Source organism: Punica granatum, chromosome 2 (genome assembly GCF_007655135.1).
Source record: "Punica granatum isolate Tunisia-2019 chromosome 2, ASM765513v2, whole genome shotgun sequence".
Lineage (NCBI taxonomy): Eukaryota > Viridiplantae > Streptophyta > Magnoliopsida > Myrtales > Lythraceae > Punica > Punica granatum.
The window spans coordinates 31,247,903-31,319,991 of NC_045128.1; the positions used below are offsets into that span (position 1 = coordinate 31,247,903).

The 72,089-nt window shown below is 38.8% G+C and overlaps 3 long non-coding RNA genes and 1 other non-coding gene across 5 annotated transcripts; 1 reads left to right on the forward strand and 3 right to left on the reverse strand.

Annotated features, from left to right (window-relative positions):
• Window positions 1–6,898: 6,898 nt before the first annotated feature.
• LOC116194635 lies at window positions 6,899–8,412 on the reverse strand. The gene is made up of 2 exons (XR_004154472.1): window positions 8,090–8,412; window positions 6,899–7,043 (listed from the first exon to the last, which is right to left on the reverse strand). It is a non-coding gene; the product is annotated as an uncharacterized LOC116194635 (long non-coding RNA).
• A 10,385-nt stretch (window positions 8,413–18,797) lies between these two features.
• Window positions 18,798–22,426, reverse strand: LOC116197880. Of its 2 annotated transcripts, none has more exons than XR_004155113.1 (4): window positions 22,210–22,426; window positions 20,789–20,936; window positions 19,381–19,548; window positions 18,798–19,066 (listed from the first exon to the last, which is right to left on the reverse strand). It is a non-coding gene; the product is annotated as an uncharacterized LOC116197880 (long non-coding RNA). The 2 variants fall into 2 exon arrangements; XR_004155112.1 differs by having other exon boundaries at window positions 20,789–20,931; window positions 22,210–22,424.
• Window positions 22,427–47,350: 24,924 nt separating this feature from the next.
• Window positions 47,351–50,370, forward strand: LOC116197477. Its single transcript, XR_004155051.1, has 3 exons — window positions 47,351–48,021; window positions 48,100–48,177; window positions 49,907–50,370. It is a non-coding gene; the product is annotated as an uncharacterized LOC116197477 (long non-coding RNA).
• Window positions 50,371–66,090: 15,720 nt separating this feature from the next.
• Window positions 66,091–66,197, reverse strand: LOC116198303. The gene has a single exon (XR_004155241.1). It is a non-coding gene; the product is annotated as a small nucleolar RNA R71 (small nucleolar RNA).
• Between the last annotated feature and the right edge of the window lie 5,892 nt (window positions 66,198–72,089).

The window sequence follows — 72,089 nt, forward strand, 5'->3', positions numbered from 1 at the left end:
ATTTCATTTTCTTGACTTCTTTACTCTTTCGATTTTCAATAAAAGAGTATGGATGTTCTGTTGCCGAGCTACCAAGCAAATCGTACATTTTAAAAAGTTAAGGTTGTCATATCCATCAAAATGCAAGCACACCTTTACGTGGACAAGACTCATGTCTGACCTTAAGTTGTTTTGATGCGTTGAAAATGGACCGACAATTATTAGTTCATCTTTCCATTAAAACAGTTTCAGGTACACCAAAATTTACCCCAAGTGTTTTTAATCTGCGCGCGTTCATCCGAGATTAAATCTCATTGTGGTTGAGAGAGACATGGATTTGGCACCAGGGATTCCCAGGTCAAATGTGCACGATCAACTGTTGGCTCGTCAATTGAGGTAGATTGGTTAAGGTATGTCTGGATTATAACTATACTCGGCCTAAGCTGCAATATTCTAAAATGTTAGGTTGACTTAAAATGCTGATCATTGTAAAATTCAAAACCGACCAGATCTAACGGAGTACAATACACTTTACAAATCACTTAAATGAAATTGGAAGAAAGGTATAATATAGTAGTAATCACCCCCGATCTGGAATTCATAGATTTTGAATTCAATTCTTATAGGCAAGACGCTCGTGCATGCCTTTTATTTCTCCTAACCCCATGTCCTAGTAGATAGATATATAGCATAGGATAATTGCAAGCATCTCTTGTTTCTAAAAGGGAAAAAAAAGTGGATTCAATACAATTTCCAACTATATATGTTAGAGCAAATGATGACCAAAATAGTAAGGGGGCCTTTGTGTGTCCTCCTCTCTTTCTTTGCCGCTTTTTGTCCATATTGCTGTGAAATTAAAAATTTTTTCCGATTATAAGGGAGGTCTATAAATCTAATATAATAAAATAAAAATCCTAATAATTAATAAAGAGTATGAGTAGTCTGATTATAAGGGAGGTCCATAAATCTAATATAATAAAATAAAAATCCTAATAATTAATAAAGAGTATGAGTAGTCTTACTTAGTATCAAATTTAGAACCTTTTAATCAATTTTTTAATTAAAAAGGGAAATTAATAGAAATGTATCGAAACAATGATATAAATTCATAAATAATAGGGTCAATGGTCCAAAAAAGTATGAACTTTGTCCCATTTTTAATATTGGTACGAACTTTATTTTTTATCAAGAAAAGGCACGAACTTTAATACTCTGTTTGGTTTTGCAGTTAAAATTACAAAAATTTTAACTTTAACTTTAACTCAACACACTACACAACAAAAATATACATTTATCAAGTAAAAAATTTTAATTTTTTTACTTTAACTTAACACACTACACAATCATTTGTCTTTTTTCATAATTAAAATCAAAATTACTTTAACTCTGAAACCAAACGCACCATAATTTTCTTGTCACGGTAGGCATTTGTGTCATTTTTAATCTATTTTGCTGATGTGGTGGAAAATAGTGACTACGTCGCGAACGTCGTTGCGCCATGTTAACCAAAATAATAAAGAATTTACTAAATATTTTTTTAAAAAGAGAGAGAAAAGCTTTGATCCGAGAAAGGGTGAGGGCCCTCTGCCTGCCACCGCCGAACACTGCCTCCCCATTGGGGTCGCTGGTGACTCCAATAGGGAATTGGAGGTCGGAATCGAGGCTCCACCCGCTGGAATCAGGAGAATCGCCAATTTGAGAATTCTTCCGATTCTGGCAGGCGCGTGGAACCTCGACTTCGGCAACCCCCATCCCCGACCCGATTGGGGTCGCGGATGCCTTCTGGGATCACTAGCGACCCTTATCGGGTATGTGGTGACTAGAGGTGGGCGGTGGCTAGCCAGAGACCTTCACCCTTTCTTAGATCAAAGCATTTTTTTTAATTTATTGTAAATTTATTATTATTTTTATTGTAACAATGTTCGCCACGCATGCACCGTTTTCGCCATGTCAGCAAAATGGACGGAAAATGACATATGTGCCTAATGTCACAAGAAAATTAAAATTCATGTCTTTTTATGTTAAAAAATAAAATTCACATTAAAATTTAAAAAGAAGAAGATACAGTTGCTGTTTTCTTGGATTATTAATTCTAAATAATAAAGGTGAATGCTACTTGTACTTTTTCTTTAGTTAATAAATGCTAGTTGTACTTCCTCTTACGGATTCTGCAGAAAACTCCGACGAAACAGGAGACGTTGACACGTATCATCGGCAGGCTAAATGCTTGGTTGTCCCTCATGATTCATTGACTGAAGCATCTTTGCTTGGTCCAAAAAGGATAAAATAAAATAACAGATTTTCTTTTTCTTATTTTGCTCTAATCAAATGAGCGACACAGGTTGCTCTCTTCATTTGACTGGACGACATAGATTGCATCTAAGATTGTTGGATCGCAAAAGACACACGAAATATGGGAATATGTCCCATTTGAGCAATGAGTCAACAGCGGTCCGCGGAGGAATGCCCCTGCCAGTGAGAAAAAGAAGCAACGAGCGACCGGGCGAGAAGGATCTTTCAAGGCTATATGATGCGACATTCGGGAATCTTCCTTTGATCTCACACGAAAATGGAATGAATTGTAATAAAATACTTATTTCTTCATTGCACCTTATTTTTTCATTAGTATCTCAGACATATATTGGAAATGTCATTCCCTTATAATTATTTTTTTCATTTATTTTGATGGAATGGATATTCCCTCAATTAAAAAAGGGAACGGTCATTCCCTTATTTCATGGTATATATTATGAACCATCATATATATTCATTTGATTCATATATCTAAAAATATATATAACATGATATCTTGGTAAATAAATCTAATATTATAATTATATTCTTTCATTTTGTGATTATCATTAAAGAAAATAATATTTTTTTGACTCAATACTATTATGTTTCTCTATATAAAATTCATTCCATTCCATTTCATTCCAAAATACTAAAGGGGATCTTATTCCTTTGTCCACTAAATGTCTCTAAGGCTTGGAATTGAAGCTTATTTAATGCAAATCGAATCGATGTAATTATATATTTATTTGAACAATTACTGTACCAGAAATTAAAGCTCTTCGAATGGGAATATTATTTCCCTCCGTCAATATATACTCTTTTTTTTTGCTCAAGCAATATATGCTTTTTAGCTTACCCAAAAAATATATACTTTTTAATTTCATGTGATCAAGAAAATATTATAATCATGGCACCACAAAAAAAAGAATATATATATATATATTAAGAAAAAGAAAGAGAAAAAGGTTGAGGAGATTTCCTCATTTCTGGAAAGTAAATAAAAAATGGAGATTTCCCATTTCGTTTGACTCCTATAATTACAAAGAGAGGAAATTCCAACTCCCAGTCTCCCCTGTTTCAGAAAGCAAGACGAACTCTGTTTCCACAAATATACATATACGTATACACAAATATATCCCAGAAAAGAAAGAGAAAAGGGTTAGTAGAAAAGGACATTTCCTGATTTCCGAATAATAATAAAAAAGGGAGATTTCCCATTTAGTTGGACTCCTATAGTAATTAGAAAGAGAGGAAAGCTTCAGAAGCAAGACGAACCATGCAGTTGTACAAAATTCATATGTTCAGGTCTCTCCACCGGGAAAATAAGAGCTTACGCTAATGTCGTCTCTATTTATCAGGATCAGCGCCTCATGTGACTAAGGCCAAAATGAGAATGACCCCTACGAGGAGAAACTATGGCACAAGATGTATGTACATATATAGGGGCCAAGCCAGAATTTTTATTCAGGGGGCAAAATATAAATTTTACATAGAAAAATTCATACTTTTGAGGTAAAATTGAAAAAAATAAAAGTTCAAGGGGGGCAATTGCCCCCCTGCTAACACACTAGCTTCGCCCCTGTACATATACCCATATAATAATTACAAAGGAGGTTTGTTTCGGTATAGAAATTGAAAGGTATAATGTAGTGGTGCATGGTTTCGCTTGGTAATCCAGATGTTCAAGTTTTGATATTAATTAAGAGCACCCATGCGCTTTTATTAGCTAATAGAATTTCTGTTTCAATGTATTAGGCTATAGACCTCGTTTTATGTAACCAAAAAATTCTCATAACTAATAAAAGGACACGGGTAATCTTATATCGAATTTAAAATAACTAATAAAAGAATACGGGCAATCTTATATCGAATTTAAAATCTCTTCATTATCATGGAACGTGTGCCTTCTCCCTATAAAAAAAATTATTTACAAAAGAATTGTAGACTAACCCTGTATAAAGTGTCGGATCTTTCTCCCCTTTTTTCATTCCATTTCCAACTGTCTTCCTCCCCTCCATGCTTTTCTTGCCCTGTCTCTCTCACTTTTGCTCTGTTTCTGAAACTCTTCTTCACAGTTCAGACTAGAAGAGGAGAGGAGAGAAGATCAATAATCAAGAGCAATGGGGAAGAGAGAGAATGAGATTGAAACACCAAATAAGAAGCCACTGAAGGTGAGGATTCCGCCGAAGAGAGGAGACATCAAGGTCAGGATCTCTAAGCTCCTGGTTGAGAAGCTCCTCTCTCTCTGTCAGTGTGTGTCTTCCCCTCCAACAGCGGATGACGGAGGAGCTGGGTAATTCGTAGAAGAATGGGAAAAAAGAAACCTAAACTTGAAAGCCAATTGCTTGTAGTAGTAGTTTGCTTCTCCGTTTATTGCATGCATGCCCATATTATCTTTCATTTGTTAGTGACGTGATGAGCCATTTTCGTCATTGTTGATGCCCGATATCGATACCCGGGGTCAATATCGTTCAGATGTTTACAATCATCATCATCATCATCATCATCTTCTTCTTCTTAGTCATATGTATGGTCATTTAGTGGATTTCGCTCATAAGTTGATTAAATTTTCTGTTTTTCCCCCTTGTCTTGGATTAATCAGACTTCATTTGGGTTGTTTCCTTTGGTTCATGGATAGCTTCATTCGATTACATTGATTCCTTGGCAGCGCATGTGTCAATCTTTCTCCAAGTGGAATATAGAAGAGCCCATCGATGAAAAAAGAGAAACATATAATTTAAGAAATAAGCAAATAATCGATAGACTTCATATAATTTCCCATGATTCCGTTTATCATAGAGCAGGTAGGTAGGATCCAATAACAGCAGATCAGAAATTATTTCTCTAGATTGAAACATATGACAAGAACGAATACCAAGATCATCTCTTATATATCGTAAGTAAGACTTTTATGGAAATAAAAGTAGAAATAGTCTTATGATAAAGAGAGACGCTTTTTTAAACAAATCGAGGCAAAATTGTGTATTCGCATACTGGTCCGTTGACTCAGAGCAATTATGTATATTACGCGGTGACGATGAATTTGGAAGAAAACAAAAGGAATCCCAAACTCCATTTTTCTTATTTGCAGCAAACAAATCAAACCCTAATTTTTGGGGGATCTGATAATTGTTGAATAGATAGGCAAACGATTAGATAAATATAATTACACTTGTCAAAGGAGTATAATGTAATTATACACGTTTTCCTTGGAAATCAAGAGGTGCCACTTTATTTACCTTCATCATTCTTGTACTGGCTTATAATCTCTCTTGTCACCAAAAAAATATCATTATTATGACATTCAACACGAGTTGATGGAAGCATCCCAGTCAATACCATGTAAAGTTTCCAAATTGGACCAGACCATCCTTAGAACCCATACGCGCTTGCTTTCCATAGTGTTGGCCAGAGGTTCATTATTTTTTTTCACTCGGATTCTTATTCATGATCAATTGAAAGTGCCGATTCAACTTCATATAAGGTATCATAAACCAAAGTGGAATAGATATTCAATTACTCATTGAAGCTTGATGAATATTTATAGTTGAATTTCCAGAGCCATGTTCTCTCTACTTTTTTGCTTTTTCATTTACAATAGAGCCCATCGATTCTATTACCAAAAGAAAAAAGAAAAAAGAAAATCTAAATAAAAGACTACAAATAAAAGCTGAAACTCTAGAGTTTTTGAGTGACGGTGTTTTGCTCTTAGAAAGGATGGGAAAGCAACTCAAAATGATGTTTTATTTCTGGGGCTCGTCAACCGTCTCTGATTGCTCTGTTGAAAAAAGAGAACCGCTAAATAACCGTTTTGTCAGATATCCCCCTCTATTTAAATGAAATTTCTCCAACAAAATTATATATCCGATCTGGTTTCTACAATGACATTCTTTACCTAAATTATCATCCGACATCGAGATTACATATATAATAAGAAAAGGGAGAATGACACTGTTGGTCATAATTGTTTTGCCTTTTTTGACTTTGAGTCCTAAAAGTTTTAAAAGGGGTAATCAAGTCCTATTAGTTTAGAAAAAAGTGTCAGCATTTATCCTAAATCTAACTGACCGTTACTGTCAGTTTACGTGGACTTAACGCCATCAAAGTGGCCGTTACTGTGATGACGTGGCACGTTCTTATTGGTCCAACTCAACTATAAACTTTTTAAAATTGAATATTAATCCCTCATTCTTTTCATTTTCTAAAAATGCCCCAGGTCGGCACTGTTCATCGTCTTCTTCGGGAACCAAGTGGAGCATTGTTCATCATCTTCTTCATCGGTGAAGCAGGCCATTTCCGTTGATATCAGCTCAAAATAAAGAGATCTATACACGTATAGTAGTAGTGAACCTCATACACTGGCGGAGCAGAGTCCTCAATGTATTTTGGTATTCGTGGTCACGGCCAATAGGGGTGATCGGTTCCGGGTACCCTGTTATTTTCATGATACCCGGACCCTACCCTGTAAAGGACCGGTTCCAAGATTTTGGAACCGGACCCTACCCTGTTGAATCCTGGAACCGGACCCTACCCGGAACCTGTGGTATACCACAGGTTCCGGGTACCCTGTTGGAACCTGTAAATTTTTTTATCTCGCTAAATAAAATCGAAAATATTCCATCCATAATCAGTAATCACGGCAAATATAATACGATATAAATTTAGATTAATTCACAATAATAAAAAATATTATGTCTCATCAATCAATCTACAAAACTAAATATCTATAAGTCCTTACAATATGTCCAATTGCTACTCCAATTATCCATCTGCAATACCAGTATATAACCAGTTAATCACAGCACATTAGTTAGAAACTTGAAGGTACTATAGCAAACTGTTGCACCTCTACAAACCATGTGATAAGCCACAACAATACATCAGCTAGGGTATTTTTGTGCTGTGAATTTCCTCTTATGCTTTCTCGTGAATATACGGTTGTTTTACAATTTTGTGCTATAATTGTTGAACTTTGCAGGAGGCTTGAGTATGGCTGGGGAACTGGGTGTCGTGTACTTTCAGGGAAGTCACCATATATATGCTGTCTTAGTTGGTATATTCGCTGCAATAATGGGTGGAATCAGCTACTGCTGTATACGTGCAGCATCCAGGGAATCCAGTCAACCAATGTAAGTTTCATGAATTAATTATTGATGTTCAATGCAGTATGCTCTGCTTCTGGATTTATGATAATATATGTTCCTGAAATTTCCATTACATATTGATTATTGAAGCATATTAATGTGAAATATATTCATAAATATTTTACCTATGTATTTGCAGGAGCTCGTTGTTTTCATTTAGCTTGCTGGCTGCCTACGTGCTGTTAAATAGCTAGGGTATTGTGGAATCAGCTACTGCTGTATACATGCAGCATCCAGGGAATCCAATCAACCAATGTAAGTTTCATGAATTAATTATTGATGTTCAATGCAGTATGCTCTGCTTCTGGATTTATGATAATATATGTTCCTGAAATTTCCATTACATATTGATTATTGAAGCATATTGATGTGAAATATATTCATAAATATTTTACCTATGTATTTGCAAGAGCTCGTTGTTTTCATTCAGCTTGCTGGCTGCCTACGTGCTGTTAAATAGCTAGGGTATTTAAATGATATGCATCTCCGACAACAGCTTCAATTACCTACGTGCCGCATAAAAAATATCAACAGCAGAGACAGAACTTTCATTTGAACATTTCGTGTTCTTGAGCGAAACTCCAAGGCAAGTAGTGAAGAAAACTGAAAACCCCAACCACCGAGAATGATGAAATTTGACGGAATAACATGAAATTGGTCGGAGAAATTACCTTTCACTCCGATATAGAAGTGGGAAATCGCAAATTGAGCCTCTTAAGAAGAGTACCCACAGGAAAAGGCTCGGATTAGGGATGTCCTTTCGGCCACCGATCGAAGTGACCACCGAATGGTGGAGGGGAGGGGAAGCTGGCTTCACGCAACGCTGACGACTGGGAACTAGGATGGGAGGTCGCGGAGGGGTCGGAGGGAGCGTCGGAGGAAGAAGAAGACGAAGAGGGGAGGGAGAGGGAGTCAGTGACTCAGTGGGGTTGTGTTTAATTGAAAAAGAACTTCTGAAGAAGACGAAGAAGAAGACCCAATTTTGCCCCGGTTGTCAATCCCGCTCCAGAACCGATTCCTGATATCGGTTCTTGATACCGGTTCCAAATACCGATTTCGGTTCTCGGTTCCGGTTCCGGTTCTGGGTACCCTATACGATGGAACCGGAACCGGAACCGGATGTTACCGGTTCTTTATTTTGATACCCGGACCCTACCCTATTTTCAATACGTGCTACCCGTACCCTACCCTAACGGATAGGTTCCGACCGGTTCCGGGTATACCCGGTACCCGTGCACACCCCTAACGGCCAAGTGTGTATGTATTCTATATATCTTGGCTGAACAGTGAAGCTGATAATGTGGTCTAGGAAGATCAATTGGCCTCCTTGGCCGGTTCGTAATATGTCAATGATATGCAGGACCTGCTCTGCATCTGTGCCTATATTCTTTTCTTTGATACATTCATTTCGATTCTGATATGTATTCTTTTCATCTCGAGCGTCCGCCACAGCTAGTAGTTAATTTTCTCATTCAAGCCAAACACAGACACAACTTGCGTCTAAATAACAGTGTCTAAGGGGGAGCAGCGTTCATTCCATAATGTGCAAATCTTTATGCTGTCGAGACTCGTCTCGGTTCCATTGAATAAGGAGCTTTACGGACCGATCAAATCTTTATGTTGATGGTTTTTTTGGAGTAGTAGGAAAGGAACGATCTTTTGTGGGTTTTGAGGGGGGAAGAGCTTGGACGGAGAAGATTTCGAGAGCTCTGCTCCGGGATCGGGATTCAAGCGCTCGTGCTTCTGGTGGCACTGACCATCCTCGGGCGGTAAGTGACTTTATGCCAATTTAATTAAATAGTAGGCCCCGAAGCCAAATGCTTGAACTTGTCCAGGAAAGTTCTTCGACCGCTAACAGCAGTTGATTGCTATAGGACGTGGGGAGTTATTAGCTTGTCGATAGCATTCGCATGGCAGCTCTACACGCTCTAGGTGCTCGTCAAGCTTCACGAGTCCACCATCAACGGAAATGGCCTTCTTCACCGATGAAGAAGATGATGAACAGTGCTCCACCTGGTTCCCCAAGAAGACGATGAACAGTGCCGACCTGGGGCATTTTTCGAAATTGAAAAAAATGAGGGATTAATATTCAATTTTAAAAAGTTTATAGTTGAGTCGAACTAATAGGAACGTGCCACGTCATCACAGTAACGGTCACTTTGACGGCGTGAAGTCCACGTAGGCTAACGATAACGATCAGTTAGATTTAGGACCAATGCTGATATTTTTTCCAAACTTATAGGACTTGATTACCCCTTTTAAAACTTTTAGGACTCAAAGTTAAAAAAGGCTAAACAATTAGAACCAACAGTGTCATTTTTCCAATAAGAAAATATTGGGACGAAGGGCAACTCTATGTGCATGGACAGTATGTACACATATATATTATATACATCCATGTAGATTTATACATAAGCATGTTATGGTTTGCCGCCATCCCAGTGGGACTCACTTAATGTGATTTTCCCAAATCATTGATCCGTTAGTGCTAGCAGACCGTAAAAGCAGCCAGCACAAAGCTGACAATATAAGACCAAGTGAAGCGGGGGCTTTTGGCCTCGTTAGAGATGCCACGTGGCGTATGGAGCCACGGGCTGAGAGACCACCCCCACTGCACGCATCGCGGAGCCGGCGATGCGTCTCTTTGTAGAAAAACATCTCCCTCCACAAAGAGATCCAATCAGCGACTGTCAACTATCAATTTAAATCTTAACTGTAAAGGCAAACAGTTTTTACAGGTAAGACTTAAATTTCTCCACAGTCGTATGGAATCCATCACAGGCTCATCCTTCAACTAGCATGCACTAGTGTGTTCAATCATACTCACGGTTTGTCTTGTGCTATAAAACATGTTCAGAAACTCTCGCTCCAACTGCCCCTAACTGTCAATTGACCGTGGCTGCAAATCGGTGTACCAGTCAAATGCATTTCCTTTCAACAGTCGCACAAACTGTTTGACTAGCAGATTCCCCTCGATCCCAGCATTGTTACAGGTTTCCGCAATATGGGTGACATGTTGCCTAGGATTCCCTTTCCCGTCAAATTGCTGGAATTTTAGTGGCTGATAATTTGTAGGCATCCTTAAGAGTTCAACTCTCTGGGTGCAAACCACCAAGGTGGTAGTCCAGCTGGTAACGAACTTCGTCTTCTAAAAGGGAGGTCAATGAGTCAATTAAGATAGTCTTCGGGACTTGATCTCGAAACTTTGCGATTAGGCTTCGATTTAATGTCTTCATGTAAATGGAACTCCAGGCTTCACGCTTGTTCAGATACCTTCTTTTAAACATGAACACCTTTTAAAAATCGTCGGTGCGTGTATGCTTCATCCGATTGATCTTCTCGTTCTTGGCGTTCTTCCTTTGAACCCTAAGAGTTCATGCGATCCTGAGGCCTTTTGATCTTCTGACACTCCGTTTAATTTGCAGAGTGCTTGTTCTTCTCCTCAGAACTCTTTGAAGTTTCAACTATCCAAAAGTCACCTTTGTGAAGAATGAGGACTCCTATTTATAGGTGTGGAGGAGGGAGTCATGAATCTTTGTACTTACACTTGATTGGTTGGTTCAAGACAATAATACGATTTTCTCTATTTAAAATAGATTATTATCCATTTAAAAGATATTTTGTAACCTCTTGATCCTGTCTGTTTAATTAACACCAAATATTCATATGGTGAAATACCGAATTTGCCCTTAAATAACACATGTTTAGTGGAATATTAGTTATCCATTACATTCTACAGTTGTACTGGCCATGATACCAAATTAACAGTTGTTTAATGTGCATTTTTCAAAAGATTGTGTTAGAAATAATATAAAGGTAAACTTCGTGCTATTTCGAAAAATAACCCTCATAATAACTTTATTTAAAATTTAAATCGAGGCACACTCGATAAGTTTTCGGGTGTCGCGTGATACCATTAATCAAGTACTAGGAAAAAACCGTTAAAACTAACTGAAAAATAAAGTATGTGAATTTATTATGATTATGAACCTTATTCCAGAGGAGATGGGTGACTCGAGACCTCTTCCTATAGGAGCTGTCTAACATCTGCGGTCTAGCTATAATCTAGTCTTACTCGCTCTTATCGCCTTTTTCTTCATTGCCCTTGCCAGGATGTGAACCCCTATCAGGAGACCTTTTAGAGATCAAGTTCTTAATGAACCCTGTTCAGATTATCTTACCATGCCAAGGGAAGTGTGTCTGTGAAGACTCGAGAAAAGGATCAGCTAATCTATTTTTTATACCAATAACTAAGAACTGTTTCCCCTGACTTATTGCTTCAAAAATTAAATTGGAAGCTTTTGATTAGAAAAGGAGCATCCTCATATAGATTCTCACCCCCGGCATCATCTTGGCCGAGGGCGAGTTCAGTCACTGATGGGAGAGAGCAAGTAGTATGCCAAAGGATAAGGGTTTCGACTAAATATGCATGATTTATTCGGCCGTACCAGGTATTGTTGACTCATTTAGAAAAAAAAAAAAAAGACGAAGTTAGTCGAGATTCTTTTTCCATTCATTGTCAGTTGGCACGATGGAAAACCATTATATATAGTGAGTGATGAGTTCGGATTTTCTTCTTTTACATCGGACATTCAGGCTCTGTTTGGATTCTGGAACAAAAAATTTTAACTTTAACTTTAATTTTAACTCAACACACTGCACAACAAAAATACACATTTTTCAAGTTAAAAATTTTAACTTTAACTTTAACTCAACACACTACACAACAAAAACACGCGTTTTCCAAGTCAAATTTATAATCACATCTCATTTGTTCTTTTTCACAATCAAAATTAAAATTAAAATCAAAATTATTTTAATTCTGAATCCAAATGTACTCTCAAACACTCGAGAGTTGGGAACTTATAATTGTAGAACAACACACCGACTATGACGAATATGAAAAGTATTTATAATATGCCCTCCGTGCGGTCAAGAGCCGACGAAAAGTACTCTTATAATATGAGGAATATTTTGAAACGTTTGAGAGACCAGCAAAGCGACTCTTTTTTTTTTTCCCTTGTTCTTTTCTCCTCCCCACCGGCACCTGACCCACACACACACTCCCTCCCTCACCATTTAAGGCCCCTCAAGCCTCCTCTGTCTCTCTCACTCCCCCATCTCTCTCTTGCGTTTTTCCTGGCAGTGCTCTGTACGTATCTCAAAACACTCTTTCTTCTTCATCTTCTTCTTCAAAGTTCACACTAGAGGAGATCAATCAAGAGCAATGTTGAAGGGGGGTGACTATGAGATGACTAAAACAGCAGATGAGAAGCCCCTCAAGCCAAAGGCGAGGCCTCTGCCCAAGAGAGGAGCCGTCAAAGTCAGGATATTTAAGCTCCTGGGGGAGAAGCTCGTTTCTCTCTGTCAGTGTGTGTGTTCCGGTTCCCCTCCAATGGTGGATCTCGAGAGGCCGAGGCCGGAGCTTCATCCTCCAAGAACACCTCAGTAGTTTCCCCTTTTTCCTAAGCAAATGATTATATATGACCGGATCACTCCCCTCCCTTTCATTTCATTGCATTCGTCTCATTTTGTTATTGTTGTTGAACTCGTGGGCTCTTCATCATCATCGTAGTCATCCTAGGTTTCCTCTTCTTAGCGTACTACGGGATTGTGTTCATACGGACACAATCCTATAATTTCGCGTCTTCAGTGTTGGGAGAGAAGCAAAGCAGAGCAGTCCTTTGACTGAAACAGAGGAAGAGAGGGAAGGAGGGCAGAGAGGGAAGGGGGTTCATCTGCTTATCAAATATTGGTTATCATCAGCATATTAACAGTTGTTGTTTATAGTTGTTAATATATATATATATTTTCTTTTCTTTTTTTTCTGGTGAAGTTGTTTTTCTTATTATTAATATTGTGGTGTGCGCTCATTAGTTATCGTTTTCATTTTCCCCCTCATAATTACTATGTGAATTGATTGATATCAAGTTTGTTACCATCATTTTTTTTCTTTTTCCAGCATATACCTTAGTATACAGAAACTCATTGGACCCAACAATAGTATAGTTCAAGTCCGTTTTAAAGCCGAGACCCTGCTTAAAGGAAATAAATATCAAACCACTTAAATTAATCCACATTAGTTATTACCATCGTCAGTACTTGTAGTTGTTAATTTCAAATATCATTGTGGTTATCAAATAGATAGAACAATAACTTTTGGGGTGCACTGGTGGCAAGAACATGTTAGGAGCAAAATTGGTGGCAAATTGAAAAGTTGAGGGTAACAGTGATAGTGCATTCAAAATTCAACCAGGCCCAACTAAATCAATTTTCACATGCCATGTGTCACTATAAAACGCCATGTCGCCGAAAACTGTTAAAATTTACCGGGAAAAAAGTGATGTTGTACTAGCCATGATACCAAATCAACAGTTGTGGTTATCATCAGTACTAAAATATATATATATATATATATATATATGTCATAGCACAACATTTTGTTTTTGTGTCAATATTATCACAACCTTTTAAAATTATACTATATAGCACAACGTTTAGGTTGTAGTGTCAATTATAACCCGATAAATTTTTCGTAAACATTAAACGGAAGGCTGATGTGTGACATACGTTGATAAATAGTGAACCCAGACTCTTGCTATATGTGGAATAACCCATATTCCAACCCGAACGGTGCTCTTTTACCCACCCGACTCTCACACTATCAATAACCAAATCTCATTCCCGCCTTTTGACATACAAAATTGCTATTTTGAAAACAACCACACCATCTATAGAATGAAAAAATTCACATATTGACTTATTGCAGTTCATATACTGAACAATGGATGAAAATTTTTTAGAAAGAAAAGGGAAAATCATACATGTCAAATGAAATGCAAATCTTAATCCGTTTTCTTCTATGGGAACAAAAGAATGAGAAGTGTAAAGAGAGAGATTGGCAAGCTCATGAGTGAAAAGGGCGGAGAAAGGGTAGAGCGCTGAACTGAAGAGAAATTTGAGGCTGAAGTGAGGCGAGAATGGGATTCCGACATTGATAGTGAGGGAATCGTGTGAATAAAAGAGCACCGGGCATGTCCGAATATGAGTTTTTTTTCATATGGCAAGAGTCTGGAACCACTATTCATTGTGCCACATTAGCCTCCCATTTAATTTTTACGAAAAATTTGACGTCATGACATAATTGACACTACATCCTAAATGATATGCTATATCATGTTATTTTAAAAAGGTTGTGATAAAATGGCACAAAAGTAAAAGGTTCTACTACGATTGACACTACACGCTAAACAATGTGTTATAGTGATAAAATTGACATAAAAGCAGAATGTTGTATTATAATATATATTTTTCCCAAATAAATTATATAATAATTTTGTTCAAAAATTCAATCAGCCCCCTCTCAATCAATTTTCACGTGCCACGTGTCACTATAAAATGCCACGTCGCCAAAAATTGTTAAAACTTGTGAGGAAAAAAGTGATGTCGTGCTAGACGTGATACCAAATCCACAATTGGTTAATGTGCATTTGTCAAATGGTCGAGTTAGAAATGATAAGAATGGCAAATTTCGTGCTTATTTCGAAAAATTACTCTTATAATAACTTAATTAAAAATTTACATCGGGACCCACTCGATAAGCATGATACTGTTAATTAAATGCCGCGTCGGCTAAAACCGTTAAAACTAATGGAAAAATAAAGTACATGATCAAGATTCCGAACCTCATTCCAGAGGGAATGTGTGACCCGAAACTTCTTCCTCCGATAAGAGCTGTCTAATATCTTTTCCTCTTGCTAAAATCTATTCCTACTCGCTCTTATCAGAATGTGCTTACTTTTCTTTATGCAAAAGAAGACCATATATATGTCGAATATCTACGATGTGCATTAATTAATTCTAATTTGCTTCCCTGTCTCATTTTACCTTCATACAGTTTTAGCTCCGATTATTTATCTGTCGATTCTCCAGTTAGCTAACAAGTATCACAAGTCACATTTTCATTGGGAGTTGATCGAAAGTTACGATTGAGGAGGCAGAGGAAGCAATAAACCCTCAAGCTCCATCGATGCAGGTTGGCTCCGTAGAGTCGTGGCTAGAGAGCTCCGATTGTTGCCAAAGGTTCGGGAAACTTTGAGACAAATAATCACCAAGGAATAAACGAGTGAAACAACACCGAGCTGCGAGAGCACATGAGGCTCTTGGTTTAGACTTTAAATGTACCGGTTGAAGAACTTGGAAATTTTGAAACACGGATTTATACCTCTAATTTTCTAAAAGTATTCATATGGTCTTTTTTGGGTAATAAGATGTGTTTATATGATTTATTTGGTAGTACAATTGCACAGTTAGCTTTAATATGAAAAGGTATACATAATTATTTATACTGCTTCTATTATACAAAATATAGCTAAAATATATATAATACATGTTTTCTGATATAAATATCTTATACTATCTTTTTTAGGTTAAAAAAACCCCCCTCTTTACCAATATGAAAATAACGTACACTAGTAGTGCCGAATCCTATAACATTCACTCAAATATATATGAAATTTTATTTCTAATGGTTTTCTTAGTAGTTCTTTTACTTACATCTTTAATCATTTCATGTTCTATTATTTCTCTACACATATTGCTACTATTAATATATAACATAAATTTTTTAGTGTTTTTTAAGTGATACGCTAATATAAGAACAGATTCAACAGTATCTGAATTTAATTGGGCAACTTTATCAATCTTTCTTTTACTTTACCGTGATTCATCTGTATATGAATTTTAAGTACTATAATTATTTTAAAAGGTAAGTTTATTATTTTTAACTTTTTTTGTCAAATTTTTCAGGTTCAGTTAAGAGCAATTTTCATATTTCATACATGTTATGTTGAATCGGTGTAATCAAAATAATTTTTGGGATTTATAGTTATAACTTATAATACTTGATTGTTTGTTTAGATGCATGTGTTGATATATACTTAATCTAGATTGGTGTAATTTCTTTCTTTTCTTAAAAAGAAAAAGAAAAGTATGTTGAACTTAGCTAGGATGTGATATGACATAGAAAAGTTCATCATCTATGCCTGCATAATTTTTATTAAATTGACTAGATTTCACTCATCTATATATATATATATATATGAAAACAAATCACAAATCGAATTCTCACGTCGCCACATCGTCAAAAAAAAAAAAGATCCCTCTCACTTTGCGACATCATCTATTTACATTAAGAAAATTATTATATTCTTATAAAGGAAGGAAATCACTTAGATTAAGGAAATTTTTATATTCTTATTAAGGAAATTTAATTAATTAATTATGTAGTAAATATATAAATTTTATATATAAGGCACAACCAAATACATATAAGGGAATAAAATATGACATAAGACACATGAAAATATATACAATTAAACAAAACATGTAATAAAATATATAAATTATACATATACATCTCTCAATATTTAGATTATAATAGAATATAGCTCAATAACGTCATTACAATAATTTGCATTGCTATAAATATATATATAATATAAAAAATATAGTTGCCACAACAAAACTTATATAGATGGCATATGTATATAGTTGCTGCCTCAATTAAATATATATAGATTATAATTGTTAGTATATATAGATTAAACATATTAAATAACCTCTATGTATATATGCAGTCCTCTGCTAAGCCGAGTATCGATTAAAGGAGAATAATATTCTATATATAATTCCAAATCTCTTTTTTACTTTCTTCTTCAAATTGTTCTTTTTGTGGTTGAATTTTGATTCATAAAAAAAAAATTTTAATGCAAATTTTAAACTAATTGCTATGATATTTTGATTGTTTTAATAATCTTTTCCAAAATTTTCTTTTTCTTGATTGACCTTTGATTTGCTGAATGAACTTTATTCGAGATTGGTTGTTTCAACATTAATCGTTTTGATAGGATCTCTATTCGAGTTACATTATAGATGTTGCTTCTGTAATGGTAAGACTATTCTAATTTATATACCTTAAATATTTATTTTTTATTTTCATTTCATAATTTAATAGAAATCTTTTCTCCATTAGCTTTCAATATTTTTATTTTTTTTTTCTTATTCTTTGGTTGAATTTCAATTTGTAGAATGAATTTTTTAAACCAATTTCCTTTTCAAACTAATTTTTTTGATATTGATTATTTTAATAAAATATTTGTTCCAGTTTTAATTAACAATACAAATAAGTTTTGATATTTCAGATTTATATGTTAAATTCCTTAGTAATCATCACTTACAATAAAGTATGAGCTAAATTTTCACAAGGACACATCATCAAAAATAAGAAATGAAACTCCATCGCTTCGCCACGTCATCACTTATGTATTAAAGAAATTTTTTATCATTAATTATGCCGTATAATATATATTATTTGCATATAACCCAACATAATATATACAAAAAAATAAAATATGCAATGGACTATATATATTAGCTGCTATTCAGGAAACTTTTTATATTGTAGCAATCAAATTGCCGCTCATATATCAAAAACTTTCATATATTGTAGCGCAGTGGTGCACGCCCTCGTCTGTTGACCTAGATACCTAGTGAAACTACCCGTGCCCCTTCATTAGTTATTTAGGATTTCTCTTTCATTATATTAGGCATTGGACCTCCTTTATAATCGAAAAAAAAATTTCCGGTCATATATATTGTAGCAAAATATGGAGATGAAAAATCTATACTTATAATATTAACCACAATCAAATTGCCTTTATATAATATTGTGTGTGTATAAAATTGTCGTTTAGTTTAGTTTATATATATATATATATATACACGCTTTGGAAAGGCAATTTTATCAGAAAGTCGAACAAGTAACCTGAAGAAAAATGATATTTGAAGGTGCAAGCATTTTATCAATGAAGAGAAATTCAAAATTGAATTATTATATTAGGATGGAAAGGCAATTTTATCAGAAAGTCGGAACTAGTAACCTGAAGAAAAATGATATTTGAAGGTGCAAGCATTTTATCACTGGGGAAATTCAGAACTGAATTATTATATATGTCAAAGGTAACAGAACGTCAAAAAATAATAATAACAACAAATATTGGTATATATATCTACATAGACATTAATTCGTCCATATGCATTTGTGAATGAGAAGTTCCATAACAAGGCATTTATTTCGCACAGGAGGATTAGCCTTCTTCAATCACGTTGTGAACAAGGATCCTTCGTGGCGAGTTATTTGAATCTGACCCCGTTTTTTACCATGGTATGAAATATGTAATTCCTTCCAATTTCCCCATGCAGTTGTTTAAGGTATCTCGATCTCCCCGTTTAAGGAGAATTGGGTAAGCTCATTGCAACTACATAGACCTCATTGGTAATGTTTGCGTCAATACCTGTTGTGTTGCTTGAATGAGATCATTAATAAAGCACCAAATATTTTTTTTTTTCTGTAGCATCAAATATTTTCAACTGGACTTGCCGCAAACCATCATCCACCACTATTTTTAGCATGTAACTAGCAGTAGTTGGATAAGGAAAATTATTACATACATCACAAGATATATATGTATGAGAGTTGAGATGATTCAAATTTGATGCAGATAAGGATCTATCACCTTGCATGAGCCTCAAGAGTGGCCCCATATTTGTTGCAATACATGGCAAAATCACTCATTTGAACCCTTTTACTGCATGAAGAAGCTTCTACAATTAAAATATCGTTGACTAAAGTCAATGTGAATGTGCTATGTACGATGAACATGATTCCTAAACTTAATGCTGTCAACTAACGGGCAATAAGTAAAAGAAACAGTAGAAGCTTCCCTAAGCAATCTGACGTCTTGGCTTAGTTAGGCAATAACATAAGCAAGGCATATTCTCAGGGGAAAATTTTTAATGAAAGGGGGAGTTCAAGAGCAAATACATAAAGTGATCATATAAGTCAGATAAACAGTGAGGCAATTATCTTCAAGAGTGAGCTAAAATGGTTGTTTGAGCATACCTTCAGCAACGTGAGATGGTTATTGTGGGGTGGCACCCAGCAAAGATACTTGTGCAAGCTTTTGGCTTTCAATCGCAGCCTTGGCACGCGCTTTTCTCTATTGTGGGGTTAAACTTGCATATCGACGTCTATAACAACAGCGCCTGGAGTAAGAGCGATCCGGGGTAACTGGCAAGAAAAAGAAAGAATGGTGGTGATACTAACTTGTTAATGTGTTCAAAATAGAAAGGACAAAAAAATGAAATTAAATCTAAATTTTGTCGCTTAATTGTATATGATCAAATATAATTTATGGTGAGAAAAATTATTTTAAAAATTGGTCGCCTACTTAAACAAGAAGAAAGTTTATGGTCTTTTCTTTTTAAGGAACCTCTAACTGGCCGATGCATAATACATTTCATACAATTTCAAAGGATGCTGAAAAAACCCATAGCAGTAACCATTTAGGCAAATGCACGGTTAAAGAATAGGCATGAGCTGCTTACAAGAGGGAGGTAAACATCTATAGATATTCAGTAAAAACATGACTTCCAGGAAAAATAATAAAGGCTAAAACCGCTGGTAGAGAAAACCTTTTGAACAAAATCTTTTGCTCGAAATGAGCGAAAACAATCGTGGAAGTGCAGCTTCATTGGCTATTTCTATACTACACATGGTTTTTGAGTGATTTGTAATGAGGTTGAAATGGAGTCAGCAGGGCAATGTTTACTTGTGGGTATTGGTCTTACATCATACTAAATTACGCCCCTAAACCCACAAAAAAAGGAGACTTAATAAGGAGAGAGCATCAAAGAAGATTAAGAGTGCGTTTGGATTTAGAGTTGAGTTAAGTTGAGTTTTGATTTTAATTAGTTTGTAATGATTGTATTGTTGAATTATGAGAAAAATTGTGAAAAAGTAATAAATAATTGAGAGAAAGTAATGATTAAGTGATGATTGTATTGTTGAATTGTGAAACAGTAATGAATAGTTGAGAGAATTTAATATAAAAAATTAAATTGAATGGTTAAAAAAATTTTAAAAATAAAAAAAAGTAATGATTGTGATGTTGAATTGAAGATAAGTGGAGTTGAGTTGAGTTGAATATTGTTTGGAAAACAAATACACCCTAAACGTTTAAAATACTATTGTCTAAGCAAAAAAAAAAAAAACCACCATGTACAGTAAACATATCCCCTAAGTTCAACTGTTGTCCACCAACGGGTAATGTGTAAAAAAGCAGTAGAACCAGTTGGCAAGTATATTCCCTAAACGTACCATGCACGGTCAAGCATAAGAAAGGCAGCATCTCAACAAAACAAACAAAATCAAAGGTGTAAGGGCCGATCCAATAGTGACAATATATAAGGCAGAAAAATGGTGAAGCAATTATCTTCAAATTCAACTTAATATGTGTGCCTGCACATACCTTCAGTAGTCCGAGATGGCTGTTGTGGGGATGTAGCCGGCACAAATGCTCGTGCATGTTTTCGGCTTTCAATTGCAGCTTGCGCACGTGCCTTTTTCTCTTGTGCCGTTAAAGTTCCATATCGATGTCTATCGTAACAGCGCCTAGGCTTAGACCAATTTTGAGCAAGTGGAAGGAAAAGAAAGAATGACGGTTATGCTAACAGGTTCATATGTCAAGAATGGAAGAAAAATAAATGTGGGCGTTTCATTGCATATGAGCGAGTACAATTTCTGATAAAGAAGAATAATTTTAAAATTGTTCCCTATTTTAACCAGAAGAAAGTTTATGGGATATGCTTTTGAGAGGCCATGTAACTGGATGAGGCAAAATGCGTTTTATACAAATTTGAAAGGATGGTCAGAAAGTAGCCTCATAGAAATAACCATTCATGCAAGTGCATAGCAAAAGAATAGGCATTAGCTACTAACAAGGGGAGGTAAACATCTTTAGGTATTAAATTATAAAAAGGATAGAAAGAAAACTTAGAACTGCTTAAGCTAGTGGCAAAGAAGACCTTTTAACCAAGTATTTGTTCCAAATGATCGAATGCAATCTAGAATTTGGGTGAGTTATTACACTCAAGCCAAACAACGGAGCATTGAGAATCGAAAAAATAAGAATTGTTTTGCGTTGCAACTCAAAACATCCCTCTGCTCTCACACCAGAGTAAAGAACCAAAAATTGGCCAATGAAAACACAAAAGCAGCATCACATGAGATAACTATGTATACAGTATTTAATTCTAAATGCCCCAAATTTATCATGCTATTGTAAATTCATTGGTTGGATCTATAATGCAGACATGTCTGAATAAAAGCATACAAAACAGACAGTCTACAAAGCATAATAACTTCGCTTCAGCTTTCAAGAAATGCACGTAAAGTTTCTCGACTTTCACCAATAAGCAGCAGAAAAAGGAACATCGACTTGGCCGCGTTATTAGACCCAACATGATCGAGACAGTAGTGTAAAAATCGGCAGTATGAATTTGTCTGTGTTAATATTCGAGGCATCTGCTTCGTAGCACAACATATCAAAACCAGAAGAAACTAATTCAGCCAGCTGAAGGCCTAAAATTGGTAGCAAAAAGGCGATTAAATGGATGGGGATCCTGTGCGATATTCGGGCTAGCTGCATTCCGGGCATAGAGAGGCAAAGTCTAGCTGCGGGGTTTGGAATTTCTTGTCTACATATTGACCTCTACCACGAATTACTACAGAGGAACAGAACCGAATTAATCAACAAACTGAAGCGTGGTTCTAGCATTCTCTCGAACACGCAGCGGGCATGTCACAAAGACGATGGCGTACCGAGTACCAACATTACAAGCGGTGCAAAGCGATCAATATAGCGTGAAACATAATGTTGCGAGGACAAACCTGCCACCATCGTTTCCGGATGGCGACGCAGAGACCGTAACAACGGGATACAATCGTTTGCGGACGGATATTAGCAGGCGAGGATCTGGTGGATAAACCGGAGCAATTGGGCGGATAAGGATCGGAGCAGCACCAGAATTGCAAGCCAGAGAGAACCAACAGTAGAGGTAAAGCGGATTGGGAAGCGACCAAGGCTCGGCCGAGGACAAAAATTAAATATGGTTGTTGCTTTAATAATTAAATACTTTTCTTTAATTCTTATTTCATAATTTAAAGGAAATTTTTTCTCATTGAACTTCAACTTCAATAGTTTTATTTAATCTTATTCTTTGGTTGAATTTTGATTTGTAGATTGGATTTTTTATCAAATTTCAAACTAATTACGTCGATATTGATTTTATATAAAATTTTATTCCAATTTTACTATATTTGTTGCTTTAGTAATTGAAAGTCTTTCAATATTTCCTTTTTATTGTTATTTTATATTTTAATTGAGATCTTTCTTTCATCAACTTTGAGTTCAATATACTAATTTTTTCGATAAAGTTTGATTTGATTCGTCATAAAAATGATAACATTAATATTGATTTTTACTATCAATAATCAACTTCATTTATGGGTATGTATTTTGAGATTCTCCGCCTTTATTTAATACATGATCAAATATACGACAATTCTATCCAATGAGATTTTTTTAAACTTTTCACTTATTTTACTATTATAGGATAATTCTCTAGATTGTATAATATAATATTGAAGAAAGATATTTAGTATATTTATGCTATAAATATTTTGGTATATGTATATGTAAAAGTAATAAGGGAATATACTTAATATCTAAAATTTTAAATAAACATTCTTACTTTATATAAGAATTAAAACTTAATATTTAAAAATTTTCTTGTCATAATAGTTTTTTATGCACCTTTTACATATTACAATGAAACCAACAAAACAATACCGAACTAATTTCTATAGCTTTAGATTTTTTTTTCTGATTTCTAATTTTCCATAAAACTAAATAATATATATATATATATATATATTATATTAAGATCAGTTTTTACATTATTTACCATTACGAATAAGTTTTGATATTTGTAAATTTTTACCTTTAAATTCCTTAGTAATTGTTCGGGCAATGCGCTGGTCTTCGTCTAGTTTATATTAAAGATGGATGTCTTAATTTATGAATTTTTGCTACTTCTTAGTGTTTATATACTAAATTGGCTAGAGTTAACTATGTTCTGTGCATATAAATGTGCCTGTGAAGCTTCCGAGGCGGCACTGCTTTATCGGACTGATTCCCGATTTTTTTCATTTGCACAAGTTAAACCTCCCAATACGAACTTGATAATATCTTTTAAGTTTAAGGCCTGGCAAATGGAGTTAATTAAATGGAGATAAATGCGTGCATGATGCATTGGATCTCTACTCCGATATTGATCATGGTGGAAGTTTGAAATGTCACACCGTTTTGTGTATATACAATGTGATTTTCGACTATTTAATACTCAATAAACACTCACTGAAATTCATGGACGGGGCTTGACTACATACTGTCATGGAGATCAAAAGGGGGGGGGACACCTCCGATGCCTCATCTGGGGTCGAGGTGGTTGGGTCTGAGACCTTCCATCCACTCGGATATGTTATGGGTCGGGTAGAGGGTTAGGTATTATGCCCCTCCTCAGTTCTGACAATCGTACTACGAACGCATGGGGCACTTGGACTTTGTGACTTTTATGAGAACTGCATTTTGGTGAGTTGATTTTTTTTTTTGGGTAAATCACCACTTAAACATATTTGATTAGAAATTAAACGAAGGTTCTTCGGGCTTTCGCCCCATTTACCCACCGAAAAAAAAAATTAAAAGGAGGTTCGCTGACCAATTAAATCAGCTGCAAGACGAGGGAAGTTTATCCCTAAAGCGTCTTGATGCAAAAGTCCGAGTCAGAAAGAAAGGTGGTAAAAGAAGAACTTATAGATGCTATCCTCTTGTTGATGCCCTCCCCTTCAAGCGAGGATGTCTGCACAGCCGTTAGCATTCCGGAAGATACGGTGTGAAATGATAGTTTCAAGCACAGCCGTTGGCCTCTCGGAAGATACGATGTGAAATGATAGTTTCAAATCGCTCCGACGAAGTCGTGCAATCCATGAGGCAACAATTTGCGAAAGCATAAATGCAACAATGTAAAGTTTTGTGATGTTGCAGTCCACCCAAATTTGCGCGATAACACTGCCACAAATACTAGTGGAACCCTAATTCATAGAGAATCCGATTCACGTTTTGAAATTTGGAAATTTTGAAACACATATTTATAACCTCTAATTAAGATATATTTATATAATTTAATTGGTAGAGAAATTGCACAGTTAGCCTAATTTGATAAGGTATGCATAATTAGCATAATTAATTGTTATGCTTCTGTTATACAAAATATATATTGTATATGTTAAATATATGTCTTTTTTTCTTTTTCTTTTTGGCGTTGGGGGGGAGGGAACCTCTTTATCAATACGAAAATGACGTGCCATAGTAGCGCCCAATTCTATTATTTTAGACGTTGACTCAAATTTATACGAAATTTATTTTGAATGGATTTTCTAAATCCTTCTTTACTTACATTTTAAATCATTATATTTTACAAAGCTTATTCATGCGAATTTCATTCATCCGAGTCTGCCGAAATGGGAGTGGGCAGGAAAATCAATAAATGCGGTAAAAAAACCATAAATATTTAATTTTTTTGGGCGAATATAAATATTTAATATTTTATGTTTAAAGTGATAACCTAATTAAGGACAGATTTAACAGCATCTATATTTAATTGGGCAACATTATCGATCTTTCTTTTACTTTACCGTGATTCATCTATATGTATGAATTTTCAGTTTTGAAGCAATATGATTTTTTAAGGTTTTTTTTATTATTATTTTCAACTTTTTATGTCAAGATTTTCAGGTTTTATTAGGAGTAGTATTCATATTTCATACATGTGATGTTGTGTTGTATGGGTAATCAAATGAACTTTTACACCTTATAATTATAATATTCTTTTTGGGGGTAAAATAATACTTGTTTTTTCAGATATATATTAGAAATTTCAACATAAACTTAATTTATGATGGTGCAAATTCTTTTATTTTTCCCCAAAAAGTGGGCGCTGAATTTAGGTTGTGGCTTTATCACACATAATTAATGATTTTTTTTCCTTTTAATTTCAAAGTATTTATGACCAAAATAAACTAGAAAGAACCATGGGTTTGTGTGTTTGTATGTGTATAATGGGACTAAAACTAATTAACCGGTCGCCTGTGAAGCTTCCGAGACGCCATTGGTTTGTGGGGACTGATTCCCCTTTTTCCATTTCGACAATATTTCTTAAAATTGTCAAGTTAAACCTCTAAATGCTTACTAAACAGTAATAACTCTCACTAGTATCGATCAAGGCTCGACAGTCTCATATGGGTTCGAGGCATACCGGTCCGACTTATATCCGGGTCTAGTGGGTAGAATTCGGAAAATGAGAAATGTGTAAAATTTATATTCTATCTACGGGTAGGTGATCTTATAGATAATATAATGGTGGTCTCAATATACTCGGAAATTTCTTATCAATTTTTTCTATAAAACTTAAAAAAAAAAAAATCGATTGACAGAAGAAGCAGTGGACTGGAGCTTCAAGGAAGAGAAAAGTCTCTGCTGACATGGAATTCTTCACCAAGAAAAAAACAGGAAGGCCGGTCTACCCTTCTCCCCGTGTAAACATGGAAAGTGACAGTGACAGTTGAAGCCCCACCACCCGCCAGCAGATGATCCAACGGTGCACACCAGCGAATGGCAGATCCAGCGGTGTCGAGACCATCCAACAGGGAGGGGACGGCTCCTGTAGAGGGACGGTCTGGGTCTCTATGTGTACGTGTGGGCGCGCGCTCTGTCTCTCTCTTTATCTCGCTCTCTCCCTCCCCATCCCTCACAAGCTCTGTTTTTTTTTTCAAACTCTTATCGTTCTTCTTCATCTTCTTCACAGTCGACGACGCAAGAGGAGAGGAGATGGGAGACGGGAATGGGACTAAGTTATCGGTTGAGAAGCCGGTGAAGGCCAGGCTTCCGCCGAAGAGAGGAGCAGTCAAGGTCAGGATCCTTAAGCTGCTGGTGGAGAAGCTCGTCTCACTCTGTTTCCCTCCGATGGCGGATCTCAGAGAGGCCGGCTCTTCGACTTCCAAGCCCACCTCCGCTGTTTCCCCGTTCCCGAACAAATGATTATGAATTGACGATCAGTATCTGTATCAGACCCCACCCTCCACAGTCCACCCCATTCTTGTTTCATTTGTTTGTGAACGGCGAATCATAATCTTCTTCTCCTCAGTGGTCGTCGTAGTAGTTAGTAGTCGTGGTCGTCGTCATTTTGTCATGTGCGGTCTTCTTCTTTGTTTCAGTGTTGGGAGAGAAGTAGAGCAAACTGATCGATCGTTGATTCAGAGGAAGGGTGGGGGGACTGAATTTGTTTGTTTACATTAATTATTACCATTGGTATAGCTGTGTATAAATATATATAGTCGTTAATGATGTTAATTAATATTTTTCAAGCGTGATAATTAATATTTTTTTCCCATATAAATAAAGCATGTGAATTGATTAATCTACCGAAAAAAAAGAAGCATGCGGATTGTTTAATTTTTTTTCCTTTACTTTATCTCGTCTTTTGGACTAAGAATTAGAATCTCGGTCCTTTTCTTCCACTTAATTTGAATAGCTTTATCGAATTGCATCGATCCCTTCGTGCACAAGAGTGTGAAGCAGTATTATCTATTGATGTGGCAACCTTCTCTACAGCATTATAAGTTGATGTTTCAAAAGTGGAAGATAGAAGAGCCAACATCAAGAAAGAAAATACAAATAGAAAAATGTGTATTTTAAAGTGGAGGTAGTTAGTTTGTCTGACTTGAAACTTACCACTTGCTTCTGTCGAAATATGCAAATCATAATCGATATATTTTTACAAGTGTCCAACTTTCCGTTTTGCATACAGACTCAAATTCAATAACATAACAATATCAGAATTTGATTTTGCAGCGTTTAGAACGAAACATTTGACGGGGAAAAAAAAAATTTAAGTCCGTCTCTTGTGGGGTGAATCTACGCTTTTAATAAGTTCCTTGATAAAGAGAGGAACCCTTTAAAACAAATCGAGGCAAGATTGCATGTTTCCATCTTTTTCTCCCTTTCCTTTTTTATATGGTGTGTACTTAGTACTCAAAAGTCCAATTAATCCTGAATAATCAAGTTTGGTCAGATCAACTCACTATAATGTAAAATTCTTTCAAAGTAAATTTTTTTCATTTATAATATTCAAATAAAAAAAAATGAAATCATTTGAATCAATCAATATTGATATCATGCCTTTTAGGTTTTTCTTTTTTTTTGGGTAAAAAGGTCACTTGCTATGATTTCATTTCTTTTGACATTTCCATTCCCACTCTCCACTTCCAATGACTTTCTTTGCTTTCCCTTTGTGCTCCCCACGTGGGGAAGTTTTTGGCATATATCAGGTCCCTTGACCGGGAGAAATTATCAGGCGATGAATTATGAAGAAAACTAACAATATATTCTTCCAAACTAGACCACTTTATTATGGGAAGATTTTATTCCTCTTATAAATATGTATATATATCTTTACATACTTTACTAGGATTGCCTTAGATTTAGCCGTAGATTACTCTTTCCTTTATTTCATCAACCTTGAGTGTATACATACCGTATCTTCTGAATAACAAAGTAAGCTTTTCTGACCAAACGTCCTCTTGGTCAATATTATTTTCCCTTTCAATTCAGTCTCTTGACATGGTATCAGAGCGCCGGTCTTGAGGACGATTAATCTCATATGCCGACTTGTTTGTCGAGCTTCATCTTGCCAGCAACTCTGTGCTGAGCGTCCTCTCCCAATTGCTCAATCTCCTAAGCTGTTGAGATGTCTAAGAACACTGACATCAATAATTCCTCTGGAAGCTTGCCACCGGCCTATGTTCTTGCTCCTTCAGATGGCCCAGGAACACAACTAATTTCCTGCAAATTGAATGGCAAGAATTACAATACATGGTCCCAAGCTATGCAAACAGCACTTCAAGCCAAAAACAAACTGGGATTTATCGAAGGTAAAATCATACAGCCAGCAGAGGGAGAGCTTTACCGTGATCAATGGGTGACCTGCAACTCAATGCTTGTCTCATGGATTTTCAACCATCTGGACGAAGAATTGCAGAATTCAGTAGCAGGAGCAAAGAATGCGAAAATACTCTGGGATGATCTCAGGGAACGCTTTTCTCAAGGTAACGAGTCAAGAATTCATCAACTTAAAACTGATATCTGCCTTCTCAAACAGGAGAAAAGATCGGTTTCTGAATACTATTCAAAATTGAAAAGTCTATGGGATGAACTGGATTTATATCTTGATCTACCGCCCTGCACCTGCAATTCTGGAGCCCAACTTGCAGCTCATAAAGAGAAAGAGAAAGTGCATCAATTTCTTATCGGGCTCAATCCCGAATTCTCAACCATCCGGTCCCAAATTCTGAGCATGGACCCTCTGCCGAACGCGAATAGGGCGCACTCCATGGCGGCTCATGATGAAACGCAGAGACAAATCGCTCAGGGCAGGGAATCAATGCAGAAGTAATTGGTTTCGCAGCAAAAATTGCTAATGATGCAGGGGGAGTTTCTTACCCTAATTTCGGCTCGAAGAACAGGGGCGATTCCAAGCCGCGTGGTCGTCCTTTTTGCGACTACTGCGGACAAAACGGGCATCATCGGGCCACCTGCTATCGACTTCATGGCCACCCGAGCTCCGAGCAGGCGAATCAAGGAAACTCGAGAGGAAATTTCTCGATGCAGTCTCGGCCGGGAGGAAGCAGGGCACCGTCATCCTCATCCTCGGTTCATTCGCAGCAACGGGGAGGAGTTTTCGGGCAATTTCATTCTGGAGGCCCATACCAGTCAGGCCCGTCACAATCGCGATCGGCCCTGTCAGCACCCAATTTCGGTCCATCGGCTCCAGGGGGGGCAAAATTGTCATTTTTCTATTTATCACTTTTTTTTTAAAAAAAATAAAAAAAATAAAAAATTATTAATTAATTAATAATAATAATAATAAAATTTAAAAAATATAAATATAAATAAAAAAATAAATAAAAGGAAAGGAAAGAAAAGAAAAAAATCTCGGGCAGGGCTGGGCAGCGTTGACCGGCTGCCCGTGACCCGCCGGCCCTATTTAAAAAAAAAAAAAATTTCGGGCAGGCCGGGCAGGGGCCGGGCAGCGCTCGCCGGCTGCCCGCGATCCCCGACCTGCCCAGAACAGGAAATCGCGGATTTCCGCGATTTCCTCCCCAAATTGGCCGAAATCTCAAACAAAAATCGCAATTAAAGGGGGGGAAATCGAATTCGGGATGGACACAACAGAACCCAGAGGAAAAAAAGGAAAAATTGGCTCTCGTTTGAGAGAATTTGGAGATCGGTGCGATTCGGGACCGACGCCGGAAAATCGCGAAAACTCCCTCGATTCCGGCCGTTTCGACCTCGGTGAAGTCCAAACCAGACACCGCGTGGCCCAAGCGGCGCCCAGAGCTATCTCCCGCACCCTCTCGTGCCGTCGTCGCGGTGTCCAGAGGCGCGAATCGCCGCCCCCAGCCTCGCGCCGCCGCTGCCCCCCGATCCCGGCTACTATTCGGCTAACGGGCCTTGGCCCATTTCTCTTCCTTTGCAGGCTCGGCCCATTCAGGCCCAAGGCGCTCCAACCCGGCCCAGCTTCTCTTCCGGGCGGTTTCTCCTTCGGACCGGCCGACCGATCCGATCCGATCCGACCCGTTCGTCCGGCAGCTTTCGTATATTACAGAAACGCCCCCAAACTTTTGGGTTAGGTAAAATCTCAACTTAGCGGCATGTTTAGGGCTTTATATTAAATATCATGTTTGCTTGAATGATGATGACATGAAATAATTGCTTGTTGGTTGCATAGATTATCAAAATTATGCCGAATCCGATTATTCTAATTTTCTGATTTGATCCATTCTAGTCCTGCAACGAATTTTCATTTTTTTTTTCAATCCTGCCCAAATTCCCAAATCAATTTTAAACCAGTCCATGACATTTTCGATATTTCATCACGTCCCTAATTTTTTCAGAATCAAATACTGCTCCAGCAAACTTTTGCATTTATTTCAATTCAGTCCCTGGAGCATTTATTATTTTTTTTAAAATCAGCCCTAAATTTCAAAATTCATTTCAAACATACTCTGGGATATTTCATTATTTCTAGCACATCCTCCGAATTTTTTAGAATTTAAAATCGCTCCAGTAAACTTTTCAATTTGTTTCAATTTAGTCCCTGCAACATTTATTCATTTTAAAAAAAAAAGTCCTGAATTTCAGAAATTAATTTCAAATAAACCCTAGCCCATTTTATACTTTCCCAGACATTTATCCAAATTTTATAGAATTTTAAAAAAAAAAATCATTCTCCAAATTTTTTTGATTTGTTTCAGTTTAGTCCTTGAAATCTTTTTCTGTTGCTTTATTAGTCCTTATTATTCTACATTATGTTGTTCGATCTTTATGCAAATTTTTTTCGAGATGACTGGAAATTAGAGTTTATCGGGCGATCTATTATTGATCGTTTCGACGGCTCGAAACCCAAAAAAATAAAATAAAACATTCAGCAAATTTTAATTAAACTTAATGATTTCACCAATCGGGTAAACGGGACATTCATTTGACTAATTAAGTCACTCGACCTTAATAATTTTGCACGAATTGGTAATTAATCGGGAATACGCGTCGATAAATTGTAAATACGTGTTGATGCCTTCTTTTCAAAATTCGCAAATTTCATACTAAAATCTGAGACTCGTGATCCGATGTGACATGGACGTCTGGGAAGAACTTGCATGTTTTGACTCGAGGCCTCCTAATTTTAGGTAACTCAAGTCGGGGTGTGGAAGTTCTTTTTAGATCACTTCCGGATAGATTGACCGTTTCTTCGACTCTTTTGGGGTTCTCGCATAACCCTAGAAGAATCAGGGAATCAGTCAGCGCCGGTCACAGGCCGAGGTGGCCCGCATTGCGTAGTCTCTCTCTTTTCAAAAATAAATTTTCTATACAAAGGCAAAATGGCGTATTTACAATTCATTGTTATCTATGCATGATCTTGGGTAGTTAGATCGGGAATAACGGTTTAAGATACCAAAATTTGACTTAATCGCATACTTGGCCTAATAGAAAACATAATGGGGATAGCGGGTTAGGCACTAGGTTGTAGGGTTCTCATGTCAAAATCCACATTTTATAATAACTTATCATAATCAAAGTGTCACGATATATAACAATTTAAATCAACCCACACATTCGAGACTTGATCACGGACACATACAGTCTGTCAGGTCCGGTCAATGATGCTGAATGCTACATGCCATTCCCGTCTTGCCTTTTGCTTGTTTTAGGGTAGGATTTGTATGCCAAGATTCCTCGGTTAATAATCAATTAATCCACGTAAATTTGGTGATAACAAAACCCCATTGATTGTTTATTTGAGCTTGCTTGTTACATCTTTTGCACTTGATTGTATTGCGGATCGAGCCCGGTCCTTCAGGACTCGATACACATTGGGTCCAACGCCCATAACCGACGATCATGGGGCCCAATGCCCTTATACACCGAGAGCGCACTTTAATTTCAATTTCAGTCTTTTCAAACTACACGGTGAGCACGAGTGGAATAATAACCGAAATGCGAACCGACCGGGATCCAATTGTTATAATTTATATTTTATTTATTTGAGAGAACAATGTGAGGATTTATGTTGTATGTTTATTCATGTAAGAATCCTGGTCGGAGAGCAGACGGTCGGAGTGTTTCTTTGAATTTACGGTGTCAAAACGCGTAAGATGAGCGGAACTTAATTAAGCGGTAATTAAATAAAAAATGGCAAGCCTAGACAAGCTAGAGTACCGATAGGGCATGCGAGATATAGGCTCGCATGTAACAGAACCCCCGAATTCGGAACCTCGGGTTTCGCAGACCATATGCCTTAGCAATTAGGTGTACCCCGTACCCCTAGACCCGGGTAACTTGCCGGCCCTCGACCTTCGGGTCGTAAAATGGCAAGTGGTGACTCCTTCTCACGTGCGTCCGTCGCGCGTCCCCGGGAAGGTGGATACTCCCAAGCCGCGTTGCATTTAGGCGCGCGCATGCGTGCCCCGACGAGACGAAATTCGGGTGCGCACAGCTTGGCGACTCCACTGGGGACACTTAGAGGCTTCGGGCTCGTTCCCGCTTGCTTTGTTTGCCTGTTTATTTATCGTTTTTCGCAATTTCCCGCTTATCTACTTTATGCACTTTTATTTCTCGTACGCACATTGCATATCATACTAGCTTCAGGTACCTACGGGTCGCGTCCCACGACCGATCTGAGGAAACACAGGCTAGATAGGTGTTCCGAGTAAAGGTACGTCGCACGGTCGGACAGTTGATTAGGCCCCCAAAGATCCCCGCTCGATTTCAAGGAATTGACACCCTTGAGTCGGGAGCCCCCATCCTTACGTAGCACGGTCCCTATAGCACTAAAACCATGCATTCTGCAGGAGCTCCATGCCATCCTCCAACCCGGCTTCGACGAACAGTCCGTTGAGTCGGCCTGAGTGCCACTTGAGTCTTTTCTATTTCAAGAGCGATGTACCTTGTAATTTGTATTATGCAGTGGGCATTTACTTTTTTTCGCACACATGCATCATCTGTTTTACAAAATTAGGGTGTCATTCATATGGATGAGTCCTAAGTCAGTCTTCCTTTCGTCTTGGTAAGAGACGCCTTGCTCGGCCTCTTGTTCGTGCCTCGACAAAGTCCGTCAACACACGAGGGTCCCACCGAGTCTCCACAAACCAAGACCGGCACACCTGCCAGGACATCCCTCACTTTAGGCACATCCACCATAGTCGACCTCACCAACAACATGATCGATCACCTTCGTCGGTAAGCTGCTGAGAAAGATGAGGAACTGGTCGGCCAACCACTACTTCAGAGGGAGCTCACTCAGACCCACGCCAAACTACAGAAACGCAATCTGCGCTCGCTCAAACTCCTAGTGTGGTGGAAGATTGGCTTAGGGTTTTATTTTACAAAATTTACATTGTATTTTGAACTTTTTGAGCCAATTTGAATGACGGCTTTAGTTTTGAAAAACTCACGCATCGCATGCATCCTATTCACTTACTGTTTTGCATAACAGTTAACACCTCACCATGCAAGTGAGTGAAGACCTCCTTCGCAGGTAGACCAACCGTGACCTTCACCCTCCCTCCACGGCAAGGCGAGCCGTGGCCCGAGGACCAATGCACCTTCCTTGGCAAAGCCAACTTCTCACTAATCTCACGCAACTAAGCGTCATCGCGTGATCGCGCACACGTCTCTTCGCGCAACTGAGCACATCCACCAGCACAACCGAGTGCGTCCTCCCACGTCGTGCGAGCATGCCTTCACCTTACCCGTGCATACACCCCCGGCACGCTCGCACGACGCCTACCAGGCTAGTTCGATCCCCTACGCTTTTGCGTTAAAATTGCGAACATAGTTTGCTCTTTCATCGTTTCCCTTTCCCCATTGCAGGAAATAACCAACAAGAAGGCAACATGAATCCAAAACTGCCACAATCGTGACAGGAAACACTTCTCTGCTACCTCCTTGGACTCCAAACACTCAAGACCGACCGTCCCTCCACGAAAGATCACAGGCGACAGCTCCAACGAACATAGCATGTCCCAGCCCACCCGCCATGAAGCTTCTAACACGATCACGCTGCCGATCGAAGAATGGGTCCAACTCACCCCACATGACCGGCGAGTCGTGCCAACCTTCGCGGAGAGCATCACCGCGTGATCATATGCACATCTCTCCGCAAGACCTTGCGCATCTACTAGCGACTAAGTGCGCCTCACACATGTCCAAGCATGTTCACACCAACTCATACACGCATGCTCAACATATCAATGCATGTCTCTTGGTGTACTCGCACGACACCTACCAGGCCAGTTCGCTTCCCTACACTCTTGCATTGAAATCTTGAACAGTTTATGCTCTTTCATTGTTTTCTTTTCCCATTGCAGGAAATTCTCAACAAGAAGACAAACTGAATACTGGGCGACCACAATTGAGACAACAAACGTCTCTCATCCAGCTCCTTGGGATTTCAACACTAAGTCCCCATCCTTGCTTCACAAAGTCACCGCTTTGCAGTGCCCTGCACTGTTCCTCAGCATTGACCTTTGCTTTTGCATCTCTTGTACTTTCTTATCGAGCACGCATTTACTGCATTGGGCTCCGGCCCCACATCGGGCTTTGGCCTTGCATCGGGCTTCGGCCCCGCATCGGGCTCCGGCCCCGCATTTACTGCAGCAGGCTTCGGCCTCACTTTTGAGCTTCGGCCCCATATCGAGCCTCGGTCCTGCATTTATTGCTTTCGGGCCCCGGCCCAGCATTTATTGCTTTTGGGCTCCGGCCCAGCATTTACTACATTCAGGTTTTGACACCTCGCATTTACTGCTTTTAGGCTCATCTGAAATCCAAAATCGACGAGGATTCAAATTCATCCAAGCGATACTCCGAGGAGCAAGTCTAATCCTTTTGCTGCAAAGACCGGAAGTGACAGCTCCACAAGCAGAGCATGACCCAACTCTCGATCGCAGGAGATACCAACACGATCAGGCCTCTGATCAAAGAATGGATCTCATCCACCTCTGTTGTGGTCGCCGATTGAATACAGGGGCAATATGCGCAGTCTTCTTTAAAATCTCTTTTGCTTTAATTTAAATGCATTCCCACAAATGGGCTCTCGACATGAACAAATCCTTTAATGGAGCATTAGGACAGTCTTTGCAATGCCCTATTAGTTCTGTTGGACCTGTTCGACTCGCCTATCCTCATGGGACCCGACTCCTCGAGCCTTCCTTAGGGCGACTGCGCATGCTTACTTACAACTAAGGAAAATATGCTTATGTGACTTTAGTCATGGTCTAACCACTCCAGAGTAGTGATGACTAGATTCCCAGAAACAAATGCCACCTACGCGTGGCACCCCATGGGTCGCACGCAGGACAAAAAAGGGATTTTCCTATGGAACCACCTCATATTTCTTACCACATATTCCCCGCATAATCGCCTAATGCATTATCTTCTTTGTCATCCTTCACAGGGGCACATTGACCACAGGCGAAGAGCGATGCACGAGTTCACGCTTCCTTGAGAACTTGTCTCGGACCCTTTCCTTATACTTTGACGAGGGAGGTGTCCGACGATGAGGTACCCCCCTATGAAGTCGAAAACAAGGACAATCGAACGAATCACTCAGCATTGATGCAACCGTCTTCCTCGAACATCCAGTGGCTTCAATAGCGCACGCGCTGTAAAGAACAACAAAAGATGACCAGAGACATCACACCAGGCACCTACCACGGGCCACTTCAACAAATAAAGACCGGGGCATCCCCGTTCAACATTCACGCTGAGACAACCTCGGTTCCTTATTCCATATGGGGCAATTTGACATTTTCTTTACCTAGATAATAGGGGAAATTCACATGTAATGCTTGCAAGGGCAAATGACACTGAGTTCGACTTCCGAGTGCTCGAGAGTCAAACTTCCAAGAAAGCCGGTCCTCACAAAATAGGGCTAGTAACACACAACAAGTCTCCACGAGGCGAAGCACACCGAAGCGGCTTCGGCGATGCAAAATCGTGAAGTTTCAAACAAAGACATGAGGCACAAAACAAACCCCAGCTGCAAGGAAAAAAAACAGAGCAAAAGAAGCGGGAAAAACCCGCCAATGAACAAAACAAGGCGCCCCTGAGATTTAAAACTCTGGCACCGTCAATTCGAAGAAGAAATCAACAAACCTCGACAAAAGGGGAGCAGCAGATGCAACCCCTCGATGGAGACAGAACGCAACGCACTCGGAGGTCAAATCCTTTGAACCCTTTGCCCTTGCAAACTCGAGAGACAAAAGAATCGAGCCCGCTAGGTCGAAAACCCCTCGGGGCGACCTAGGCAAAAGTTAGGGCAAGAGAGAGGCACGACTGAAAATCCCGAGGCGGGCAGTCGTGGCAGAAGGAGAGCTAATCCCCTTTAGGTTGAGAGGTACGGCCCTGAGGTGGGTAACCGTAGCAAAAGGAGAGTAAAACGAGAGATAAACAAAACAGTCACCCTATGCTCTCGCACACCGCGCGAACCAGGGATCCCCAAGGAAAATGGCCAGATTATCTACTCCAACATGGTCCTCGATCAGCTCTCCAACACAGCTCAACCGTCCAGCGCGGATTCAAACACAGTGGGCAAACCGAGCATGCTATCCAAGCAGTTTGATACAGCCTACACAACAGAAGAATAGAGGAAAAATGGTACATCTCGCTACAGGCGTGAACTCGTGTATCCTTTTAGTCTGGGGCAACGCGTTCCCCTAAGCTTTCTCTTTTCTGTTTGTCTTTGCTTTACTCCAGAATGGGTCACAGCCACCCTTCAATAGGCTACCACAAAGCCGAAATCCCAGACATTCCTTTCTGAGGTCTAGTCATAATATTCTGGAAATGGTCAGACCGAGTCTGATCAAATTTAGGCAAAAAAAAAAAAAACCCCACGCGGGTCACAAGCGCAGCCGCCCTCCGATACCTTGACGAGAAGGGTCCTAAGCCGACGGGCGCGTCGAATAATCGACAGAGTCGCTAGGGCATCATTGAGAATGTCTCGATATGCTCGTGCATGGCCAACAGGAGCCTTGGAGCCCTCGCATTGAGGCCTTCGAAAATGGGATCTCATTCGCATCGCCAAAGCAAAAACTCTCCACAGGTCGCCCCGGCGACCCGAAACTAAAGAACAGCGTCGCGAACACATCCTTTTACCTGTACTTATACATTGTTAGTAATCCCATGACTTACTGATATTGCCAGGATCACAGGTACAACAAACGCAAGAACTACGGCAGACTCTGATCCCCTGTCCAAGAGGGTACGTAGGCGCTCTCAGAGCTCGAGTCCTACACCGCAAGACGCCGGTCCATCAGCAAAGCACAACCATCCCAGCAGGGCCGGCATCCGGCGGAGTAACGAGCAACCGCCTAGCAAGCAAAAGTCCCAGTAGCGAGACCGGGGCATTCCCAGCAAGTAATCGCTTCAGCGGCGAGACCAGCTGCCAGCAAGAGCAACAAACAATCGATCTAGCAGCAGGGTCGGCTCCCAATGGATAAAACACACAACCGCCCCAAGGGCAAAGCATCGACGAAGTAACTTCATTGCGGCAGCAACGTCAATCGACAGCAGATCAACACCTTTGGGACAGCATCAGCCCTGTATACTCAGCGCGCACCACTGTCCACATGACTAACGAAGAGTTATGCTCTTCTCTACAGCACCGCCTCTCGACGATAATATTCACAAGCTACTGGGGCATCCTCAGTGAAAACAGCGACCATACCATTCTCGCCAAGGACAAATTGCAATTTCAGTGGTCTCACGCGACTGACATCCACCGTTAGCTATTGATCTCTCCTACGTGCAGATGCACATGGAACCCCAAGGGGCATCCCCTCCTTAACGGACTCACGATTACCTCACGCGGCCGGTCACAATCTCGAATCGAGTAGAGGGTCCTCTGGGTTCTTTGTCGCGTCCAGGACCTCGTGTCCATCTTTACCGCTTTTCGAACTTCCCGTCCAGGACTTCGTGTCCATCTTTACCGCTTTTCGGACTTCGCGTCCAAGACTTCGTGTCCATCTTTATCGCTTTTCGGACTTCGCGTCCAGGACTTCGTGTCCACATTTACTGCTTTTTGGACTTCGCGTCCAGGACTTCGTGTCCATCTTTATTGCTTTTCGGACTTCGCGTCCAGGATTTCGTGTCCACATTTACTGCTTTTCGGACTTCGCGTCCAGGACTTCGTGTCCATCTTTACCGCTTTTCGGACTTCGCGTCCAGGACTTCGTGTCCATCTTTACCGCTTTTCGGACTTCGCGTCCAGGACTTCGTGTCCATCTTTACCGCTTTTCGGACTTCGCGTCCAGGACTTCGTGTCCATCTTTACCGCTTTTCGGACTTCGCGTCCAGGACTTCGTGTCCATCTTTATCGCTTTTCGGACTTCGCGTCCAGGACTTCGTGTCCATCTTTATCGCTTTTCGGACTTCGCGTCCAGGATTTCGTGTCCATCTTTATCGCTTTTCGGACTTCGCGTCCAGGAGTTCGTGTCCACATTTACTGCTTTTCGGACTTCGCGTCCAGGAGTTCGTGTCCATCTTTACCGCTTTTCGGACTTCTCGTCCAGGACTTCGTGTCCATCTTTACCGCTTTTCGGACTTCGCGTCCAGGACTTCGTGTCCATCTTTATCGCTTTTCGGACTTCGCGTCCAGGACTTCGTGTCCATCGTTACCGCTTTTCGGACTTCGCGTCCATCTTTATCGCTTTTTGGACTTCGCGTCCATCTTTACTACTTTTCGGACTTCGCGTCCATCTTTACTGTTTTCCGGATTTCGTGTCCTCATTTACTGCTTTCCGGACTTTGAGTCCGCATTCACTGCACTTTAGACTTCGCGTCCGCATCTACTGCATTTTGGACTTCGTGCCCACATTCATTGCATTCCGGACTTCGTGTCCGTGTCTACTGCATTCTGGACTTCGGGTCCTCATTTACTGCTTTCCGGACTTCGTGTCCGCATTCACTGCATTTTGAACTTCGCGTCCGCATCTATTGCATTTTGGACTTCGTATCCACATTCATTGCAATCCGGACTTCGTGTCCGTGTCCACTGCATTCCGGATTTTGTGTCCTCATTTACTGCTTTTGGACTTCGTGTCCTCATTTTCTGCTTTCCGGATTTCGTGTCCGCATATACTGCTTTTCAGACTTCGTGTCCGCATTTAATGTCCTTCAAGTATGCGTCTACATTTACTAATTTTTGGTTTGTACTATTTTGCAACAGACCAGACGATCGCTAGGATCAAACGAGGTGTTTCTCATAGTCTTTGGCTGCATCCTCTATCCGAGCACGCAACCAAAGAGGGGCAAGCTGTCAGCACCCAATTTCGGTCCATCGGCTCCAGGGGGGGGCAAAATTGTCATTTTTCTATTTATCACTTTTTTTAAAAAAAAATTATTAATTAATTAATAATAATAAAAATAAAATTTAAAAAATATATATATAAATAAAAAAAAAGGAAAGAAAAGAAAAAAATCTCGGGCCGGGCCGGGCAGCGTTGACCGGCTGCCCGTGACCCGCCGGCCCTATTTTTTTTAAAAAAAAAAAAAAAAATTCGGGCAGGCCGGGCAGGGGCCGGGCAGCGCTCGCCGGCTGCCCGCGATCCCCGACCTGCCCAGAACAGGAAATCGCGGATTTCCGCGATTTCCTCCCCAAATTGGCCGAAATCTCAACCAAAAATCGCAATTAAAGGAGGGGAAATCGAATTCGGGACGGACACAACAGAACCCAGAGGAAAAAAGGAAAAATTGGCTCTCGTTTGAGAGAATTTGGAGATCGGTGCGATTCGGGACCGACGCCGGAAAATCGCGAAAACTCCCTCGATTCCGGCCGTTTCGACCTCGGTGAAGTCCAAACCAGACACCGCGTGGCCCAAGCGGCGCCCAGAGCTATCTCCCGCACCCTCTCGTGCCGTCGTCGCGGTGTCCAGAGGCGCGAATCGCCGCCCCCAGCCTCGCGCCGCCGCTGCCCCCGATCCCGGCTACTATTCGGCTAACGGGCCTTGGCCCATTTCTCTTCCTTTGCAGGCTCGGCCCATTCAGGCCCAAGGCGCTCCAGCCCGGCCCAGCTTCTCTTCCGAGCGGTTTCTCCTTCGGACCGGCCGACCGATCCGATCCGATCCGACCCGTTCGTCCGGCAGCTTTCGTATATTACAGAAACGCCCCCAAACTTTTGGGTTAGGTAAAATCTCAACTTAGCGGCATGTTTAGGGCTTTATATTAAATATCATGTTTGCTTGAATGATGATGACATGAAATAATTGCTTGTTGGTTGCATAGATTATCAAAATTATGCCGAATCCGATTATTCTAATTTTCTGATTTGATCCATTCTAGTCCTGCAACGAATTTTCATTTTTTTTTTCAATCCTGCCCAAATTCCCAAATCAATTTTAAACCAGTCCATGACATTTTCGATATTTTCATCACGTCCCTAATTTTTTCAGAATCAAATACTGCTCCAGCAAACTTTTGCATTTATTTCAATTCAGTCCCTGGAGCATTTTTTATTTTTTTTAAAATCAGCCCTAAATTTCAAAATTCATTTCAAACATACTCTGGGATATTTCATTATTTCTAGCACATCCTCCGAATTTTTTAGAATTTAAAATCGCTCCAGTAAACTTTTCAATTTGTTTCCATTTAGTCCCTGCAACATTTATTCATTTAAAAAAAAAGTCCTGAATTTCAGAAATTAATTTCAATTAAACCCTAGCCCATTTTATACTTTCCCAGACATTTCTCCAAATTTTATAGAGTTTTTTAAAAAAAATCATTCTCCAAATTTTTTTGATTTGTTTCAGTTTAGTCCTTGAAATCTTTTTCTGTTGCTTTATTAGTCCTTATTATTCTACATTATGTTGTTCGATCTTTATACAAATTTTTTTCGAGATGACTGGAAATTAGAGTTTATCGGTCGATCTATTATTGATCGTTTCGACGGCTCGAAACCCAAAAAAATAAAATAAAACATTCAGCAAATTTTAATTAAACTTAATGATTTCACCAATCGGGTAAACGGGACGTTCATTTGACTAATTAATTCACTCGACCTTAATAATTTTGCACGAATTGGTAATTAATCGGGAATACGCGTCGATAAATTGTAAATACGTGTTGATGCTTTCTTTTCAAAATTCGCAAATTTCATACTAAAATCTGAGACTCGTGATCCGATGTGACATGGACGTCTGGGAAGAACTTGCATATTTTGACTCGAGGCCTCCTAATTTTAGGTAACTCAAGTTGGGGCGTGGAAGTTCTTTTTAGATCACTTCCGGATAGATTGACCGTTTCTTCGACTCTTTTGGGGTTCTCGCATAACCCTAGAAGAATCAGGGAATCAGTCAGCGCCGATCACAGGCCGAGGTGGCCCGCATTGCGTTGTCTCTCTCTTTTCAAAAATAAAATTTCTATACAAAGGCAAAAAATCGCGTATTTACAATTCATTGTTATCTATGCATGATCTTGGGTAGTTAGATCGGGAATAACGGTTTAAGATACCAAAATTTGACTTAATCGCATACTTGGCCTAATAGAAAACATAATGGGGATAGCGGGTTAGGCACTAGGTTGTAGGGTTCTCATGTCAAAATCCACATTTTATAATAACTTATCATAATCAAAGTGTCACGATATATAACAATTTAAAATCAACCCACACATTCGAGACTTGATCACGGACACATACAGTCTGTCAGGTCCGGTCAATGATGCTGAATGCTACATGCCATTCCCGTCTTGCCTTTTGCTTGTTTTAGGGTAGGATTTGTATGCCAAGATTCCTCGGTTAATAATCAATTAATCCACGTAAATTTGGTGATAACAAAACCCCATTGATTGTTTATTTGAGCTTGCTTGTTACATCTTTTGCACTTGATTGTATTGCGGATCGAGCCCGGTCCTTTAGGACTCGATACACATTGGGTCCAACGCCCATAACCGACGATCATGGGGCCCAATGCCCTTATACACCGAGAGCGCACTTTAATTTCAATTTCAGTCTTTTCAAACTACACGGTGAGCACAAGTGGAATAATAACCGAAATGCGAACCGACCAGGATCCAATTGTTATAATTTGTATTTTATTTATTTGAGAGAACAATGTGAGGATTTATGTTGTATGTTTATTCATGTAAGAATCCTGGTCGGAGAGCAGACGGTCGGAGTGTTTCTTCGAATTTACGGTGTCAAAACGCGTAAGATGAGCGGAACTTAATTAAGCGGTAATTAAATAAAAAATGGCAAGCCTAGACAAACTAGAGTACCGATAGGGCTTGCGAGATATAGGCTCGCATGTAACAGAACCCCCGAATTCGGAACCTCGGGTTTCGCAGACCATATGCCTTAGCAATTAGGTGTACCCCGTACCCCTAGACCCGGGTAACTTGCCGGCCCTCGACCTTCGGGTCGTAAAATGGCAAGTGGCGACTCCTTCTCACGTGCGTCCGTCGCGCGTCCCCGGGAAGGTGGATACTCCCAAGCCGCGTTGCATTTAGGCGCGCGCATGCGTGCCCCGACGAGACGAAATTCGGGTGCGCACAGGCCCAATACAATCATGGCCAGTGGAGGCCCAACCAGTCCTTTAATTCAAGCCCCAGCAATTACACAGCGGCCCAGGCCCATGCCGAGCAGCCCACGGACCTCAGCAAATTGGCTCATTTTTCCGAGGCTCAGTTGCAACAACTGGTCTCAATGGTCTCACGTGATGACGGTGAGATTAATCGATTAAGTGGTGAGAATTATGTGCCCATTACTTCAAAAATTGATTGGATCATTGATTCAGGAGCTTCACAACACATGACTGGTAGTTTGGATATTCTGTTTGATGTCACTCCTATTGATGGTCCGATTATTCATGTTCCGAATGGAACGACTCAAGCTACTTTTATGGGCAAGGTGTCTTTTGGAGATACCTTAGTGCTTCATAATGTCCTTTATGTGCCGGATTTTAATTGCAATTTATTGTCCGTGGCCCAATTAGTTCGGGAACTTACTTGTAGTGTACACTACACCACTGATTTTTGCTTGATCCAGGACCGCACCTCGGGGAGTATGATTGGAGTGGGTGAACTGCACGGGGGGGTCTGGCTTCTGCGGCGAGTGTCTTCATCTATTCAGAAATTCCGGGCAATGAAAGCAGATGGTGAAGACATTTGGCACAAGCGGTTGGGTCATCCTTCTCCTCGCATTCAGTTCAAGAATAATTCAGTTTTTATGCATTCATCAGATAATAATGCATTATGTGACATTTGTTGCCGGGCAAAACAGACACGTTCAAATTTTCCAAATAGTACAAATAAAGCATTTTTTCCGTTCCAGTTGGTTCATTGTGACATATGGGGACCTTATAAGGTCTCATCCATTTCTGGTGCACGATACTTCCTATCAATTGTGGATGATTATAGCCGCGGTGTGTGGGTTTACCTTTTGCGGGACAAGTCAGAGGCACAAGGCTTCCTGATTAATTTTTGTAAGATGATTAGAAACCAATTTGATCGGACGGTGAAAACGGTGCGCAGGGACAATGGATCGGAATTTATGAGTCGAGTTATTCAAGACTATTTTTCCGACAATGGGATCATCCATCACACTTCATGTACGGACACGCCTCAACAAAATGGGCGAGTCGAACGTAAGCATCGTCATATTCTGAACGTTGCTCGGGCCTTAATGTTCCAAGCTTCACTTCCCATTGCCTTTTGGGGAGAATGTATTTCAGCGGCGGCTCATCTCATCAACCTTACACCTTCAGGCGTCCTATCAGGCAAGACACCATTTGAGCTTCTTTTTCGTAAAAAACCGGATTATCAACATATTCGTGTTTTTGGGTGTCTCTGCTATGCACATCATAATCCTCGTGTCAAGGATAAATTTGGGCCAAGATCGAGAAAGTGCATCTTCATTGGATACCCTTTTGGAAAGAAAGGTTGGCGTGTTTATGACTTGGAAAGTCATGAGACTTTCATTTCTCGGGATGTGCGTTTCAATGAGGCCGATTTTCCATTCAGCAGAGAGCAACCTACTGAGTCAATTACTACCGGCATTCGTTTCCTTGATACAGCCGGCCCAGCGTTTCAGGGGGAGAATTTTGGCCCGACTATCCCCAATTCGGTCCAAGGCGCATCAATCAGGCCCATTGAGCCCAATCCGGATGACATCCCACACGGTGAGCCCAGTCTGGATGGCGGACTGCGCGACGTTGGGCCTCGCTCGGCCCAAATCTCCTCAGCTGAGCCTAGTCGCACATCTCCTTCCGCTCAGCCCATTTCTCTTGCTTCTCCGCCCGTCACTGTTGCACCGAACCCGCCCATTTCTGCTGGACTTTTAATTGCTCCGGCCTCGGCTTCTTCTTCTACCGACCCAACCGAAGACAGTATTGCCCGTAATAAGGCCTCCCAGAATATCCGTCAGCCAAGTTGGCTCAAAGATTTTGTTTCTCACACTGCTCGATGTCTTGATTATACTTCCCCCCCTCCAATCAAATCACCCACTCCATCGTACTCTCCAGGTACGTCTCACCCTCTAGAGCATTTTCTTACATATTCTGACATTGATGCCACACAATTATCCTTTATTGCTGCTATTGATTCTGACACGGAGCCCAGAACTTACTCACAAGCAGCCAAGGATCCACGATGGTGTCTCGCTATGGCTGATGAAATTCGTGCTCTTGAGAATAACGGTACTTGGGTTCTCCAGACACTTCCTCCGGGAAAGAAACCCATTGGCTGCAAATGGGTTTTCAAAATTAAACGACGGGCAGATGGTACTATCGAACGTTACAAAGCTCGACTCGTGGCCAAGGGTTTCACGCAAATCGAGGGCGTCGATTTCCACGAGACCTTCGCTCCAGTGGCAAAACTGGTAACCGTACGTTGCCTATTGACTATTGCTATTGCTAAGCAGTGGGAGATGCATCAGCTTGATGTTAACAATGCTTTTCTTCATGGCGACTTGGATGAGGAAGTTTACATGTCACTACCTCCTGGTTTTCGCTCAGCTCACACTAATCAGGTTTGCCGACTGCGGAAGTCCCTATATGGTCTCCGTCAGGCTTCTCGCAATCGGTATTCCAAGTTCGCTGCAGCCCTCATTCAGTACGGTTTTCAACAGTCCGAGGCCGATCATTCTCTTTTCACTTACTCTCATGCTGGTATTTTTCTAGCCGTCCTGGTTTATGTGGATAATATGATCCTCGTGACTAACAACTCTGTCTCCTGTGCTCGCTTTAAGGATTACCTTCATCAGTGCTTCCATATTAAGGATCTAGGTCCTTTGTCCTATTTTTTGGGAATAGAGATTGTCCGCAGCAGTTCCGGTCTCTTCCTCAATCAGCGGAAGTATGCTCTGGACATTTTAACTGAGGCTGGCATGTTGGGATATCGACCTGCATATTTTCCCATGGAGCAACAACACCGGTTATCTCAAGACAGTGGTGATCAAATTTCTGATCCAGGACAGTATCATCGTCTCATTGGTCGCCTTTTGTATCTCACCATCACCAGGCCCGAGCTTTGTTATCCTGTTCATATTCTATTCCAGTTCTTGCAAGATCCTCGTCAAGGACACTGGGACGCTGCCATGCGAGTGCTACGTTATCTCAAACAATCTCCAGGACAATGAATTTTTCTTCGGCCGACATCTTTGTCTTTAACAGCTTACTGTGATGCGGATTGGGCTAGTTGTCCCATGACTCGAAGGTCTTTGACTGGATATTTCATCACTTTGGGAGGTAGCCCCATCTCTTGGAAGACCAAAAAGCAAACGACGGTTTCCAAATCTTCTGCCGAGGTCGAATATCGAGCTATGGCAGCTACTGTCAGTGAACTACTATGGCTTCGTTGTCTACTCAGTTCTCTTGGCATTTATCATGCAGGCCCGATGCGTCTATTCTGTGACAATCAGGCGGCTATTCACATTGCCTCCAACCCCGTTTTTCACGAGCGCACAAAACATATTGAGATAGATTGCCACTTCATTCGGCAACATCTGCGCTCTGGAGCTATCGAAACATCCCATGTGTCTACGCGTTTTCAATTGGCAGATATCTTCACTAAGGCACTAGGACGTGATCAATTTCGTTTTCTCCTCAGCAAGTTGGGAATTCGTAATCGTCATTCTCCAACTTGAGGGGAGTATTATGAGAAGATTTTATTCCTCTTATAAATATGTATATATATCTTTACATACTTTACTAGGATTGCCTTAGATTTAGCCGTAGATTACTCTTTCCTTTATTTCATCAACCTTGAGTGTATACATACCGTATCTTCTGAATAACAAAGTAAGCTTTTCTGGCCAAACGTCCTCTTGGTCAATATTATTTTCCCTTTCAATTCAGTCTCTTGACACACTTTCAGCATTAAAAGGTTTTACACCTCAGAACCATTAATTTTCCTTTTATTTAATTCGGTCGTATTGTTCAACACGCTATATTGCAAGCATTCTAATTGATATATACCATATTATGATGAAGGTCTTCGGAGATTGAAAGTTATGATCGTAGTCTATCGTGCACCTTCCAAAATTTGACTACGCATAAGGTGATGTGTGTCCATGGTATTAGCCGAAGGGTCATTAATGTTCTCAGTTCGTCTGGGTTCCTTTTATAAAGATGTACACGAATAAATAAAAAGCGTCGATTCAACTACATATCTTTAATATGTATCATAAACTTGCCGATACGTATACGGTCAAGTTTGGAGAACCAACCCAACAGATATTATCTTTTTTTGGAGCTCATCAACAATCTGTATCTATAGCTATATCTATATCCGTCTCTATATATATAGCAAAACTAGCTACATTTATAATTAAATGATGAAGTGTGGAGCTCATCTTTTGATTCTCCACATTTCAATTTCAAAACTACCCCTATAATTTGTTGTTTATTCCAAAATTGCCCTTACACCATGTAATATGGCATGCAATGCTCTTCTTACGGTTTCTCTTCTCTTGTAGAGAGTACAATAAACACTCGCTAATTAATCGAAATCAATTTTTTTTTACAAAAAAACAAAAATTTAAATCGAAAAAATTAACAACAAATGTAACTTAATACACTTAAAAGATAGGGTTAATGATCCAAAAAAACATGAACTTTGTCATATTTTTCAATTTTGACGCGAATTTTTTTGGGAAAAAAAAGGCACAAAGTTTAATTTCCTTGTCATGTTAAGTATTTATGCCATTCTCCATCCATTTTGCTGACGTGGCAAAAAACGGTGTTTACGTGGCGAATAGTGTCACTCCGAGTCAGCAAAAATAAAATTACAAATTACAAATTTTTTTTTTTTAAAAATAGAAATGCTTTGGTTTGAGAAAGAGTGAGGGCCCCTAACCAGCCACCGCAAGCCACTGTTCCCCTCCCCTCTCCCTTTCCCCGATTAGGGTGATCGGTGACCCCAATCTGGGGAGGTGGAGGGGGTGGTCTGAATCGAGGGTCCACCCGTCGAAATTGAGAGAATCTTCGAATTGAGGATTGTCCCCATTCCAGCGGATGGGGCCTCGATTCCGGCCACAAACCCCATTGTCTACTTGAGTGCTGTTGGCTACTCAGCCCACTGCGATTCTGCCTCTTTGATGATGCGGCCTAAGGATTTAATGCAAGCCAACATCCGCACTTATTATCCCTTCTGTTCGGTCTCTATCATGCTTCAAATCGGTGGGGATGGACTGCTCCTCCTTAAGATAAGTGCCTGCATTGCTGATCGGCCCACCTCAAGTTCTGCCTACGCACCGCTCCATTTTCTCCAACTGTAATCAACGTACGCTTCTTTCACGTGTCGTTACGCATCGTGGACTGCGGATTTTAAACCGCTTGCACTATAGATGTTTTCTTCCTTTATGATGTGGGCCATCTGAAGCATTGATCAGTCAGGTCCTTTTCTCCCTTGGTGCCATGCCTCCCGAGTGCTTAATAAAATGTCTACCCCACTCTTCCATAATAACATATTTACTTGATATATTTGGATTGGGCCATCAATCTGAATTGTAAGGACGTTCTGTTTCCTCGCATTCCGAGGTGAGGCGCAATAAAGTAGACTGACGAGATTGCGTGGATGAGGAAAGTTCTTATTTGGATTCTTATTGGAAGTTTCAGACTCTGGTGCCAAGATGATTGATTTCTTGCACGTTTTTAGCGAAACGAGAAGATTGGCACGCGGAGAAGAATAACAGTGTACGCTTCCGAATACTTTGAGAACTTAACTTATATGGCATTATAAACTCCGTTTTAGATCGTCGTGGCATATCATGCTGTGGTTTTTGTGCGAAGTTCTCAGTCATTATTTTAGGTCTCATCATTTTATAGGTTTTCTCATTTCAAGCTTTTACTGTGTTAATTGGTTATAGACTTATTGAAGGCATATACGAGTGTTGCATGGACTATATATAAGAGAACTGGCAATGTTGACTTTACTCTACTCCCTCATGACGCATTTAGTTTCTAAATTCAACCACCATGATGAGCATAAAAAGGACAATCTTATCATTTAAATCTTCTAAGAGCTCCGGCATGTCAGATTGGGACATGTATATCCCGCTACTACTCTCTTCATTTTCAGTCTTAACTATACAACGAGTGATCACCCTTGTTGCAATGTTAACTCAGTTATGTCAATGTTTATATTGATTTCTCAGCTATTAAATATGATTTTCCATTTGATCCGATATGAAGTAAACTGTGGTCCTTGACATAACATAACTATACTTTTCGAAATTGCCACCCTTGCTTGGTAGGTATTCGATATTTGCAACTCTTATTATTTATATAGTTTAGATTAAAATTACAGATTAACATTTATTTCTCAATATTTTTTCCATTTTTTCCTCAAAGATTTCCTAACTGTAGACAATTAAAAACGAATCTCTAACCACAATCTCTTTTAATTATTATAACATAAAGATTTATTATCGGAAGTTCAGCTGAATTTTTTATCCATAATTCTTTTTCAATTGCAGAGAGAAAAATTCCAACACTAAAATATATTCTTTAACATCCAAAATTACAGATGGAATTTCTCTATGTAATTCCATCCATAACTTTTGAAAGAATTATGGACGGAATCTTAATCTATAACTTTTTACAGAATAACAGACTTAGCTTCCATCTGTAATTTGGCCCAAATTTTGATGGATCCCGACTATCTGTAAATTCCCACCATAATTAGCAATTTTCTTGCAGTGTCCATTGCATACTGAATATTTTAGATCGTAGCTTCGCTTTTTCTGTGATCACAAATTTGCAGATTATAATATATTTAGTGGTTAGTGTTCTTGGATACAACCGTGCTTTATTGAATAAGATCCTTACAGTTATCATGTGGAAATAGTTCACTTATTGTGAAATTAGGGCTACCAACTTAATTATGTGTTCATCGACCAAAAAGAATAACTTAATTATGAGTTTGAATCTCTTTAGGCATCATGATTTAGTAGATGTATACCTTCTGAGCATTTCAAGTGCTTGGGTTGTCAATTAGAAGGAGACCGTGGAGTTGGAAATAGCTGCTTCATCTCTGTGATGTTGCAAGACCCTTTATGAGCCATAAAAGTGAAAAATGGGAAGGAGAAATCTTTTCCCAGTATGGTGATAACTAGACAGGGCTTCACTGCTTTTCCTCAATTCCTTCTCTTGACAGGCAAAGTTGTGTGTTCATTGATGGGAGGTGAGAGTTTCTGAGTTAGGTTATGAAGCTCTGCAGGTTTAGGGGTAAGATTCAGATAATGTTTTATAATGGAACCTCGGGCAATAATTCACTTTAGCTAGGAGCTCACTTGGCACATGTTAATTCGGGTTCTAGCCATATTTCTAAAGCATCGGTCCTATGGTTGGCCGCTAGCAATGTGTTGCAAAAATTGAGTTGTTTAACCGGAAATAACAATCGTAATTTTTCTGTCCTGTTTAGTTACTAATTGACGAGGAAGAGTGTTCGAGAAAAACTGTCTTCAGAGACCGATATGAGACTGGTTTGAAGGACTGTAAGTATTCTTCACAGTGGAAGGAAGAGAAACCAGGGGCAGTTTTCACCTAAGGGGAAAAGGCAAGCAATGATCTTTCAGAATATTAAGACTAAGGAGAGAGCTCTGATCCAACAAGTGGAGGAATTGGTGTTTCTTCACCTAATTTCATTTCAGCGCTATCCTTATAAGAAAATAATATAATGTCAAAAGATTAGGGCAGAATATAATATAATTTTCCTATAATGTCAAAAGATTAGGGGAGTGACAGCTTCCTCAATCCATCGTGCAATCCAAGCTAGTAAGGTATTATATTTATTTATTTTAGTTATCACTGTTCAGTGTTCACTATCTTATTTAGTTAATTTAAAGGTGAATTCTACATATGCCCCTCGAAAGGGCGGGCGTTACTTCACCATGCTTGTCGGACCATGTTATGTTGAAATTTTTTTTCCCCGGTATTTATATATAAGGGTCATTTTATCATCCAATCACGAAAATCAAATTTGAACAGAGGATTGGACATTGGAGAAATAAATGCCCCCCTTAAGAATCATCTTTATCTCTTATTTTCCCTCCAACTAAATAAATCAGAAAGTGAAAAAACTCTAGATCTTGTACGGTTTTACTGTTATTGTTGTTGTTGTTATTATGATTATTTTTTTTGGCTGAATTATAGATCTTTTAGAGTTGAAGACAGATCCGATCATCCCTACACTACGTCTTCCAGTGCACTCGTTTTTAGTTGTGTCACTTGTGTGGATTATCAACCAAAAATCAAGGAGATCAAAGGTTTTTTCTATCCATTGAGCAAAGGTCAAAAGTCTTCTCGCATGGTCTTTGTTGACATTGGACTCCTTTTCTAATCATGGAAAAAGCCTTGCAACCCACTATCTGGTCTACGTCTTTCGCCATCTTCATATTGGAAATTTAATAATTACATTATTCGAGTGTAGTGAGATAACCCGAATCAACACTTGTAATTCCCCTAAAACCAAAAGAATCATACGGGTTCCAAATGAAGAAAAAGCCACTCCAAAGTCTCAACTCATCAAGAGCCGAAACTCGACATATCTCTCTCATGTCTCATCAACGGGTGCACCTCCGAGACAGCAAAAACTAGATAGAATAAGTTGCCCTTATACCCCCATCATATTTTTTCGCACATTTTCAGCTCATGACTTCTAGTCGCACATTTTCGTTATATATATATATATATATATAGATATATATACCGGCTCTTTCTATTCATTGCTTATTTTCAACGCTTTATTGCCCCGCATCTTTCTCAACTGAGTTAGCTCTTTATCATAGGTATGTTAGTTCTATTATTATTTTATAACAATTTATAATTTCAAATTTTCGTTGCAACATATGTTCGTTTTCAGCGTCTATTGTTTCAGCCGGTTCATGTATTCTTTATCTTATCGCTATAAATTACATTATTGTTTTCAAAATTTCATTTTTCCTCAATTTTTATTCAAAAAATACTCGTATCCTTCGTGAAAGTTCACCTTTCTTTATATACCTTTTAATTACACACTTTTGGTGTGCTATATTAGAATGACTTTTTCTCACATGGTTTCAACTATCTATTCATCATTAATCTCAACATTCATTGCCTTAGCTAAGGTAAATTTTGTAGATATCTTCTAAAGCACGACAATTCTCAAAGTGTTTCTCTAAATTTTTTTGCCTTTTTGCCCATGATAAATTAATAATATTACTATTTTACCCTTTATTCAAATAATACAAATGCTACTAAACATCACATATTTTTAGTAACATGGCATCCTTTCATTTGTTTTAACAAAAAACTAACTTATACATATTCTTTCTCATGATCTTTTGATTTTAAGGCATTATCTCATACTTCTTCACTAAAAAACTACCTAACATATTCTTTTTCATAATTATTCACTTTGACGAACGCATCAAACATGAAATAACTTCTTCATTCAATACTCACGGTTTCTCTGTCCCCTTTCCTTTTTACATATGTACCTTTTCTATATTCTCTTTTGGTTTTTAATTACTTCTCCTTTTAATTATTCTTATTCTTTGAATTTGCTAATCATTGGAAAAAAATTCCGACATTCTCTTTCTTCTACTATAGTCTTTTTATTTTTTGCAAGTTTCAAAAACCAACTTAATCACATTCTTTCCCATGACCATTCGATTTCAAGGCACCATTTCATACTTTTTCATTGTAAAAACTACTTACCATGTTCTTTCCCATAATTATTTGCTTTGACGAACATATCAAATATGAAATAATTTCTCCATTCAACACTCATGGTTCCTCTCTCCTTTTTTCGAGGTATCGATGGATTTTCAAAATTTATATTAAGAATTTTTTAAAATTATTTTATCGGTGAATATTTTATGAGTTACTGACATATAGCCTATGATTAATTCCTTTTGAAATTACTGAAGAAATTCAAACAATTTTTCGACGAATTTTTCAAAATTTATATTAAATTATTTAAGCATTATGTCATCATAAATTTATTTTCAAAGTTCCAATCAATTTTTTTATGGGATTCTATAGATACAAAAATACGGGTTTGGGAGAATAAAAATGAAAGAAAGAGAAGAGTTTCAAAGAAAAAGGGGTACAATATCATTAATTTCTTTTTTATTTTGTTTTATTTTCTCTTATCTCAGATTTCTTCTTCCCTAACTAATCTTATTCTCTTCTTCTTCTTTTTTTTGTCCACAAACATCAATTATTGTTATATCCATTGCCACTATAGTGCTTGCCACCACTACCTACTAATAATATTGTACAAGCTTGGAGTCTTCATGCTGTCAAAGTCGTCCCTTCACGAGCTCTAAGTATATTTCTATTCTTGCTCTTTAAGCGTACGGGTGTAAAAAGGGAGAAAAAAGTTGCTTCCAGTGGGAATCTAATATCAATTATTAATATAATTTATCAGTTTGCAATTGAAATTATATTTTCTCTTTAAAACGTGAACCCGACCCTTTAGGTCATTAATTTTCGAAATTTTTTGATCGATTTGGTTCTTGTTTTTCTGAATTTTCAAGTTAATTTTTCTACTAATTATTTGTTAAAGTTTTATTGAAAATTTAATTTAATTTATGTATTTTTTTAGGATATTCAATTGCAAATGAAGGATCAAGTCAGAAAAATATATTAACTAGAAGTATTTTCTTGAAATAAATTATTTTTAATTGCATTATTTTCACGCTTTTAAAAGTCATTTCTATTATTTTAATCATACTTGTCAAATTTTTATTATTCATGCATTAGATTCTACACTAACGCTACGCTCAGTATGGAAAAAAACACAGTTTAAAACGTTGCCTCTATATTTTTATCATTATATACCATTAGTAATTTTACATAGTTGTGGTATTATTAAAAAATTAAGAAATTGTGATGAAACCAAATAATTTTTTAGTTAAAGGAAAGAAAATAACTAAGGTTGAGATAGAGTTAGACTGGGGTTAAAGAGAAATAAGTAAAAAGTAGAGTGAAAGATTATCACGTGTGAATTGATTGAGGAGCAAAATAAGAGATGTGAGTTTAAAATTTGAGTAGTTTTATGGTTATAATCTTTGCCTTCAATTTTAATTTTCTTCAATAGAGTAAATAATAATCTGTATAATTTCGTAAAAATTGTACAAAAGCTTATACATATACTTAAATATAGTGATTTATCATTAGTATGCTAATTTTGTGCATACCTTTTTATGTTACACATATGTAAATACTATTATCCATATATATACATATATGTTTCCTTTGAAATTAATATTACTTATTTACTTTATTAAATTAAATGAAATATTTTGTTGCAAATATTATTAGTTACTTTTAATAATTTTCATTTTTAATTTAATAATTAAATCCCTATGGGGTCCACTTGTTAGATTTCCATGTGCCATGTCTAAAATATTAGTGTCATGTTAGTAAAATTTGTTAAAACTGACAAGAAAGTGATGGGATTCTAGACATGATATGAAACTCATAATTTATAATTTTTCTTGCGATTAAAAAATTCGTACTAGAAATAATAAAAGGGGCAATTTTTTGGTTTTTTTGTATTATCAGCTCTCATAGATATTATTAATTATTTTTATTTTATTTATGTATAACTTAAAGTAAGAACAAATTTCTGACTTGAAAATGTCACAAATATATTCAATAGGAGATACCATTAATTTATTTATAAATTATAAATTTCTTTTTCCTAAAAGACTTTATTTATTTATTTTTATTTTGAACTCATGAATATCTTGTGATCCATTAATTCTTGTATTATTTTTTCAAGTATATATTATGTCATTCAAGTATTATACATTTTAACCTTATCAAAGAATGTTTCACATGCAACGCGTATATAAATTCACTAGTAAATAAAAAGGTACATAATGATATATATTAAACACTATATATGATGAGTAAAAAGATCAAGAAGTTCAACTCAAGAATGAAAACCGATACATACCTTACTCTATCATGGACATGTGGATAACATATAGAGAGTGAAGTACTAATGATATAGACATATATTTAAATTTCGTCCCATATAATACAACAATAAAATACAGTAAAAGTTCAATTAATTGAAATAGATAAGTCAATCAATATAAAGCTGAGGATTTGCTAATATCGTTTACATAGAACATCCATGTTGCGGTCCTCAATTAAATCCAATCTTAATTTTTTTATTACAAGGTAGGCTTATAGGTTTAATATTATAAAATTAAAATCTTATCAGCTGATAAAAGAACATGTTTATTCCTACATGAGTATCAAATCTAAAACATTTTAGTTATCATGCGGAACTTGTGCTATTGCACTACAATTTTATTTGATGAACCTTATTCTTTTTCGGACTGGAATAAAAGACCATCATGCCAAATCAGAAGCCTTGAGGCTTCTCCAAGGAGAGGCCAGATCAAAGTCAGGGGGATCTTAAGCTGTTGTCTGGGAGCCTCTCTCTCTCTCTCTCTCTCTCTCTCTCTCTCTCTCTGCTCCTTTCCAATGGCTCTGAAGGAGACCTCAGCTCACAGCTCCAAAATGGGCTCTGTGTCAATCGGACCCATCTCGAAATTGCTAGCCAATCTCGAACCAGTTTAGCTGCTTCTGTTTCTGTAAACTTGTTCGGAAAGGGAAAAACATAATGTTCATTTCGTTTCTTGTTGAATGTTAATGGCCTGTTTGGTTTCATAGTAACATTCTAAAATTGTGATTTTGATTTTGAATGATGGTAATTTTGACCGTTTGTTGGGAACATGTGGACCCCGCATTTCAGCAAAAGCGTTTGACCGAAAGTTAGGGTTTTACCCGGCCCCTACACAGCACCTTCCTTCACGAGCATGCTCTGTAATCCGCCTCAGTCGGCCCCCCTCCTTCCCCCCGCCCCTCTTCCTTCTTTGATCGACAACGAAGCTGTTCAACCGAATCTTTCTACACCCGTCAGCTTCGCGTGCAATCGTGCCCCCTCCCCCAACTCTAGCGTCTCCTCCCTTGTCAGTTTAAGCAGCAAAGGCATTCGGCAAAATTCGGGCCCCTACCACTGCCATCTCTTCTTAAAAGGGTCGATTGTGGTTTCACGGTTCCATACCCAAATCCATGGTAATTTCTCCGCCACATTTTGCTGCCAATAGAGTCATTGCAATTCTATTTGATACTCTGTAAGGGTTAGGGTTGCATTTCACTTGTCTGCCGTGAGTAGAGGTCGCCTTGTTTTTGGCCGATTTTTTGCAAGGAATTTTGAGGAGTAGTGAGTTTGAATGGTTCTGCAATCGTGCATACTTACTGTGTCGATGTGGCCTGTTGATATCGAATTTTTGCAAAAAAATGGGGACAGTAGGCAGATGGTAATCCTCAGCGCATTCCGCATTGTTGTCTGAGTTGATGTCCAAATGTGTGTTGGTCGATTTTCCTTGGGCAACAAACGGTGTGTTTGGAAAGTATGGACGGTGCATGTTTGTGCTTGCCTGCTAACTGTTAATCAATGCCCTGTGTTGATCGATTTTTTGGCAACAAATTTGGGACTAATTTTGCTATCTGAGTTGATGTAGTTGATATGTGTTGGTCGATTTATCTAGGTCAACAAACTGATCATAAGAAATCGGGGAACGAGTATAGAGACAAGTTCCTATTTTGGATCGAAAAGGATGGCCCTCCATTGCTTGTTTCTTCCCTCAGTAAGCTAAGCTTTCTAGCTATATTAAGCTAGACTTTTCTAGCTAACCTGATTCCAAATATGATGTATAAGTTTGATTAGGAAAAAGGCGACTCCACTACCCACCATGTAGTTATATACTTTGATTTTGAGCAAGCCAGAGGGCTTTTGCATTTTGGTGCCTTTTTCTGCCGACTTTTCTGCCGAGTTTTTATCAGGTCATCTTCCCTGTTGACTGTGTATATGTTGCCTGTGCTGCTCGATTTTTTGTAAGAGGATTTGGCACAGAAATTTCCTTCGAATGGTTGTACATCGAAATTACTGGCGCCTTTGTTTGTTGGTTGCTGGCTGCCATTTCTGTTTCTTACGCTAAGCTGCATATTATTCTTTACATTGGTGCCTCTGATTGAATGATATTGTTGCTGCATTAGAACATAATGTGCTTGTGGCCTCGCTGTGGCATTCTTTCCTTGCATTTATCTATCAATGCCTTTAGTCCGTAATACACCTTCAATTCATAGATTCTACATGTCTTGCATGTATGAGTGTGTATTTGCCTAGTTAACCTTTACTGTTGTATGTGCATTATTAAGTTATCGGTACTTCTCTGCAACTGAGATGGCTCCCAAGGGTGATGGCATAGTTGAGTGGACAGACGAGCTTGAGAGTGCTTTCGTTGACATTATGGTCGATATATTCCAAAGGACGCATACATCAAGTTGGAAAATGAAGGACTGGGAGCAGATAAGTAAGGAACTGGAAGAGAAATTCCCAGGTGTGATTCTTGGCGCCGACAAGGTCAAAACAAAAGCACAAAGGATGAAGACACAGTACACACAATTCACAGAGTTGATTCAGCACACAGGAGTAGGTTGGGATGCGCCGACTAACACCGTGAAAGCGAATCCTGATATTTGGGACAAGTTTATCAAGGTACTGTACCGCTTACTCTTTCTTTAAAGTTGCCTATTGAACGCAAAGTCGTTGTTACTAAGTATTACATGTGTATAACGTGTAGAGGCACAATAACTTCAGGACTTTTCGGTCAAAAGGATGCAAGCATTATGAGGCCTTGCAACTGATATACAAAACATCGTCAGCAACAGGGGGCCTACGAATTTCGTCAACCGACCCACCTCATAGCCCCCGATCCTATGCATGCATAGAAGAGGAATTTCTATCATTACGGAACAGCCGTGGCAAAGAGCCTATCGATCTTGCAGAGGGATTTGGCGACAGTGATGACCCAATTGATGAAGCTGAGGAACCTGTTGTCACAAGGTCGCGGCGATGCGTGAGAAAGAGAGGTTCAAACAACAAGTCGCAGTTGCAGGAGTTGATCGACTTGTACAAGGAAAGTAAGGTGAAGAAGGACAAAGCGAAAAATTCTACCCCTCCGGAGTCAAAGAAGAGCAAGTCAGTGACGAGCCCAGAGAAACCAGCACAGAACAGCATTGGAGAAGCCATGGTAATCCTCAATCAAATGAGGGGAACAATTTCTGTACAGGAGTATCTGGCCGGTACAGCACGTATTACGGAGGATGAACGATGGCGACAGGCGTTCATTTGGATGTACGATGAAGCTAGGCGCGAATGGTTGCACAACCTTGTTCATCCTTGAACAACCGACATTTTCTCCTCATATGTGTTTGTTACTTTCGGTTTTTTCTGTTATGACATTAACCAAACCCTTGTTTTCCTTTACTGTTATGTTTGAACATGATTGTCTTTGATAATGCATTGACTATGTGTTTGAAATGTTATTCCCTTCGTCAATTCGTGCTATTTGTTGATAATCTATCATGTTAACGTTTGTTTATTCAGCTCGTCACCTTCAACGGAAGAGGATTATGGCAAGCTATGCGAACTCAATGCGATATGATAATTCATCCAGCGATGATGATGACAGCAGCGTAGATGATTTGCCCGTCCCTTTGGCGATCCACGATGCAATGTCTGAACAGCAAGTCCCCCGTGCACGTCCTTGTAGAACGTCGGCACTACGAGGCAGTGAGTACATTAACGAAGTGCTTTCAAATGACACAAGATGTTACGAGAATTTCAGGATGGACCCTCACGTATTTCATAATTTGTGCGATACATTAAGAGCAAACTGTGGCATTCGAAATACAAGGAAAGGTATGATCGTCGAGGAGATGCTTGGAATGTTCTTATTGATAGTTGCACATAGCACTCGATATGCCGTTGTTGCTGAACGCTTTCAGCATTCTAAGGAGACGGTCTCACGAGCATTCAATTTAATACTTTAAGGACTTCATTCGTTAGTGCCAACGTACATAAGACCGAGGAACGTTGAGGAGCAGCCTGAAATTCGCGGATGCCAACAATGGTATCCATTTTTTAGGGTAATTATCGTACAACTGTCGGAATTAACTTCTATTCTTTTATTACATGTATTGTAATTCGTATCGATTTTTATTATTACTGCAGTATTGCATCGGGGCAATTGATGGGACTCATGTTAAAGCTATTATGCCAGCTTCGGTGAGAGGCGCGTATCGCGATCGAAACGGTGACATAACGCAAAATGTTCTTGCTGTTTGTTCCCATCAAATGATATTCACTTATGTCATGACCGGATGGGAGGGTTCGGCACACGACTCTAGAATTCTTGCTGATGCCGCAACGTTACCGACATTCCCTGCACCACAAGGCGGTAAGTTGTTACTTACCATATACCATGTTCTCTTGTTAAGCTCTTCTGTATTTCGATAAACATATGGAACATCAGATATATACATTATTTGTTTTTGTCTGCACGCAGAACAATATTATGTAGTTGATGCGGGCTTCCCAAATGTGCCCGGTTATTTGGCCCCTTACAAAGGACAACGGTATCACCGCAGTGACTTCAATAATGACAATCCTCCAACGACGATGGAAGAGTTGTTTAATCAACGTCACGCATCCGTTCGTAACGTAATAGAACAGTGCTTCGGTGTCGTGAAGAACAGATTTGGAATATTACGGGAAATGTCAAACTTCAGACCGCGTCGTCGAGGAAAAATTGTGCTTGCCTGCTTTATGTTGCATAATTTCATTCGGATTAATAGTTATCGCGATAGCTTATTTGAGGAGTATGGTGATGCGTGGCAATATTATGATGAATTTCGTAATCCGCCTCAACAAAATGGAATCCGAAATGATATTGACATGAACAGTAGGGAGATGGATATCGTACGTGACCGTATTGCATATCAAATTTGGCATGTTGAAAGAGGACGAGTCTATTAGTATGTACAAGAACGGGTGGAGTTGAGAATTAATAGTAATGGAATTGTATTATAAAGGAGTGAAATGTAATATTTATGTGTGGAACCCACCTTTATTGACTTTTGATGTGTTGTTTTGTTTTGTAGTGGATAGAGTTGAATTAGAATTGTGATTTTAAGATTGTATTGTGAAACCAAACACCACCTAAATCGCCAAAGAAATCATATTAACTGAAGATTCTTGTCTATTCGATCAACTGAGTCAGCACTAGGGGAGGTTGGAGAGAAGCATGAGTGAGAAAACAGAGGAATGGGACTGTTCCGTTGTTTTAGGAATTGGTTCCCCCCCCGCCCGTTCTGTCTTTTAGTAATGTCTTGCTTTTTCTTTTTCTTTTTCTTTTTTTTCCGTCCCACTTTTAGTAATTTTACGTACATGTCTCCAAAGCAGAAGTTAGTTAATGCACTTTAATCTAATTGATGTTATTTATTTGCCGGAAAGTAAGCTTCTTAAAGCAAGAACGAGAAAATAGTTAATTGATGTTATTTATTCGGGCCACATGCTTTTTTTTTTTAATAACGAATGATCTCCGAGTTTTGATCGACCATTTATTTGTGTTTTTTTTAATATCGAAAGGTATTCAAATTTTAATAGACCATGTCCCATGACTCATGAACGCTTTACAAGTTCAGGAAAAATTATAGTTCGGTCGTGTGCTTCTTTTTTATAATTAACAATGAAGTTCGTTTGATTTTTGGCCGACTATTCCCTTTGACTCCCATGAAAATCCTACAAATTCAATGGACATATTATAATTCGCCCACATATAAGTACAAAGTGCCTCGATAAGGAGTATTAATCTTGCATAATTTAGGATGAATCTAAACATTTTTTTCATCATTATTTTTACTACTTTTTCCCATTTTCTTAATTGATTCTTAAAGTATTTTCTCTCATTTTCGTAGGTATAGAGGAGAATATGCATGTGCCTTGCGTGGTAATATAAAAAATTATTTAAGAAAAATATCATTATAATAATTTTTGACAAAAAAATAATGATTGATTTAACGTCATAAATAAAATTATATTGATACATCACTAGAATAAGTAAAAATTAGGTTATACGTTGAAAAGTGGCTCAATAAGGAGTAACATCGAGTTTTCTTTCTTATTGAACTATGTGTTCTAGGCTAATATGGGTGCTAAAAAAGAGGGACTTTCTTATTTCTTTGAAAATTAATGAATTAAATTGATTACATATATGATTTCTTGAGATTTCATAACCTCGTCTAAGTGGAAGGTAGATAGCGAGGGAGGCCCACCCGAGCTCCCCCAATATCCCTCTTACTTTTTTTTTAAAGGGTTTTAAGGTACCAAATTGTTGGATGAAATAGAACTTAATGTACTAAATTGATGGGAAAAATTCTTGGTGCACCAAATAGATGGCAAAAGAAAAACTTCATGTATCAAACTGATAAGTTTCTCTTTTTAAAATTGCCAATACTCCGTCATTTTGGTCATATGGGTTTTTTATTAATTTTTTTGACGTCGTTGTAGGGCACCGCATCACAATTAAGTCACTGAAACTTGGCGGTTGGCACAACAACTTGACGGTTGGGCATTTTGATGGATGGAATGAAACTTTATGTATCAAATTAATAGAAAAAAAATTGTGTATCAAATTGTCAACAAGAAACAACTTTGTGGATCAAAATGATAGTTTTTCTCTATTTTTTTTAAAGAAATTAATTATTTTACTCGATGTCATAACTAGTTCTCGAAACTACGGTGACTATTTCCTGAATTTAAAAGATTGTCATTGCTCCCTTATTTTATATATTATATAGAATAGACGATATTAAGGAAGAACTAACTAAGCACGTGGATGATAAGTACTTGGCCGTGGACTTGAAAACCTCCTATTTGCCAATAGAAATGTTGGCCTACTTTCGCGCCATATATATCGTGTAACCCTTTTAGTGTGTTGATGGAATATTATAGAAAATTCATATTGCCCTATGATAGAAATAGAATTTGAAAGGGAATTATTTTGATTCAACCATCTTTTTTTCCACTTGATTAGTTGAATTTTCTATTTTGGATACTAATTAATCACAAAATATGCCCAGTAATTTTTATTTCTTTTATGCGATTCAAGAGTAGTAACAATTCCATAAATTTATGGAGTTCAAAAAAGAATCTTTCCATTAGCGATACTATGATCTCGCAATGTGCATGATCAATACAGCTATATTTATAGGTGTATATATATTGTTGCCTTAACATGACTATCCATGAAGCTCCACCCTCCATTATCCACATATATTGATGCCGTGCCAAGTGTAGGAGTTAGATGTGGACTTGGATACCCTGTTTATATGTGCTTCCTTGAGATAGAATTCAATTGCCAATGCTACATCGCTTATATATATATATATATATATATATATATTAAGGGGAAGTTGACTCCAACTGGCTGATCGACCAGCCCGCAAGCTATTCCATTTTCTTTTATTATCTGCTATCGATTATGTTCTAAATGCTATATATATGTGTATATGACAAATCTCGAACCATCGAGCAGCCTGAAATGAACCTAAAAGCGTTCTGACTCATCATCTCTCGATCATACCCCCCGTTATCAGGTCCTTGTTCTTGGACTAATAGATCTGGTAAAAAAAAAATCCGAATTGATAAAACTCAAGCCATCATATGCCCAATTGCTCGAACTTTAGTCGAAGCTGCTCTCTATCTACAGTCGGATTGAATAGCCTGCTCAGGAATTTTTGGGATCGAAGCTTTAGATGATTCGGGTAAAATTACAAATAGCATATAAGCAGGATTAATTGCGGGAAGAAACTCCCGTCCCGCACCAATCTGCCGGTCAATTTCTGTCCTAATAAGTCAGTGAGCCGTGTCCCGTCCAGTCCCGCTCCCTTCGTCCGCCACGAAGACGGTTTTCGTAATTTTCATGAAAAAGCCTGAAAGATTCGGCCACCAACCGTATAATAAAGAACATACCCATATCCTTATCCCCTCTTTTTTTTTAATCCTTCTCGGAAAAGGTTTCTCTTTTTTTTTTAATTCGAAATGTCCAGATTTCGCCCGATTAATTCTCGAAATTTTGTGAACGCTCAGCGGCGTACAGAGCGGATAATCACGCCAAAAACGCTCCAATAACCCAAGGAAATTCGAATTCAAAATCAAGTATAAATTTAAATATACTTTAATCACCGGATCAAATCCATTCGGATTAAAATTTCCCTTTCTCGGAATATCTAAATCATATCCTTTGTTTATTTACCCAAAAATGCTGACGGGTTGGGTGATGTCAGCCTTTTGCTTGGGGGCATGATGACGTCAGCCTTTTTCTTTACGGCACTCATTGAATGCTCTCTCGGAGCGCCTGCATATCATTCCCACACCTCTCCGCATTTTCTTCAATTAACGCCCGCCCTCGCCCTCTCGCCCTCTTGCCCTCTTGCTCTCTCTCTGTCTCCCCCTTCCCTGTCTCATGCTCATTGCTTTTGCTCTGATTCGATTCAGGGAGATCAATCAGAAAAAGTAATGGGGAATGCAGCAGAGGTGACAAAGCCAAATCGGAAGCCGAAAGCAAGGCTTCCCCCGAGGAGAGGCCAGATCAAAGTCAGGATCTTTAAGCTCTTCTCTGAGGAACTCCGACGCTTCTTTCTCTGTTCGTCTCCGGTGGCGGCTCCGGCTCTGAGGGAGACCTCGCCTCGCAGTCGCAGTCGCAGCTCCAAAGTGGGCCCTGTGTCCACGCACCCGAACAGATAACGATCGTTGGTCCCACTTCGAAAATCCCGGCCAGTCTCGAACCATTTTTAGTTGCTTCAGTTACTGTAAAATTTGCTAGTAGAGTTAAAACCAGAGTGTCCTTTTTTCTTGTTCGATGACTTTCTTCATGTCGAAGTAGAAGCGGATTCAAGATTGTCAAGTCGTCGACGGAGAAACGAAATAAACTGAAGGTTTTTGGCGGGCGGATGGGAACTTCCATATGATCAACTGGGTCGGCAGCAGGGGAGTTTTCAGAGAAGCATGGGTGAGAAAACAGAGGGAGGGAGGATCTTTCAAATTCAGACATTTCAGTTAATGTTACTGTTTTGTTGTTTTAAGGATTTGTGTTTTTGTTCTCTGTCTGTCTTTTAGTATTTGTCCACTACATGTCTTCGAAGGTAGGAAGTGAAGTTATTGCGTCTCTAGTTGATGATGTTATTTGTTTGCACAGTCGCCATCAGAAGTTATGCTCTTTGAAGCAAAAAAAAAAAAGAAGAAGAAAAACATTGGAGGTCCCCTCTGTTTATATGTTTTCCGATTTTCCAGAATCGGAAGATATTATAAACATGGGCACTGCTAATGTCAAAAGAGGACTAAAGAAAGAAAATGTTCATAGAAAGATGTCCAATCTAATAACACTCATCAATCAAGAATCAAAATGATCCCAGTTCGATTCTTACCAGTGGAATAATATTCGGTGTCCTCATCCTCATTTCTCCTATTTCCAGCTAGATTCATGCTTTCGTTTTGGAAAAAAAAGAAAGTGAAATCAGTGATGAAAAATATCGGCCATTGAGGAGGAACAGAAAGGGACAAGAGTCTCCAGGAAGAGGTTGAAGATCTTAACTTTGATCTGACCTCTCTTCGGGGGGAGCCTGGCCGTCGGGTTCTTCTGGGTTGTCCCACCATTTCCCATTTCTTTTGCTTAGACTAAGAACAGAGCGGAGTCAAAACTTAAAAGGAAGAAACCAGAGAGACAAAGAGAGGGAGAGGAAGAGAGAGAGAGAGTTGTGGATTGAAGTGTTGGGGTTAGGGATGTAATCAACCAAACAATAACGCAGCGATTAATGATAAGGGCATATTATACTCATATTTTATTGTGCAATTCATGTTAAATTATTATTAATTTTATAGAAATTATAAGAAGTCGGTGCTTAATTATGTGTAATTTGATATTGTAGGTCTTTGAGGACTTAGATGGAATTACGAGCAATATTGAGGAGTTTTGCGCAATTTGGAGCCAGCATATATCTTTCGGAAATCTTTTTTTTGTTGTGGATATAAATACTCCTCATAACAAGATTAGGAAACCCTAGGGGGGGAGCCATCTTTCACCATTCTTTTAACCTAGAGAGTTTTTGGAGAGGGTCTTGTCTGGAGCCGTCACCTGGATCAATTGATTTGAAGCGAAGAATTGTGGAAGAGATAATTCCTTAAAGGAATTGTTGGGTTTTTGTTTTAGGATTCAATATCTTGAGTTTACTGCTGAATATGAATTCTATTGCAATGACTCCTTGGAATTATAATTGTGTTTTCAATTCCATGATATTTTAAGCTTCTTTTGTGGGAATATGATGAAACCCTAGGTAGCTAATATGATGATTGTCGCCATGTTATAGGATTAATAGATGTGTTGATGATTCATGATTGCAATTCCTATAATTTCAATTTTAATTCTTAATTGGTTATAATTGTTAGAAACACTATTGATACGGGAGTTGATATAGTGTTTGTTAGGAATTCTTGATTAGACTAATTAGTTAAATGCGATAGCTGCGTTAATTAGTTTAATTAGAGATTATCCAGGGATTAATGTAATGTTTCTAGTTAGTTATTCGCTAAGACATTAGGGATAATTAATTTAGGGCATTAGACAATCATAGCACTGGAAGGTGTATGATTATAATTTAGAGTCCACTATTAATTAGAGATGCGGGAGCTGATTGATTAATTAGAGGTTTAAGACTTTAATTTTAAAGGCTTGATAAACTCACTTGAATAATCACATAGCTATCAGTCTATATAACATGATGGCAATCTGATTAGTGAAACTAGGGTGGATTCTGTTTTTCCCACTTTCAATTGATATATTTTCGTACAATTCTCTTTCTGCTCTTTGTGACGATTTAGGTTGATTAGTAGTTAATTAGTTAATTCTCTTAATTTGATTGCTTAGATAATAATAGAATCTAATATAGGTTTAGTACTTAATTAATCCTTGTGGGATCGACACTCTATTCATCACTATATTACTTGATCTGACCCAATACACTTGCTGGTAGAATTTGAGCTTATTTTTATATATATTTGCAAAGGGATCAAGTTTTTGGCGCCGTTGCCGGGGATTAACTTAATATTAGACCACCTTTAGTTCTATTGTTAATTTAGGCGCACTTTACTGTGTGTTTATTTCTTGTTCTCTTTGCAGGTATTCTATGCGCAGGAGTAGAAGTGCTGAACTTCTACCATTAGATCCTGAGATAGAGCGCACCTTGCATCGGTTGAGAAGAGAGAACAGAAGAAGGGAAGAATTGCAGGTAGTTGAGATGGCAGATGATGACATCAACCGCCAAATACAGGGTGCTGCCAGAGCACTTCGAGACTATGCAGTACCTACTATTATGGGTTCTGCGATCAGAAGGCCCACTATTCCAGCTAATAACTTTGAACTGAAGCCAGCACTCATCCAGATGGTTCAATCAAATCAGTTTGGAGGATATCCCAACGAGAGTCCTGATGAGCATATTGCAGGATTCCTCCAATACTGTAACACGGTAAAGATGAATAATGTCACTGATGATGTTATTAGATTACAGCTTTTTCCTTTCTCGCTTAGGGATAAAGCGAGAGCCTGGTTCAATTCACTGCCACAAGAGTCCATCACCACCTGGGCCGACCTTTCATCTAAGTTTCTCAGGAGATTTTTCCCACCAGCTAGGACTGCAAGATTGAGGAACGAAATCACTAACTTCACCAAGTTCAATGGTGAATCACTTTATGAGGCATGGGAGAGATTCAAGGAGGCAATCAGAAAGTGCCCACATCACGGATTGCCAGATAATCTCCTAATTGAGGTCTTCTATCTTAGCCTGGATGATACATTGAGGTCTCTAGTAGATGCTGCAGCAGGAGGCGCACTGATGGGTAAGAATTATGATGAAGCAAGTGCTTTGATAGAAGAGATGGCCTCCAGTGCACATAATTGGCAGAATGAAAGAAGTAAATCAAGAGTGGCATCAGTCAATGACATGGACACTATTGCTAATTTGACAACCCAGATTTCAGCTCTCACTACCCAGGTAAGTAAACTCACCTCAGCACATTCTTTTAATACTAATCAGGTTGCTTTTTGTGAGTTGTGTTCAGGACCACATTCGACTCTTGAATGCATGTCTGGAAATCCCTCGGCTTCACCCAATGGAGAGCAAGTGAACTTTGTCAACAACTTCCAACGGAGTAATCAAGGGCCTTATTCGAACACTTACAATCCCGGGTGGCGTAATCATCCTAATTTCTCATGGAGGAATGAGAATAATGCACTTAAACCGCCACCTGGATTCCAAAAGCAAGGCCCTGCTCAGAATGCTCCACCTCAGCAAAGTCAGTCGAGAATGGAAGAGCTCATGTTGAGCTATATGCAAAAGACTGACACCATGCTACAGAATCAACAAGCCACTATTCGAAACCTAGAGGGTCAGATTAGTCAGATTTCTCAGCAATTGAGTAATAGACCATCAGGGTCTTTACCCAGCAACACTGAAGAGAACCCCAAGGGTGTCAATGCTATAATGCTGAGGAGTGGCAAGGAATTGGAAATAGTCAATAGAAAAACTCAAACTCAGGAGGAGAGTCCGGAGAAAGACAAAGGTAAGCAAAAGGTGGAGGAACCAAGGCAGAAGTCACTAGGGGTGAAACCGTATGTTCCTCCTGTCCCTTTTCCAGGAAGATTGAAGCAACAACAGTTGGACGCCCAATTTGCTAAATTCCTAGATGTTTTTAAAAAGCTGCAAATCAACATTCCATTTGCAGAAGCACTCCAGCAGATGCCTTCATATGCTAGATTCATGAAGGATCTGCTCACTAAAAAGAGGAAGTTTGATGGGAGTGAGCCTGTGATGCTTACAGGAGAGTGTTCTATGATTCTCCAAAAGGACTTGCCTAACTTACCACGCAAACAAAGAGATCAGGGGAGTTTCACTGTTCCTTGTACTATAGGGAATTTTCATTTTGAGAACGTTCTTATTGATTCAGGTGCAAGTATAAATTTAATGCCTCTGTCTATTTTCAGGAAACTTGGACTTGGAGAATGCAAGAAAACTCATATTACCTTGCAACTTGCTGACAGGAGTATCAAATATCCAAAGGGTATTGTTGAGAATGTCCTGGTGAAGGTAGACAAATTCATATTTCCAGTCGACTTCATAGTCTTGGAGATGGAGGAGGACAGAGAGGTGCCCATGATCCTTGGCAGACCGTTCCTTGCGACAGGTAAAGCATTAATAGATGTGGAACAAGGTAAGCTCACTTTAAGAGTTATGAATGAACAAATAACTTTTAATGTTTATGACGCCATAAAGAAATTTGATGATGGCAAATCATGTTACACCATTGATATTATTGATGAGCTTATCTCTGAGTCTGTGGAGGAGAAAGCAGGTGTGGATACAATGGAATCAGTCCTTAGGGATCTGGACGATTGGAGTGATGATGATGAGCATGAGGAAGAATCTGTGGAGAAGGTATCAGAAATCAAGGCTCGCTACTATGAGGAGCTGGGCACTAGTGCGACAAAACCAGTATCATCTTTGACACAGTCCCCGGTGCTAGAACTTAAACCATTGCCTAGCCATTTAAAATATGCCTATCTTGGAATAGATGATACTTTGCCAATAATTATCTCTTCTTCCTTGACAGGTGATCAGGAGCAACAGCTCCTAAGCGTGCTGAGAGAGCACAAGGAGGCAATAGGATGGACTATTGCAGATGTCAAAGGGATCAGCCCTTTGATTTGCACTCACAGGATAATGTTGGAAGCTGAGTGCAAACCCATAGTGCAACCACAGAGGCGACTTAACCCAACTCTCAAAGAGGTAGTGAAGAAAGAAGTGCTTAAACTGTTGGATGCAGGTATTATCTATCCTATCTCAGATAGTAAATGGGTTAGTCCTGTTCAAGTAGTGCCCAAAAAGGGTGGTATGACTGTGGTTAAAAATGAGGTCAATAAATTAATCCCGACTCGTACTGTGACTGGGTGGAGAGTTTGTATAGATTACAGGAAACTAAATGATGCTACCCGTAAAGACCATTTCCCCCTCCCCTTCATTGATCAGATGCTAGAAAAACTTGCAGGGCATGATTATTATTGTTTTCTAGATGGTTATTCTGGTTACAATCAGATTCATATAGCACCCGAGGACCAGGAGAAAACCACATTTACTTGTCCTTATGGCACTTTTGCCTTTAGGAGAATGCCTTTCGGTCTCTGTAATGCACCTGCCACTTTCCAGAGGTGCATGATGTCTATATTTTCTGACATGTTAGAGAATTTTATTGAAATATTTATGGATGATTTCTCTGTTTTTGGGAAGTCATTTGAATCTTGTCTGACAAATTTAGGCTGTGTGCTTAAAAGATGTAAGGAGACTAATCTGCTTCTGAACTGGGAGAAATGTCATTTTATGGTAAGAGAGGGTATAGTCTTAGGTCACAAGGTGTCAAAGAAAGGGATTGAAGTTGATCGAGCAAAAGTGGAGATAATAGAGAAGTTGCCACCACCCACTTCAACAAAAGGAGTAAGGAGCTTCTTAGGACATGCCGGCTTCTACAGGAGATTTATCAAGGACTTTTCTAAAATCTCTAGACCTCTTTGTAATTTACTTGAAAAAGATTCTGCTTTTGTTTTTAATGACAATTGTTTGCAGGCATTCAATTTATTGAAGGAGAAACTCACTTCTGCACCAGTGATCGTTGCACCTAATTGGGAGCTTCCGTTTGAGCTGATGTGTGATGCCAGCGACTATGCTGTAGGAGCAGTACTTGGGCAAAGGAGAGGTAAGGTATTTCATGCAATATACTATGCTAGTAGAACTTTAAATGAGGCCCAAAAGAACTATGCCACAACTGAAAAGGAGCTTTTAGCAGTCATATTTGCATGTGACAAGTTTCGGCCTTATCTGATAGGTTCTAAGATCATAGTATACACAGACCATGCTGCCCTGAAATATTTGTTTGCCAAAGCTGATGCTAAACCTAGGCTAATTCGTTGGATTCTACTGCTACAAGAATTTGACCTGGAAATTAGAGACACAAAGGGAACTGAAAATGTAGTGGCTGATCACTTATCCCGTTTGGAATCTGATTGTTTAGATTCACCCATTAATGAAAAGTTCCCTGATGAACAATTGCATGTAGCAGAAATCCAAGGATTACCTTGGTATGCTGATATAGTCAATTACATGGTTAGCAACATCACACCATATGGTTTGTCATCTCAACAGAAAAAGAAATTTTTGCATGATGTGAAATACTATTTTTGGGATGAACCATATCTGTTTAAATATTGTGCTGACCAAGTAATTAGACGCTGTGTGCCTGAAACTGAACAACTTAGCATAATACAACACTGTCATTCTAAGGAAGCAGGAGGCCACTTTGGTGTGGAAAGAACTGCAACTAAGATCTTATCTTGTGGATTTTATTGGCCTAGAGTATTTCATGATTGCAGGAATTACATTATGTCTTGTGCTCCATGCCAAAGAACTGGCAATATTTCTAGGAGACATGAAGTACCACAAAATAGCATTCTTGTAATTGAGCTTTTTGATGTGTGGGGAATAGACTTTATGGGTCCTTTTCCCTCTTCTTTTTCAAATAAATATATTCTTGTGGCTGTTGATTATGTTTCAAAATGGGTAGAAGCAGTTGCTCTACAAAGTAATGATGCCAGAGTTGTAATCAGATTTTTGAAAAAGAACATCTTTTCAAGATTTGGGGTACCTAGAGCCATTATAAGTGATGGGGGATCACATTTTTGCAATCGGCAATTTGAAAAATTATTATCAAAATATGGAGTTACTCATAAAATTGCCACCCCTTATCATCCACAGACTTGTGGACAGGTTGAGGTGTCCAATAGGGAAATAAAGCGTATCTTAGAGAAAACAGTCAATGCATCTAGGAAAGATTGGTCTTTAAAACTTGATGATGCATTGTGGGCTTACAGGACAGCTTTCAAAACCCCCATAGGAATGTCCCCATACAAGATTGTTTATGGTAAATCATGTCACCTACCAGTAGAGCTTGAGCACAAAGCATATTGGGCCATAAAATACCTTAACTTTGATTTACAAGCTGCAGGTGAAAAGAGATTGCTCCAATTGAATCAGATGGCTGAGATGAGAGAGGAAGCATATGAAAATGCTAGGATATACAAGGAGCGAGCCAAGCGATGGCATGATAGGAACATCCTAAAGCGAGAGTTTTTGCCTGGTCAGAAAGTCCTATTATACAACTCTCGCTTGAAGTTGTTCCCAGGTAAGTTAAAATCTCGATGGTCTGGACCATTTGTTATTTCTAATGTTTTTCCCTATGGTGCAGTTGAGCTGAAGTCAGAAGATGACCGCACTTTTAAAGTAAACGGTCATCTTCTCAAGCATTACTTTGAAGGGGAAAATATTGATGGTGATGCCACTACGGTGGATCTAGCAAATTCGGTTGAAGAATTGGAAAAGTCGAACTAGCGACTATAAACTAAGTGCTTCATGGGAGGCAGCCCATGTCTGAGAGCTAAAGTCCCTGTTGGCTCTCAATTCTTTTGCTTCATTTGTTTTATTTTGATTTGCTGTTGGTTTGTACTTTATCAAGCACCCACTCATTGGGTAGACTTGGGATATTTGCTATTTGATTGTTTTAGTTAAGATGGATTATCTGCTATTTTTGTTCTTTTTGTTGTTTTCTTTTTGTTTTTGAAGCCAGGGTGGATAACAACTGCTGACTCTCTCTATTGCTATACCAGTTGGAACTCCAATTGCTTCAACTTAATTTTTCGAAACCGGGGAAGTACTAGTATCTCTTTTTCTCTTATGTTCTTTATTTTTATTTTCGTTTTACTAGAGCTACATTAGGAACAGTGAGGACACTGTTTAATCTAAGTGTGGGGAAGGGAGATACTAAACAGATGGAGTATAAAATTGAGTATAGTGTTGATGTCTGAATTCTGTGATTTAATTTGTTACTCATGACATCTGATGCCTGTCTTTGTTGATAAATAGTTATACTTCCCTGTCACCTTGAATTATAATTGTCCTTAAGTTATCTGGCAATTGTTAGGCCAAATTCTTTTTTTTTTTTTTAATTTTTTTTAATTATTGAAATCTAGAGATTGTACGAAGAATACTGTTGATAGCATTTGTTCAGGAATTGTTTGAAAAAAAATTGACTCACTTAGGCGCCCTACTCACCACTGTTGTGATTTTTGTACTTAGTTAAAATTAATTAGTCAAATCTTTAGAAATCAAATTTACCTAGTTTTTAGCCCTAGAGTTTGAAGTTTAAGAGTCGGTCAAGTCCTTAAGTGAAAAATAAACAGGTCTACTTCTAAGCAAAGTTAGTTAGTATATCATCTTTTTAATTATTCTAATAGCACTTTAACATTTAGTGAAAGAGGTAGAAGAAGCTTTGTACTTAGTGATTCCTATAAAAGAAGTCTGAAAAGTGTTAGTGAGCATTCAAAAAAAAAAAAGCAAGCATAGCCTTTACTCCAATGACTCAAGAATTGAGTTATGAGTATCCTAACTTGAATGTTAGAGTGAGGAAGAGTTAGTAGGGGTCCCTTTAAAACCCGGTCACTTGGGTGATGAGCCCGGGATGTGCCGACTCAATGAACTCACTATAACGAGAAGAGCGGAAAGGCACAAGTTCAAACTAAAATTGGACTTGAAAAAAA